The following is a 72,089-nucleotide window of genomic DNA, read 5'->3' on the forward strand; positions in this document are numbered from 1 at the left end:
TTAACTACAACAGCTACCACAAGGGTTTGTTTATTCATTTAACATGGGCGTTAGTCGTCGGGATGGAGATGTACCACCAATCATCAAAGTGGGTCCATGCACGTTAAACGGCGCCATTAGCTGTCAGACATAATATACATCGTGCAAACTCTCTTATATCAACGTACCGTAAGCATTCAGTTACTTCTGCAAGGGCACGCTTTACTTTCGTGTTATTCCGATTCCTATGACGGAGGGATGAACCGTGTTTTTTTCTTCCTGCTGTAGATCGAATCCCGGCAGCGACAGTCGCATTTTCGATGGAGGCGAAAATACTTGAGGCCCGTGTACTTCGATTTAGGTGCACGTTAAAGTACTCCAGCTGGTCGAAATTTCCGGAGCCCTCCACTGCGGCGTCCCTCATAATCGTACTGTGGTTTCGGGACGTTAAACCCTAACGATTATTATTATTATTCTGCTATCTTTACTGAAAGAGCTTTTGAAATCATAATTTGATTGTTGGCAGAAGTGCTTTCTTAGTTGCCCTTCTTTTGCGTCCCGTACATTACCTATGGCTGTGAACTGCTTTTTTAAAAAAAATGCGAATGCATTTCTTAGTCGGGCTATGTAAGGCATCCGGCGTTGTCCGCGCGCCTCTCCGCTCTCACTCCCTCTCCCATAGCAACAGCTGCGGGCGCGCGCGCTTATCCTCGCCCCTAGTAACCGAAGCAGGTTGTGCGGGCGGAGTAGCGGAGAGTGAGTGGAGAGGAGCAGCGCGCTCTGGCGTGTGAGGGCGCTCGCATCACGGAAGCTCGGCCAGCGCAAATTTTTTTCTAGGTGGCATTGGCTCGGCGGAGCTCCCGCGTGTGTGGAGAGAGTGTAGGAGAGGGTAGGTGCAGTGCTTCGCCGCTCCTTCTCTCGCAGTTCGCTCTCTCTCCTCCCTGCGCCACCGCCTCAATGCAGTGCGTTTGAAACGCGTTTGTAGCGTTTGTGCTGCCTTTGCACAGCCTGAAAACAGCGCGTTCTAAACGCGTTTGTGCTGCATTGAAGGCGGTGGCAACATCCCTGAGGTGACTACGAGCGCACGTAGGAAGCGTTCGTTGAAAGAGGCGCCCAAAAGGGAGACACTTGAGCGCGTCGATGTGTCCAGCTTTACACCATTAAAATTACTACGCCGTGTACTCTCGGCGCAAGAAATGCATTCGCATTTTCTCACGATTCCCTTCGGGGAGGTGGGGGCATTTTTTGACGGTCTGGTCACAGCAATACGTCTCTTGTAACGTGCTGTCAAAATAAGCTCTCTGCTTTATTCTTACATTAAACTGTCTGCTTTATTTCTGCTACTGTTGACGCATTTATATTTCCCTTGAGTTTACTGTACTGCCAAGGCGATTTTGCAAGCAAATATGTAAATATGTGGGCGCGCACTGAGTATACAGTACCAAACATCCTGCTTATTGCTTAGTAAAACAACGAAATTGAGCTTGCATATATATTTATGTAAGTAATTAGGAGCCATTTTAATGTTGTAAAGAAGGGGATTCAAGAAACATTGCTATACCAAATGATCCTTTTTTCTCATGAGCGTCCCAACGAGCCGTTCCGTCAATTTTTCATAGGCACTAAATACTTTTATTTTCTTACACTAAAAGGTAAGTTCACGATACTTCATGCTTAATTGTCATAGCTATTAGGGGTGCCGCCTGTATTGTGTTTCAATACTTATTCACGGTGAATGTTTGATACAGAACGGTTTTTTTTTATTTTATTTACGTATATTTGTTTTCATTTTTTAGGCCTCCCTAATTTTCTTTTATTATTACTAATCGCCAGGTAATCGGAGCTGTAGGTTGCAATAGCGTGAATAACAGCGGTATGCTGCGACGATTTGTGCACTATACTGCCACGCGCTCTTATTTATTTTGGTGTGATCGGGTTTAAACCACCAAGAAAACCACGACGCGATGTTTAGGAATCTTCGCAGTTGTTTGAAATTGGCCTGTTAAGATAACGCGCGAATCCCAGCCGCGGCGGCCAAATTTCGATGGAAGCGAAATGCTCAAGGCCCGTGTACTTAGATTTAGGTGCACGTTAAAGAACCCCAGGTAGTCGAAATTTCCGGAGCCCTCCACTACGGCGTCCATCATAATCATACCTTGGTTTTGGGATGCAAAACTGCAGCAAGTATTATTAAAATTATGTGCAGGACGCGAGCGCTGTAGTTCATTTGGGAGCTTACGCGAGCACCGTCGGTAACACTAGAAGGTTCGATTGTTGATGTGACCACGCGTTCTGCCGATTATCAGAATGCCGAATGCCAACGACATTTATTTCCACTATCAGTGTACAGCGTGCTTTGCTTGTACTATGAGTTATTTAGTTTTCTAGGCACAAGTTTGCCCAGTGAGCAGTTTCGTCTCTACCAGAGTGGCCACCGCCTTCTTCATCGTCAGCACAACGTGACAATACAATATGTATTAGGCATTTCTGGGGTGCACATGTTCTCTCGTTGAAGAAAAATTGTTAATAGATTGCACGTTAGTGAGCATATTGAAAAGAAACGCTTTACGCCAGTAGATAAGTAGAACATGAAAAGTCATTCCAGTTTTATGAGCTGTACGTACACGCAATGCGTCACTAAAAATGTCTCTAGCAACGTTGCTGCTGCTGTACACCGGTCATTCGGTATTGCCTAAACGGTCTTTTACAGACAAGGTAAAACTCCACGCTGGTATTAGCGCCACCTTGCGAAGGCTTCTTATTGAAGTTCTTGTGATTAGATGGCGACCCGCTAGCTGGTCGGCAAGCTGAGCAGCGACTCCCATAAATTACAAAAATGTCAAGCAAGAGCCGCTGTCAGTGAAGAGCTGTCCTGTTAAGCAGCCAAAACAAAGCCCAATAAGTTCTGTCGGAAGTAAACTAATGCACTTTGAGCAAGAAGGACAAAACATTTGAGATATAACAGATACTTCATTAAAATGAAACAAAATTGGTCACATTAAAGAAATTTTCAAGCAAACCTTTTCGTGCATAGGCATTCACTGCTACAAAATGGGGGTCTATAATAACAAATTTGCGAATGTATCGAAGTATCTTAAGATACAATTGGCAAGTATCGTATCGGATACAATTATTGCGGTAGTATCTTGTATCTGTATCTCCAATACTTCTTCCCTGAGTATCTTGTATCGTATCGCGATACAATTTCAAAGTATCTTTGCCCAGCCCTGCGCTTGTCTGTGTCGCCCCGCTCGTTTATTTCTTCCTGCATCTAATGTCTTGAGTATCGAAACAGCAAGACTCTATAGCACTCAATCGACACCTAGTGGCGGCAAATGTCAAAGAGAAACATCAGTAGAAGTGATAACAGAACGCAAAAAGTAAAAGATAGGAAAACAATTCACACGCTGTTATGGAGAATAATCTGCGAGCTTCTAGTTTGCAAAATGTACTTTTGGGCTAGTTGGTTCATAATTGTAGTAGAACAGCGCCGGCGAAAACAACAGACCAGACGAGGAGGACACGTAACACAGGGCGCACTAACAACTGATACCGAATAAACTTTCAGTTGTTAGTGCGCCTTGTGTTACGTGTCCTTCTCCTCGTCTGGTCTGTTGTTTTCGCCGGCGCTGTTCTACTACGATCTAGTTTGCAGTCGGCACAAAAAAAATGTTTGAACACGGATGCCTGCCGACAACCTACCCACACAAAAATGCTGTCGCCGCGTCTGTGAATCGAAAGGACGTACTCACGCTCAGATGCCGGAGGCCGAAGCTGCTAAATCAAAGCGGCTGGTGCGCAAGCTAGCACAAGTCGAGAAACAAGTAATAAAAAAGATACTCCAGGAATGGCTTTTAGCGGTGATTTTAGAGCCACGAAATACTTTGATAACAATATATCATTTGATAAGATTTAGAGGAATGCGCACGACAGAAATATTCAGAAAACGGCACGAAACCAAGTCTAAAAGAGAGAAAGATAAATTTAGGACAGCGCGTAATGGGATGGAACACCATTCCTTGCGTCAAGAATTAATCCTATTTTCTCAAAGCCAGATTGTGGGGTGTATTCTTTATCTGCCTACGCAGGAAATGGAATGTCTCGTGTTCCAGCCTAGTAAATAAAGGTAAAGGCAAAGCAAAAACGCATACTGCCAACACTGTACCATCCAGTAGATGATGAAAGGAAATGTACGCTTACAATGGACTCGCGCACTGTATCACCGTTGTTCTAAGCTGCACCGGCATATTGATTAGACAGAGTGGTATATTGATTAGAAACCCAGAAACGCAAGAAAGATAGAGAAAGCAAGCAAGTGGGAGAAAATTTTCTTGAGGATTGAGCATAGCTCGAGGCTATATACGAGTGTATTTTCAGGGGAGTATACTGGCAATCCTACCCTGAGGCAGCGGCACAAAACAATCTCCAAGTCATCATCGCGTTCTTCAACGTATGTAAATTAGACTCCCTGGAATTAAGAAGGCAGAAACAGCGATTGAAACTGCTTTTCTAGATAGTACATGCACAGGTGAATATAAACAAGGACGATTATCTGACAAACTTTCAAAAAAGAGGTTTCCAAGAACAACGCGCAGTATATTCATACAACCAGTACTGGCTCGAACATACTTATTTCGCTTTTCCTTCTTTCCTGATGCTTTCAAAATGTGGATTTATTACCGAATGATGTGGTTGCAAAAAGCACCTGGAGTGATTTTGAGGTTGGTCGTGATACACATTTTGCTCCAACTGTATAGCTTATTAGTATTCATGTCTGTAACTGCGTTTCCTTACAAATGTTCTGCCAGTCGAGCTGTGTTTCTTCTAGAAGTGTGCCATATGTTACAAAGGCTATTTTACAAATGCGCTTGACATGTTTATTCTTGTGCAACTCTATTCCTGATCCTCCCTGTAATGACCCTGACGAGAGGCTTAGCAGTATGCATATCTATCTATCTATCTATCTATCTATCTATCTATCTATCTATCTATCTATCTATCTATCTATCTATCTATCTATCTATCTATCTATCTATCTATCTATCTATCTATCTATCTATCTATCTATCTATCTATCTATCTATCTATCTATCTATCTATCTATCTATCTATCTATCTGTCTGTCTGTCTGTCTGTCTGTCTGTCTGTCTCTCTGTGTGTGTGTGTGTGTGTGTGTGTGTGTTTGTGTGTGTGTGTGTGTGTGTGAGTGTGTGTGTTTGTGTGTGTGTGTGTGTGTGTGTGTGTGTGTGTGTGTGTGTGTGTGTGTGTGTGTGTGTGTGTGTGTGTTATGGTGTGTGTGTGTGTGTGTTATGCTATGGATGAGGGACGTGCTGCGGCTCATACGCGATGCTTTTATTCTACCGCACCCGCACTTCTTTATCGGCTTCTCCTGCCATGGCTTCATGTGTCACACGATTCGCCCTCCCTCCGAAAGGAAGCAAACATGATAAATACCATAAGAATAAAGTGATTAGAAAGATATACGCGAAAAAAGCAAAATGATCATAAAGATCCATGTCCACTGAGTTATATAACCTCGCCAGACTTTTAACGCATGATTTCGCAGTCCGTTCCTCTCTAGCACAGCCCCTGTGAGCGAGGCTGTCTGTCCTACATCAGATGGCATAGGCCTCCCCGGCGCCCGGATGCTGAGGAAAATAGAGCTTGAGCTCTCGTCAAAAACGAGGAAGACTGGGATAGCTTGTAGCATCGGCAGGTTGGATGCCGTAGGCATCCTGCATCGTGGCTGATACAGACGCTGTGCTTCCAGTTTTCGTGTGCGATGACCGATACTGATGGAGCGATGTCTGCGTTCTTGACGAGCACTGGGGGTGTTTATATGCATCTCTTGCCGCTTTCTGTGGTATCTCTGCCGTAGAAAACTTCCTTGACGACGTCCCTTCCTGTGAAAGTGCCTTAGATGTGGAACTTGTCGGTTTAGTTGGTGTCTTTTCTGACAACCTTGCGTAAGTCGCAACCTTGTTTTCGATGTAGTTTTAGATCGTCGTTGTCCTCGTTGGTGTAGCCGTTGGAGTCTCTGGGGTTCTTGGAATTGATTGTGCTGGTATTAACGCGATAGCGTTAAAGAGCTCGTATCGCAGAAATTCCGCCGTCGGCGTCGGCACCATTGGTTGTGAGCGAAAAATCATCATCTTGTCCGTGACCGAAAAATCGAAAAAGCTGCAAATAACCTAACAAAAATGTTGGCTCCGAGTGAGAATCGAACCCAGGCCGTCAGCGTGGCAAGCAGGTGTTCTACCACACAACCACGCCTCTGCTTGGAGCTGCACTGAAAGTAACTTTCATGCTTCCCAAAAATACGCGTCCTGCATACAGGTATCACAGTACGAGATGTAATATCGCAGTAATATTGCGTGGTACAAGCGTACATTGCCATCGGGCGTCACACCATGTCAATATCCTAACGACTTGGTGGTTTAAAGACAGCCACCCATCACAAAAGGCACATACATTACTGCGCGTATTCTCTTAAGGCCACGTAGAGGGTGCATCACAACTTCGAAAAAGTATCTGGTTTAAAGCATGCTACCCATTACATAAATCACACACCTTAGCGCGCGCATTCTGTTAAAACTCGTAGTGGTCGAAGTGCACACTAGGGGCAGTGTATCGCTATTGCGTTCAACTCTTAAAGACGAAGCTTAAGCGGCCCCTAATTTTTGTTAATGGGGCTGCGGAAATTGCGGAGGTGGCAGCCCTTTTAGATCACGGCACTGATTTTCTTGGCGATTTGATGTGGTGTCTAGTAGGTAGCTGGTGGCATTTGGGCTCTTATGATGCATTTCTGGCAGTGAAGGTAGTGTACCAAAACTGACAGACAGTTCTCTAGAGGTTTCTGCGACGTCGTTCATTACGAGCGCTTCTGACACCCAGCTGCGTGTGATGTTTGGTACATCCGAACCTGCTGTATCGCTTCGACTATCGCGCGCGTGAGCACTAGGCAGTGCTACCGCAGCGGACGTGGCTTCATCAGGTTCCAGTTGCGAATTTCGGCAAGACTGTGGAACTATCGAAATAGAACCTTGCGGTGAAAGACACCTTTTGGACTCATCCTGACGTCGTTGGGTATTCTCACAATGCTTCAACTCACTTATCGGGAACGTAGATACCTTATGAGGCTGGCGGTGAGCGTTAGGAGCAACTGAACAGCCGCGTGATGGAAAGCCAAGCGGTGGCTCACGTATGCGAGGCGAAGAATCAAGGGTATCGGGTGCTCTAGTAACGCCTCGTGTCATATGGTGGAGTGAAGGCGTTAAGAATGATGAGTTTCGTGCAGAAAGGAAATCTCATGGACGGCTAGGTCTTTTAGGAAAAGGGCGTGGACTGTGATGGCTGAGTTGAAATTTCCTAGATGGTGGGTTAACTTTAGTCTCTAAGTTTGGTGATCATCTCTTCTGGGATTTTTTTCCACGATTCATTGTTTTGGAAGATGTGTGTGAGGTAAAATCAGACTGCCTCACCGGTGACGTGGTCGTTGACGTTGGTGACCATCTCCCGTTCCGACCATGATGCAGCGAAACTTCTTTTGGGCCTAGTTCGTTCTTAATCCGAGAAGTACATTTACAGCGCAAACGCACAGACGCACCGCAAAGAAACGACACACACAGCGCTTGTGTGTGTCGCTTCTTTCTTTGTGGTGCGTCTTTGCGTTTGCGCTGTAAATGCACTTCTAGCATCATGCAATGGTAGCGTGGAGCTCGAATAGGTCGAACCAGTCCTCCACGGGTCCATCGTCCGCTGAACCGGTGTACTTCAGGATGTCAGGGTCAGCCGATGGTTCTGTCATGATTCTGTCTGCTGTGTGCAGCATGATCTGTTTCGGTGGTCTGATGCGGTCAAGGTATCTTGCTGAGGGCTTTGCTGGTGATGTGCGGCTGATGCGTTGGCTGCCAGGTCTTTATCCTGTCGACTTGTGTGACGCTACACACACACACACATATATATATATATATATATATATATATATATATATATAAGTATAAAAGTATATGCGCCTTCATAAAAACAACTGTTTATTTTGTCTACGTTTCGACGAGAGCCCCGTCTTCTTCAGGACATAACAATATTTACAGAGTGTGTGTGTCCTCTTATAGCATGTTGAGAGTGGAGGGGTAAGGACAGAAAGGAAGGGAAATAGGAACGCAGCAAGTGACGGAGAAAAAGGGCGAGGGGACCACGACAACAACAACAACAACAACAATAACAGCAATACAAAAAAGAAAGAAAAGTCAGGAGGGTCAGTAAGAAGGGTTTTGCATGACACGGACATTGTGTTCGTTTAGGTAGCGACAACAATAGAGCCTCTGCGCACCCACCTTCCCCCAAACGGGCAATGTAATGACCCCACGCATCTAGTATGGCACCTTCCGGTGTGAAGCCACGGGTGGCGTTTTTGACGTCCTTCTTCGTCGTTTACCGCGTTAAAGTAATTGGTGGGGTGGAGAGTGAGGGCTTTCAGCGTATGCTTTTCCGTGTCAGCCTGGGTGTAAGACCCGAAGTGGCCAGTAGTGTTGCCGCGTCGTCAATATTTATTAAGCGCATCGGCTCTTTTTGGAAGAGGAAGAGATGTAGAAAAAGGTAAGGGTTGTAAAGGAAAAAGACTGACTATAAGCTTGTTCGTGTAATGACAGTTTAAGTGCAGTGCTATACGACGTACACTACACTGTACGACGTCCGGGACCACTTATCTGTGCATGCCGGCTGTGATTGAAGTGGCAGATGAATCCTGGTTAGTGAGATGCATAAGCTCAAGGGTGCACCGAGGAGCGCTATCATTAAAAACGTTATTATGCTCGCACTGGGCGGCAAGGGGCCGGGGACTGATTAGAGAATGGCCTTTGCGCTTTTTAATGATCGTAATGCGGAGAGGGTTCCCGGGTGTTCATTTATTCCACTTTTTATCGTGTTGAATTTGTATATAAAGTATGATTCACGTTGCTCCCATTCTCTGGTTGTTGGAAAATTGTTTTCCAAGAGTGTAACCTTGATACCCTCGAAACTGTGATCTTTCAATGCGATATGTTTAGAAAGTGGAAGGCCAGGCAGGGAACGTACATGTGACCGATGGTTGTTGAACCTAATTCTAAAAGGCGTGTCTGTCTGGCCTACGTATTGCATGTTACATACCCCACATTCCAAAAGGATATGACGTTGTTTGAAGCGCAGTCGAGTGCACCACTCATTTGGTGCTTAAAATTTGAGTGTATGCTTTCCGCCAGGGTTGCTGTCTGCATGTGTTTGCATACTTTGCATCTTCCTTTTCCGCAAGGGCGGCACCCAATTTGGGGCTTTGTACCTATCTTTGAATTTATTAAATGATCACTGATACTTCTTGACCGTCTGTATACTACACCCGGAGGGGAAGTGAAAATTTTGGATAGTCGCTTGCTCTGTTCCAATATGTTAAAGTGATGAAAAAATCCGTAAACAGGGGGTGGCTGCTCGAGCCAACGCTTCGACAAGTGCACTTGTCTTCTTCAAGGCTGGAACTGATTGGATTTCCTTTGACGGAAGATGACGAAACATGGTGAGTGTCCTCTACATTCCTTACAAATCAGTTCCAGCCTTGAAGAAGACAAGTCCACTTGTCGAAACGTTGGCTCGAACACCCACCCCCTGTTTACGGATTTTTTCATCGCAGCTTCCATCTTCCACTTCCTGCCGTTTTTTGAATATGTTAAAGTGTTTTTTTAAGATCTCATTAATGTTGGGTGGGTTGTTTGTGAAAGTTAATACAAGATATTTCTTGCGCTGCTGATCGGTATCTTTTTGTTGGTGTCGTAAAGTCTGGCGGTCCAGATTTGCCGCTTTTTTGATCGCGTCATCAATGATAGCTGGTGGGTATTCTTGATGGAGGAGTACCTCGCGCATACATGCGGTGTTTTTTTTTGGAAATCCTCAGAGCGAGAGCAGATTCTTTTCAAACTGGTGTGCTTGGGAATAGGGAATACTGGTCTTGCAGTGGCGCGGCTGTCAGCTTTTGAAGAGCAGGTACCGTTGCCTGTCCGTAGGTTTTCTGTATACACTAGTGACCAACGCGCCATCCTCTATTCGAATGTGTACATCCAGGAAGCTTATTTCAGTGTTAGAGTAGGAGTACGTAAAAGAGATGCTGGGGTGTGCTTAGTTAAATGCATGTATGAATTTGAGGGGTTCGTTTTCTGAATCAATCCAAATCATGAATATGTCGTCTAGGTACCGTTTATAGAATGAAGGGCTGATATCACAGCCTGAAAGGAAATTGGACTCTATGTGGTGCATGAATATGTTAGCGTAGTTTGGGGCTATTCTTGTACCCTTTGCCGTGCCGCTGATTTGAAGGTAGTACTTGTTGTTAAATTCGAAGCTGTTCAGTTCGAGGACAAGTCGGGTTAAAATTTCAAGTACTTTTAGGGGCGAAGCTCCCTATAGCGGCACCCGTTCGTCCCTCGTAGCGTAGTATGTAACCAGTCTTACGCTTTGACCTGCAAGGTGGTGCCGGTGGGAGATTTTCCTGTGCGTTGTTGAACAATAAAAAATTCGCAGCGTTAGCTAAAAGCCGACTTCTTCTGTCTCTCATTCCCATTAGCAGCCATTCTTTACCTCCAAGGTAGTGCCTGGTGAGATTTCTCCTGTGCGTGATTAAACAATAAAAATTTTGTTCAAAACGCCGTTGATTGATGAAATAAACCAACAAAAGACGCCAGATGTTTTGTAAAAGCAAAACGAAAGAACGCCAGATGTTTCTAAAGCAAAAACGGAAAGACGCCAGCTGCTTAACGAAAGACGCCAGATGTTTTCTAAGCAATGGTTTTCTAAACAATGAAAATTCACAGCGTACATGTAAAATTAAAGTGCGCTGCAAGTCGTCATAACTCATCGAACCTTTAGTATAAACGCGCCCGATCTCACGTCGGTGATGATGTACTGGGCAGAATTCACGGAAGATTCACGGTTTACCGATGAACCTCCGCAGCTTCGCCCACTCATCATCATTCACTCCGTTGATTTTTTGCTTGGATATGCGTCAGGGTTGTGGTTGCCATATGGTTCTACAAGTGCCCTGATACCATCGTCATGTGGTATATTCGTGTAGAGTGAACTAACGTCCAACGTTACCAGGAATGCGCCGTCTGGAAATTTTACGTCCGATATTTCCCGAAGAAAATGGTTTGTGTCGCGCAAGAAAGACTCATGTGTGGGTGGTATGTTTTTGATTAAAGAGTTAATATAGCTAGATATGGGTTCAGTTAATGTTCCCGTTCCTGATGTAATTGGTCGACCAGGGTTTCCCTCTTTGTGAATTTTGGGGAGCACGTAAAAACGACCTGATGCCGAATGTGCCGTAACAAGTGCTTTTTGAAGCTGTGGATTGATCTCGTCCTCACGTCTAAGCTCCTGAAGAGCTGTCAGAATTATTTCTTTATGCTCGGTTGTAGGGTCCGAATCGAGATGTTTATAGAATTTTTTGTCATTTAGTTGTCGCTTGCCTTCCTCAATGTAATCCGATGTATTAAGAATAACAATCGCGCCACCTTTGTCTGCTGGTTTAATGACGAGATCTTCGCGGTTGCTCAACGCGAGAAGCGCGTCTTTTTCTTTCTTTGATTTTATTCATACTTGGTTTGTACGCCTTGTACGCATGTATGACATCTTTCTGAACCGCATCTATATAGAGATCCAAATGTCGATCCCTGTTGGCGTCTGGGGTCCATTGTCGGCCAATGTTACCGCGGAAAAGTGGATTGTCTTTTTGGGGTTTATCAAAGAAATATTCCTCCAATCGTAAATTTCGTGCGAAGTCGTCTAAATCTTTTAGAAGCGTGAATTCATCGCACTTTCCATTGCTGTGGCAGAACGTAAGTCCACGTGATAGTACAGTCAATTCGTCTTTGCTAAGTTCTTTTTCTGAAAGGTTGATGACGTTTGCTTCTTTGGGGTGTGCCGGTAGGTCTTTCTGAATGTGGGGCGGTCTGGTATTTTTGTTGTAGGCTACAGCGGGTATTGCTTGTTCTGGAACGTTATCTCGCGCAAATTTCTTTGTTTTAAGTTTTTCTATTTCTCCCGTTTTCTTCTGCTCGAATAAGTCGAGTTCTTTGGCCTCCAGTTCCGAAAGAGGAAGGTTAGTTCTTGCATACCGCTCCTCGTCCATAAGTGTCATTAGAGTATTTTCACAGTGTTTCATGGTGACCTTAGTTAGCTCCAGTGTGGCGTGATCAATAATTTTGTTCCACTTTCCCATTTCTGCTTTAGAAAAATTATGCATCGAAGGTGATGCTGATAAGCGCAGCCCCTTCGGTGCCGTACCTGCCAGTACATATGCCTTGAGCGTACGCAAATGAAGTTCGTGCCGAATCCGTTTGTCGACGAGCTTTCTAAGTAAGCTTTCTAAGTAAACCGGGAATCGCGGCGCGCTGCTCAGCGAGACTGCTGGACTCGGTTCGTTTAAAGTTGTACACGGCGTAGTGCGGCCGAAACGGCCAGAGGCGACTGTGCTGACCTCGACTAGAACTTGGCGTCACTTGGCACTACTTTGTATAACTTAGGATCCCTTGGCATCACTTCGTATGGCAAGGACCAGCTAGGAAGCAATTAGCTCCGCTGTGCATTTAGCCTTGCGCCCCTAGTGCAACCTACACTCGGCGTTTTTCACATTGTTTTATTACAAGCACAGATAAGAAACACTTAGAATTAGAGCTGTGCACGGGCCGTATTTCCGAGCCCGAGCCCGGCCCGGGCCCGCTGACTCTGCCGCCGAGCCAGACGGCAAAGTGCTGCGAGCCCGCCTGGCCCAGCCCGACGTACGAAAACACAATTCCGGGCCCGGCCCGGCCCGGCTTTTTAAAGGTTCGCTGCGAAAACAACACAGCGTTTTCCGGTAATTTGGCATTTTATTGAGCATATCGAATATGATCAAACGACACACGACGAATAGTCTCTATTACACAGATTACAAACTGTCGTGCAAAACAGCAAGCAGTCCCACGATTCCGGCTTCAACGAAGTGCGGTGCTTTTGCTTTACGTAGCCCGCCGAACTGAAGTTGCGTTCGCTGCTTGCACTCGTCGCCGAAATTGCTAATATCTTTTTTGCCAGCCTGGCAAGCTTGGGATATCTCTGCTGCCTGTTTTTCCAGAAGACTAAAACTTCAGATGGACAGGCGGACGATTCTATAGAGAGATAATCGGAGAGCTCCTCTTTTGTTTAAAGTAGCGTATGGAAAGGAAAAGTGGTAAAGGGCGGTCGCGGAAAAGGCGCTGTATGCGTGCTGGAAAACAATTGCCGATCATTTTCTATATTTCGGGCTTGAGTCGGGCTTTGCGCCGGGCCCGAGCACGGCCCGATAAAACTCCAAGTAGCCCGAGCCCGGCGCGGGCCCGAGGTAGAAATGCATCGGCCCGCCCGAGCCCGGCCCACGGGTCGGGCTCGGGCTTTCGGGCTACCCGGAGTCCGTGCACACCTCTACTTAGAATCGCCACGCACCCATGATGTAAGCAGGCGAGCTTCGCCTCCCACGCTTGCCACTTGCCCTGCCTAGCTATCGCGAGCCAAACTCCGTCCCTACATTCTCGCGAACTGTAGCCGAAGGATCACGTGACATGCATGCATGAACACGTCACACACGCGTCACGATGCGTGTGCGAGAGGCGCCCTCTTTTTTATGTAAGGTTAATATAATAATAAAAAATTACACCATCTCCCGCTAAATGGGACCGTGAGGCGATGCGAAGCCGGAGCATTTGCACTGTCGCGTTCCGTTGGCGTTCGTTGAGCATGCTACCGACCTCGCATCGTGCAACGCGAAGAGGAACGCTACGCGCGTCGTGTCTTCCCTCTAGCCTTGCCGTTAATTCTGACAGGGCGAGCGGGGAATGCGGTCGTCAGGCACGCGAGGGGGGGGGGGAGCGTAGAAGAAAAGAGAGAGGGGGAGGGGACGCGCATGCGCTGGCGCTCATCGTGGCGTTGGGCGGGAGAGGGGCACACCGTCTCCCACTAAAGGGGACCATGAGGCGATGCGAAGCAGCGTTTCGGCATGTCGAGCCCGCGTTTCGGAGGGGGAGGGAAGAGGACGTGTGTGGAGAGGAGGTATGTGGAGAGGATTTGCGCATGCGCAGTAAGCGTGGTCACGCCGCCCACCACCACCACCACCACCGGTTTGAGCTCCGCTATGAGATACTTCGCATCTAATATCTGGGGTTGAACGTCCCAAAACCACGATGCGATTAAGGGATGGCGTAGGGGAGGGTTCGGAAAATTCGACCACCTGGGGTTACTTAACGAACGCACACCTAACTCTAAGTACACCAGCCTGAGGCATTTTCGCCTTCATCGAAAATGCAGCCGCCGTGACTTGGATTCGATCCCGCGACCTTTGGGTCAGCAGTTCAGTGCCATAACCACTAGACCACCGTGGCGGCGCTTTTATCTGGAGTTGATGCTGTGCTAGAGTGCCTCGATGTTCTGCTCGCCTGCCGCGAGGAGAGGCAGAGGTGGAAGGCATTGATGCACTCTCTGGTATGCGGCGCGGCACCTATATCGGTGTAACACACTCCGTGTCACACGTCATCGCCGCATCTGGGAGCGCGGCGCCCGCGACGAGAAGAGCAGACGGTGTTCAGTGTTAAATTTGACCTTTACCGCGGCGCGTAGATTTGTAACTCTTGGCAGACAACGATCGTGAGTGCGTAATGTATGCATTCCGCTAGTTAGTTCGAAATGCCCAGACTTGGTGAGGGGCTATTTAAGAGAAAAATGAATTGTAAAAATTCCTGCGACGTAGTTACGTGGAAAAAGAAGCGTGATAAAGCGCCGAATAAAATGCGGTATTAAATTATGCAGCGAGTGTCACCACTCATTGATTTACGCTACAAAGCTGACACTGTATTAAAGGAGAAGTAAATCCTGTCTGGCCATACTTTGTAAACGTCCGGTCAAATATGCAATTCAAGTAAATATTTACAATTACGAACAGGAGCAGATGAAATTTGTAAAAACGTTTTCTTTTACATGAAGGTTTTAAGTTAAGGAATGAAATAATCGTTAGAATAGGGTAATAACAAATAAAAAGCTTCTTCTTATTTTGTTTCATTAAGGTTGCAACACATTCTGCAGTATTTATTTGCCATAAAGATCCAGGACGCGGGTTCAAACTCGGTCATGGCCGCCTCATTTACGTTGCAATGAAGAGCTATAACACCCACGGACGTACACATTTCGGAGGGGGCTAAAAAACCCCATGAGGTCAAAATGAACCCAAAGCCTCCCACTAAGGTGTGCCTGATAATCATATCGTTGTTCTGGCACGTAAGACCGCGGTACTAAAAATAAACATCAGTATTAACGCGGTAGCGTTAGAGAGCTCGTGTCGCAGAAATTCCGCTGTCGGCGTCGGCACCGTTGGTTGTGAGCGGAAAATCATCCGTGAGCGAAAAATCGAGAAAGTAGCAAATAAAATAAACGATAAAATCTTCGGCCCCAATGAGGATCGAACCCGGGCCGTTCGCGTGGCAAGCAGGTGTCTTACCACAAAGCCACGATGTTGCTTGCAGCTGCTTCGGACAAAAACACTACATAAATGTCATGTAGTGAAAGGAGTCTCGACGCATTTTGTTCGGCAGGTGTCACGACGAAAACGAGCCCATACGGTAGGCGCATTCGCGAGGCAATCAAACTACGTCGAAAAACGCCGGGATAGTGCAGCCATCGCCGCTAAATACACACACGAACTTTCAAACAGCTCTAAAAATGGACAACTATGTCCATCTAGAGGAAAACATATCAAGCCAACGCAGCAAACGCTAGATAACGTGCTGCCATCTGTGAGGCATTGTGAGAAATATGTCTCGACTTTTCATTGCATCCGAGAGGGCCGGCGCGCGGCGTATATCTTGGAGGCCATGCGACTCTTGCTTTAGATCGAAAGCAAGGAGGTTAAAAAAATTGCTGGAGTGGCGATTATTGCGCAATAGTGAAGCCGTGCCCACCAAAAGATGGCGGCTGCACCCGCCATCTTTCTAGGGGCACGATAAACCATCAGCGTTTGGCGAAGGAAAGCGAACGTTTTCCACGCACGCCAGAGAAGTTTAATTATGGTAACTTTTATGGGTCAGATACTGCTGTAAGTGTGTCTTTGTGTTACTAGTTTTCGTAGGTAAGCTTCAAAGTCATGGCAAATTTTATTGGACATCAATCGTCAATACTGCACTCGACGGGTTACTTTTGTCGGCAACAAGGATCTTTTATTTTATAATTGACGTAGCATTTACAATAACAGATCAAAGCCATTTGATCTCTAAGTAGGCACCACCAGAAAAGAGCATGTTTGCGAACTCTTTGGTGGGCAAAAGCTGGCTTCACTTTCAATGGCAAGGCGTTTCGAGAGCTTCCACTCCAGAATTTTGTTTTAAACCTTCTTGATCGAAAGCCTGTAAAATTCGCGCGCGCGCGTGTGTGTGTGTGTGTAACAATACACATTAATAAGTATGCACTTAGTGGTTGAAGTGCGCACTAGGGGCCGGATTTCGCTATCGCGTTCAACTCTTAAAGGCGAAGCTTAAGGGTCCCCCAATTTTTTTTGCCGTATAGTAGGACACACGTATACAAAGAATGTGCTTGGGTACTTGTAAGCGTGGTTTTGTTATTGTACCGGCGACGTCAGAGCAAGACAGCTGAAACAAGAAACGCGAAGCGTCCTATTATTGCGAAGATCAATACTGGCGGAAAGGCTTACAACACGATCAGTCCCTGGTCGCGACGATGTGGATCGATGTATGGCGGTTTCTCTCTGTCTCACCTCGAATACCGCAAATGACGGCAGTTCCTGAAGCCAAACAATTTGGCAATAAGCGTTGGCGTGTGTTGGGATCAAAAAGAAATGATCACCGGGAATCGATATCTGGGACGTGGCTTTGCCTCGTTGCACTTTCACAACGTTCTTTGCGTTATTTTTGGTGAGTTTTTTTTTTTTTTTTGGTCGCACACTATGCACATTATTGTGCTTTTTCTACGTGATCTTATTTTCTATGCATGTCAGCATATGTGTAATTCATGAGCATATTATTGTCTAAAAACGACTCATCAGTAAGTGGCTGATGTAGAAGCATCTTTAAATACAATATAAAGATAAACGCTATTGCATGTGGGATGCGCAATGTTGACATCATCAATTCTGAGCGCAATAATTTGCAGCCGACCTTAATCCTTAGCTTGGGTATCTGATAATGGCGCTCGCATATCGGCGTTACCCTTACAAAAATTTGTTTAGGTAGTCTATATAGACCAGAACACAGCGAATTCCATGCGCAGCGCCATATTTGTATCGCGCGTCGCGCCATCTATATCGCACCGCGACGAAACAACATGCGCGGGCTGCCATGGCAGCAGACGCTACACAGAGGAAACGTGAAATTCGCGAAACTTAGCCCGTCAAAGAGCGTGTTTCGCGTCTTTTCTAGCGCGGAGACTTTCGCTGTTTTTTTTTGTGGAACATCAAGAACACCTTGCTCATGCAAGTCCACAATGTATACAGTACGTCCTGAGCAGGCTACGGAAACAACCTAGTGATGAACGTACGCCGTTACATTTGTAAAAAAAAACGTCCGAAAGAGTGAAACGATGTTTTGTTGCACCATATTACAAGCTGTGCACAAAATTTTGTGAAAGCTCATCATTTCAACATGCATCGCGTCATAATTAGAGTACGCTTTACGGGTAGTTTCGCGGAACTATCTTTTGCTTCAAGAGCGCTCTTACAATAATGCGTCTTGCTCACAAAAGCGTGCTATCAGAGATTATCACCTGCAGATTCGTTCATCGATCCTTTTTGGAGGCTATCTGCGCGATTTTGATCTTGTAACGATGATGCTTTACAAACGAAACGGTGCTGCTCTTAGTTAAAGGCCAACTCCGGCGATTTTCTGGCCATGTCAAAGTAATGGTGCTTTTGTGTTCCTGAGACGCTCCTGTTACGGGCCCGATAGCAGAAATACTCGGCAAATTGGAGAATAATTTTAAATAAGCAAAAAAGCGCAACACCGAAACCCAACCGAGTGTAATGTCTACGTATGACGTAGACGTTGTTACAAACGACCCGGAAGTCGTGCAAGGCATGCGGGTCACGCCGGCGCGGAGTATGAAAACTGTGACAGCCGAGACGACCAGCGAAGCGCCGGCCAAACCAAGGCTGTCTGTCGCCTTGTGCACAGCAGACGCTCGCTGTAGCGGCCGAAGCGCCGAAGTTAGCGGTGCCCTCGGCTGCGTCACTTCCGCCGCCTTCCCAATACTGCACTAAGGTGCGTATTTGGGCCGGTTGGTACATGTTCAACGATACGAGAAACAGCGCGACACAATGTTCGATCAATGTAAGATACTTCGGCGATACAGTGATCAACGAGCACGTGAGATTTATGAGGCATTTTGCATTGACAAAAAAGGTGATATGTGCGTGAGTGTGCCTTCGTTAGCGCTCCTCACCAGGGAAATTGCCTATCTGTCTAGTGGATGATGGTTTTATTATTTTTTCAGAAGCGTTCATAGAATTCGTGAAAAACGTTCCACGTCACTGTTCTCCTCTCCTTCCTTTCATGTTGCGCGTGCTATATATACCCCATTGTACGAAATAAAACCTTGGTTGTAAGTGAGCGCTTGGTCCGTCTCTTTCACTGTCCTGTGTGTCGCGCTGTTTCTCGTATCGTTCCCAATACTGACGTCACAGACGCAATGTTGCCAATAATTGTGGGAAGCCAGGAGGGCGTTTGCAGACAATCTTTAAAATTCATTTGCAAACAATCCGAGCATGTCTCAAGCCTGTAATTTGGCATAAATGACGGAAACGTGCAAAGGAACGTACCCAGCGAATTTCATTGAGATCCATCGACCTCGAAAAATCGCCGGAGTTGGCCTTTAAGCCGCTACTGAAATGGGCAGAATCCAGCTGCCTTTTAATTAATGTGTGCTGTGTATATATGCTAAAAAAATTAGCTGCTTGAGTAGCGCTACGCCTGCGACGTAAAGGACACTGGCGCGAGTACTATGCCTTGTGTACAAATAAATTTGCGGACATCAAACACTGAAATGAAAGCACAAAATTCTGGCCAGCTGTCGAGGAACACCGTACCATTTATTACCTTTTGAAGATGAAATCTTGAAGGCGTGGATGCGATCAAAAGACCTAAAGCTTAATACTACATTGAAAGTGGCAAAGCATGCTGATTGCCTGTGCTTGAAAGCACTACATTGGACCAGGGTGTGTCCAGATAAGATCGAACACGAGGTCCCGGTCACCATTCCCGATTTTCATGAAATGTACTGTAGGTCTAGGCATCACACCCAGAAGAATGGTTTCGCAGTTAGTTTTGCGAAAAAAAAATTTGTTCGCCTGAAAAAAAATATACAAATTTTGGCCGCAAAAAAAAACACTTTTGTGCCAATTTCGCGATTCCTGAATTTTGAGCGCACCTTGGGAGAAAATGGTGCACTTCTTCGTCAACATATTTATTCCCCTTAAAGAAAAAGTGAAATGCAATCTTATGAGTTTATTATTTCCCTTGCTTGTCGAAGCACTTTTGAAGAAAAAAATTACAAACTTGGCAAATCGCACAAAGTAGCTGTATTTCAGGAATTTATTGTTGCAAGCAAGTTAAAGTGAGGATAATAAAAATCAGTACATATTAACTTTGATACTTTCGCTATCTTTTAAAACAATTTGTGTGGTTTTATCCTGCTCCGTTTTACTCGATATTTGGGCTGAAACGTAAGTAATTTACCAAAAACGCCGAACTTTTAAAATAATTTTCTCAAAAAGGCCATTTTTAATTTTTTTTAAATCCCTCTGATTGAAGTCAAGGACGTCATCTACCATTCTGCAGAAAGAAACGTTGCATTATTTTGGTTGCTAACAAGTTATAGTGCGTCAAATGTGACCATGTCATCCTAGCGGCCGCGTTGTTCGTTATGGGCTGAAACTCGGATATAAGTCGTTAAAAATACTTGTACGTGACATAATCGCAAAGCAGCAGCTCCACACCAACAAATGCGCAGCCAGGTGTCATGGTTCAGCAAGATTTGCCTTGAGATCAGCCGCTTGACAAACCCGCAGCAGCGGCCGCTCGATGCTGCGGGCACTCACATCAGTGCCGCTTCGAGTGCGGATGAGCTCCGCTTGCGCGTCAAACTACGCTCAGAGGACAAACGAGAGAAGGAATGCATCACTGTAAAAGTTAAAGGCTGTTAAGTGCCAAAAAATGTCATACTATACAACGAAAGCTCTGCCGGCAATTTCCCAGTGAGCGCCTTCAATAGAGCAGGCATGTATTTTTTTCCCTGATGTTATGCCTGAAGTAACGGAACGTAGCCGGCAGAAGGGGCAGAACGAAAGACCGTTTATTGCTCGGTGTTACTGGCTTTATAAACAGAAAAGGTCACATGGCTAGTCCTGATAAGCAAGAGTACGACACGTGCAAATAGTACTGCTCTTGTTATACATCAGTACGCGTGCTTGATAACACTACATCCCTCCCCCCTAAGCTAGAGTAAGCGAGACGATCCGGTCGTTTCCGCTGGCGAGTCGAACGCCGTAGTGGTTGTTGGTCTTCGGCTTGAGAGTTGACTTCTCGTACGCCCGTATCTTCACGAGCGTCTGCCTCCTTGGAAGTACACTGAGCTTCGTCGTTGACTTGGATGGGCTTGCTAGGTGATGACCCTGAGTCGAGCCGTGGCCGAAGTTGATCTACGTGGCGCCGCTGCGGTCCCTCCGGTGTTTCTAGTGTAACCATGCGTGCTCCGGTCGTGGACACTACTGTCGCCGGCATCCATCTCTGACGAGACTGGTACTGGCGCGACCATACACGCCTTCCTGGTGGGAACCGCGTTTGGGCTTTTGCTTGTGCTTGCACAGGTTCGCCGGAACCATCATTTTCGGCCACCTTTTTGTCTGTGAGCGAAGCCGTCAGCCTGGTTCGGGGACGAAAGCCCAACAGCAGTTCTGTTGGCGATTTTCCTCCTTCCGTTCTGTAACGTAATAAGAACTTCATCAGTCGTTCTTGCAACGTACCTGTCGGATTCTTTCGAAGCCCTTCCTTTATGGTCCGCACGGCCCGTTCCGCCAACCCATTTGACTGCGGATAGTATGGGGCTGTTCTCACGTGTTGCACGTGGTTTTCCTGCAAGAAACTCGACATGGTGGCACTTGAAAACTGTGGTCCGTTATCCGATACTAAGCAGTACGGGAGGCCAAAACGTGCGAAAATACCTTGAAGTACGTGAATGGTGGCCTCCGCCGTGGCGGTCTTCAAAGGTATGGCCTCAATCCATTTAGTCTCGGCGTCCACCAGCACAAAAACTTGGTAGCCATTGATGGGGCCCGCAAAATCCATGTGCAACCTGTACCATGGTTTGTTGCTCGTCGGCCAAGGAGACGGAACTTCTGCGGCAGGCATGGGCCAACATTGTATACACTGAGGGCAACTTTGAACCAACCGTTCGATGTCCCTGTCTAATCCGGGGCATAGGGCGGCAAACTCACTCATGAGTCGACTCACTCACACTCACTCAGACTCAGATCGAGCTGTGAGTCTGAGTCTGAGTGAGTCCGGGTGAGTAATATTTCGGTGAGCTTGAGTCCGAGTGAGTCCGGTTGAGAAAATTTTTAGTGAGTCTGAGTCCGAGTGAGTCCGGTTGAAGAGAACTTTGGTGAGTCTGAGTCCGAGTAAGCTCTAAGCACAAATTATGTGTCTTGAGTGAGTCTGAGTGAGCTCCACACCCTTTTGCCGACATATCGTTCTATCTACGCCACTTCAGCTTTACTATCAGCCTTATGTCGGCTCACGTTTATGGTCCCGTCGACTCACACATACTTCAAAGCCCTAGAGTTCATACACTATATTTATTGATCAGAGGTGGGGGGAGGGTGTCATGAACTGCCCCCGAAAACTCTTTCACAGGATGTTTTGATAAAAATATTTCGTCTGAGTCATCCCTTTCAATAAAAATGTCCTTACTGGATTGCAAACACTGATAACTCATATTTTGAAGGTACAAGATGAAAAGGTGCCAAGTAGAGCACAAATTATGCGAGATATTGGTGTGAAAGAGCATTCACACCATAGTCAATAAAACCAACTATACGCTAACAGACTCATGAGTCGACTCACTCAGACTCACTCAGACTCAGACAGAGCCGTGAGTCTGAGTGAGTCCGAGTAATAATTTCGAGAGTTTGAGTCCGAGTGAGTCCGGCTGAGAAAAGTTTCAGTGAGTCTGAGTCCGAGTGAGTCCGGTTGAGGAAAATTTTCGTGAGTCTGAGTCCGAGTGAGCTCTAAGGGCAAAATATGTTTCATGAGTGAGTCTGAGTGAGCTCCACATTTTTTGCTGACCTATGATCCGGGGTACCAAAAAAATGCACGCGCTGTGCGCTTCATCGCGCTGATACCGGGGTGACTGTCATGCAGTTCGCTTAACATGCATCGTCGCGCCCCATCAGGCAACACTACTCGATGGCCCCAATAAATCAGATCATGACTGGCCGCGAGCTCGTCACGGCGCGAAAAGTACGGCATAAAGTGTTGCTGTTCCGCAGAAAAGCGCCGTGGCCAGCCGCGCGTCATCCATACCCTGATCTGATGAAGCGTATTGTCCGTGCGGCTCAGGTCTGCTAATTGCTGAGCGGAAAGGGCCATGGAATTTAGGCCCCGTGTGTAGAGCACGTATTCCATGGGTTCTTGCCCTCCTCGATCCTCCAAGCACGGCAATGGTAGACGACTGAGAGCGTCTGCGTTAGCATTTAGCTGTCCTTGGCGGTACTCGAGGTCATATTGGTAAGCCGAGAGTAGCAATGCCCACCGTTGAATTCTTGCTGCTGCCATATGCGGAATCGGCCTCTCCGGATGAAACAGTCCCGTCAATGGCTTGTGATCTGTCACCAGAGTAAAATGCTTCGCCAACAGGTAATCTCGGAACTTGATAACGCCGAACACCAAGGCCAACGCTTCTTTCTCCAATTGCGAATAATTTCGCTCAGCAGCTGTCAGGGTTCTCGAGCGGAAAGATATGGGGTAATCTCGGTTCCCAATTCGGTGTGATAGCACCGCGCTGACCCCAACCGGTGACGCATCGCATTCAAGCCGCAACGGCTTTCCGGGGTCGTAGTGTACGAGAAGTCCCGCTTTCACCATAGCGCACTTGGCTGCCTTGAAGGCTTCCTCGTGCTCGGCTCTCCATTGCCATCGCGCTGCTTTAGCCAGCAGCCGATAGAGTGGATCCAGCGTGGTGGCAAGGTTAGGCAAAAACTTGGCGTAATAAGTGATCAGTCCCAAAAATGATTTGAGCTGGCTCACCGTCTCTGGTCTTGGTGCAGCGGTGATGGCTTCCATATTGTCGGGGGGGGGGGGGGTGGAGACCCGTTGCGTCGATCTTGTGGCCCAAGAACGATACTTGCTTCTCGCGGAACCTGCATTTGTCAAGGTTCAACTTGAGGCCATTGTCCCGTAGCCGCTCAAAGACTCGCCGCAGAGTGGAGTCGTCGTTCTGCTTTTCGGCTATGATGATGTCATCCAAGTATACCTTGACGCGAGGCAGGCCTTGCAGAATGGACTCGAGGCGGCGCTGGAACAAAGCCGGAGCAGATGCGATGCCGAAAGCGAGGCTGTTGTATGCAAACAACCCCTTGTGTGTGTTCAACACAGCCATTTTTCGTGCCTCGTCGTCCAGTGGAAGTTGATTATATGCGTGCCGCAAATCCAAAGTGGTGAACACCTCTCCCCCATACAGAGATGCGAATATGTCCTCAATTTTCGGCAACGGGTATTGTTCCAAATGTGTTGCCGGATTCACGGTCAATTTGAAGTCCCCGCACAGCCTGATATCTCCGTTACGTTTCACTACGGGCACGACGGGCGTAGCCCACTCTGAAACTCGCACTGGTGAAAGCACTCCTTCCTGTACTTGGCGGTCGATTTCTGCCGACACCTTATCCCGAAGCGCAAATGGCACTGGTCGAGCCTTACAAAAGCGTGGTACAGCAGCCTCTTTTTTGTGTAGCTTCACAGGCGGCCCCTCGCAACAACCCAACCTCTCGAAAATTTCTGGAAATTCCGCCACCATTTGCGCCGTGGCTGCGTCACATCGAACCACATTTACCTTGTCCGGCGCACATTCTTCCAGTAGCGCCATGCCAGCATTCCGGAAGGCTTGGATGGTGTTCCGGCCGCACAGCAGAGGCCCATCGCAATCCACTACAACTAGCGAGCTCTCCACTTCCGTGTTACCGCATTTGACTTTCATGGCCACTCGGCCAAGGACCGGCAGCGGCCCCAGGAAGCACGTCAGGCGTAGTGAAGTCTTCTCCAGTGTCGGCCACAGTTCACGGTGTTTCTCGAATACCCTCTTTGGAATTACGCTGATAGTGGACCCCGTATCCACCAGCATGCGCAGTTTCCGGCCCTCCCAGATGAAATCCCTTTCGAATGGCCGAACGAATTCGTTGCTACTGTAGCTGTGAGCCACCAAAGCGTAGAGCATTTCTTCTTCACTGCCGTCTAGCGCCTTCACAGCGTAAGTTCCCGAGGGGTTACCGCGACCGCTGGAGCACCTTCTCGCCAGGTGTCCCTTCCTGCCGCACTTGTGGCAGGTCGCTTTCTTGTGCCTGCACATTTCCGAAGCATGGTTCGAGCCACATCTCCAGCATTGAGTAGACTCGGTCATGGATGCATACCCTTGTCCGGATTTCTGCGGATTCATCCTGTGCCTCTGTACAAAATTGGCGACACCGTTGTCGTTGAAGCTCCTCTCTTGCATAGCCCGCACATTCGTTTCCGCTGTTTCTGCCGCTAGAGCAAAAGCCTCTGCCTCAGCCAAATTCAACTTCCTTTGCGACATGTGTCGTCGAGCTTGTTCGTCACGGATTCCGCAGACAATCCGATCCCGCAACATGCGGTCCAAAAACTTCTCGAAATTGCAATCCTTTGCGAGACGTCTCAGGTCAGTGATATAGTCCCGTACCTTTTCGCCTTCTGCTTGATTCCGCATGAAAAAAGCGTAGCTCGCTGCAATCTCATTAGCTTGTGGATCGAAGTGGTTGTCCAGCAGCTGTACGACGGCGTCATAGCTAAGGCTGTTCACAGATTCTGACTGGCACTGCCCCTGAAGCACGCGAACAACACTGTCACTTAGTGCCGATACCAGAAGCGCACGCCGTTTTCCTGGATCCGTGATGCCATGGCCCTCAAAAAAGGCCTCCAAACGGACACGGTAAGTCCTCCAGCTACTGGTCGTGTCGTCGTACTCGGGTGGCCTGGCTGTCATCGTGCAACTATCCCATCTTCGTCGCCACTGAAGTAACGGAACGTAGCCGGCAGAAGGGGCAGAACGAAAGACCGTTTATTGCTCGGTGTTACTGGCTTTAAAAACAGAAAAGATCACATGGCTAGTCCTGATAAGCAAGAGTACGACACGTGCAAATAGTACTGCTCTTGTTATACATCAGTACGCGTGCTTGATAACACTACAATGCCCGAAGCCACAAAATATCTTGATAAACGCTGGAATTGCGTTGAATATTCTATCTGCGGACGCACAACAATACAGTGTTGTAAGAGCGGTTTTTTAACGAAGCAATGGACTTGGACACACTTCTTTTCATTTCCGGCTGACACAAGTATTCTGGCATGAGATGAGAGAGAGAGAATAAACGTTTATTAACTATTCCTATTAGCACCTAAAGTGGCTGGGGCCCTTCGTCCAGTGCCATTGCAGCTCGCCGGGCCTGGTCCAGGGTTGCCAGTTGGCTTCCCAAGGCCTGATCCGAGAGTCGCGCCTCCCACGACCAGTGTGGTAATGTGTGTGTTTTTATGAGCGTGGAGTTTGCCGCAACAGGATGCGAGGTACAGCTGTATGTGATGTGTGTCAGTGTCGGTATCCCTCCGCACCAGGGGCATTCATCTCGATATTCGGAGGGGTGTATCTTAGAAAGTGTGTGTAGGTTGGGGTACGCGTTCGTCTGCAGTCTGCGCCAGTCTCTCGATTGCTCTCTGTTCAGATTCGGGTGAGGTGGTGCCATAGTGCGTCGCTCGAGCCGTTGAGCTTCGAGGATGTCGGCTCGACCGCTCGGTCGCTCCTCGTTGTCAGGGGCTATGGTTTCGTCGACAGGGGCATCTGTCGCTCGGTATGTACTTGCGCGAGTTAGTGAGTGTGAGTGAACAACTTTATTGAACGATCCGGCAAAACAAGGAGAGGGAATGGGGTGGTGGAGACTCTTGCGTGCATGCGAGCCTCTCAGCCGCGAAGGGAGCCCCTCGCGCTGCGAGGGTGGCATGTCACGTGCTGGACCTTGTCTCTGTGGGTAGGCTTGCTCGTGTCTTTTGCTGCAAGTTGGTAGCCGAGGTCCTGGATTCCCCTAGCTGACCTCCTGCGAGCGGTCCGTCGTGCCGGATTTCTGCAGGTCCAGGAGTTCGAGGACGTGCCGAACTATGTCCCGTTGAGTTTCGTACTCCTCGCTGGTGATCTTCTTGTCGATCTCTTCGGGTATCTGCCCGTTTTGGGTGTTGGGTGGGGGAGGCAAGCACTCCCAGTGTATGTGGTTCTGGGTGGCTCGTGCCCTCCCGCACCTTCGGCACTTATCTGTGTGGTAGATTTCCGGACAGATGTGTTTGGCACGAGCGATTGCGCTAACGAAGAACCATCGGAGGATCCACACGCCTATTACGTGGACGTGGCCAAATACCCCCACATGAAGAATGCCTATGCAGCGGCTGTTCTTAGGGCAAGCACCGGAGAAATCACCTCTGCAGGAAGTATCAGATGCAAAACACCAGCGCAGGCGGAAGAATACGCCATAGCGCTTGCAATGCACACTACAGGCTGTCACACGATACTGAGCGATGCGAAGACGGCGGTCATCAACTACTCGCACGACAGCGTCCACCCCACCACGACGAGGGTGCTAACCGCGCTAACACAACACCGAAGAATGACAAATAATGTCACAATCAAATGGTTTCCGGCACATACTGAGGACCTAAACGAACCGGACGGGCCAAACCGCAACGAAGAGGCAGACAGGGAAGCGCACGCGCTAACAAGACGCGGGCTCCCATAACTGCCCCTCGAGAGCGAACCGGCAACGGACCCAGACAGCGAAGACGTCAATTACGCCATCACCCAGTACGACGAAGTCCTGCAGTGGTACAGGACAAGCCACATCAAATATCCACCACCCCATAGGGATCTGACACGCAACGAAGCGACAACCCTACGACAACTACAAGCAAGAGCGATTTGCGCGAGTGAGTCGGTCGGCCCGTTCATTCCCGGGAACACCCGTATGTGTCGGGCACCAAATGATGCCGTGGTCAGATGCGATGTGCGAGCCTAGGATTCTGAGAACAGTTCGTGGTAGTGTGCCATGCATGTAAAGTCGACATGCTCTTTGTGAATCCGTGAGGACGGTGGAGTTTGTACCTCGCTTGTCTGCATCTGTGATGGCCAGGGCGATTGCAGCGGCCTCCGCTGTTGCCACGGAAGATGTGCGTATCGTCGCTGCTGCCACCAGTTGTCCTCTATTACTTGCCACTGCCGTGTACTTGCGGGACCCACTTGGAGTGGGGCCGGAGGGGCAGGCGTCCATGTAGTACACGTCAGGATCAGTGCCGTAGTTGCGAAGCTTTCGTGCACGAGCTTGGCGTCGCGCGCTGTGGAAGTCCGGAGGGGCAGGCGTCCATGTAGTACACGTCAGAATCAGTGCCGTAGTTGCGAAGCTTTCGTGCACGAGCTTGGCGTCGCGCGCTGTGGAAGTCCGGGTGCATGTGACGCGGTATTGGTGCCACGTGTATCTGTGAACGTATAGTCGGGGGGATTAATTCTGTGCTGTCTCCACTGTACTGCGGGGCAAGAGGAAAGCCAAGCTTGGTCAGTATAGCCAGTCCTTGTGGCGTGGTGTTTAGCCGTTCCCGCTGCGCAAGGAGCATAGCAGTTGCATATTCTCCATATGTGTTGAGCATCCCGAGCTGAGAAAGAGCTGCGGTGCTGGCGTTTTGCGGCAGCCCTAGGGCTGCCTTGCAGGCGCTTCGAAGGAGTCGGTCCGCGTGCTCGATGCCTGTCCTACGAGTTGCTTGAAAAGGCAGTGCATAGGTAATACGGCTGACTACGAAGGCGTGCACTAGCCGTAAGGTGTCAGCTTCGCGCATTCCTTTTCTACTGCGAGCGATGCGACCCAAGAGGCTGGTTATACCCCTGACCGTGCGCTTGAGATTCGCAAGGGTGTGCGCGGTGCTCCCCGTTTCCTGGACGTGCATACCCAGAATTCGCAGCTGCGCTACTCTCCTGATCGTCTTGCCTGCAAGTATTAATTGGAGCTCTGGGGATCTGTCAGCCCGGGTGTACTTCGGTCTCACATGAATGAACAACTGCAGTTTGTGTTGTTCCACCATCGGAATCACGTATGACAGCTTTCTTTAGATGTCAATGGCTTTCTTTTGTGTGATATGTTGCTCATAGAATGAACCTTATTATCTTTAGGCCATCAGAGGAGAGAAAGCAACACATGAGCGCACTACTGGAGGCGCTCACTGGGAAATTGCCGGCAGAGTTTTCGTTGCATAGTATGACATTTGTTGGCACATAACAGCCTTTCAGGTTCACAGTGATGCATTCCTTCTCTCGTTTGTCCTCTGAGCGTAGTTTGGCGCGCAAGCGGAGCTCATCCGCAGTCGAAGCGGCGCTCATGTAATGTGTGTGCCCGCAGCATCGAGCGGTTGCTGTTGCGGGTTTGTCAAGCGGCTGATCGCAAGACAAAGCTTGCTGAACTATGACACCTGGCTGCGCATTTGTTGGTGTGGAGCTGCTTATTTGTGATTATGTCACGTACAAGTCATTTTAACAACTTATATCCGAGTTTCAGCACATAACGAACAACGCGGCCGCTAGGATGGCATGGTCACATTTGACACACTATAACTTGTTAGCAACCAAAATAATGCAAAGTGTTTTCTGCAGAATGGTAGACGACGTCCTTGACTTCAATCAGAGGGATTTTTAAAAAAATTAAAAATGGCCTTTTTGAGAAAATCATTTTCAAAGTACGGCGTTTTTGGTAAATCACTTACGTTTCAGACCAATTATCGAGTGAAACAGAGCGCGATAAAACCACACAAATTATTTTAAATGAGAGCGAAGGTATCAAAGTTAATATGTACCGATTTTTATTGTCCTCACTTTAGTGTGCTCGCAGCAAGAAATTCCTGAAATACAGGTATTTTGTGCAATTTGCGAAGGTCGTGATTTTTTTCTTCAAACGTGCTTCGACAAGCAAGGGAAATAACAGACTCATAAGATTGTATTTCACTTCTTCTTTAAGGGGAATAAATATTGTGACCGAGAAGTGCACCGTTTTTCCCTAGGTGCGCTCAAAATTCAAAACTCGCGAAATTGGCGGTAAAGTGTCTTTTGCGGCCGAAATTTTTATATTTTTTTTTAATCGAACAAAATTTTTTTTCGCAAGACTAACTGCGAAACCATTGTTCTGGGTGTAATGCCTAGACTTACAGTACATTTCATCAAAATCGGGAATGGTGACCGGGACCTCGTGTTCCGGTCACCAAGGCTCGACAAATTTACATTTTGTCGAGCCTTTCCATTTATAAAGTATCAATTACCATCGCTGGTTTTACGCGAGCATTTATTCCTTGCTTTTCTATACATGTGAAATTACGCGTGCACCACGGAGGAAGGAAAGAGCAGAGGAGGGGCCCTGGCGTCACTCTCGGTGAAGCCGGAAGTCGGCCATATTGACCGGGCAGATCCTCCTCTCTTGTTTACGTGCGAACATCGTAGTGGAAGGCGCGTCGCTCTCTCCTGCTCGAAAAGCACGTGGGCCGCGCGGCGCACGTGCCGTGGCGATCCGAAACCAACTGAACGGAATCCAACACGCTGGGCCAGCGCGATACCGCTGGAGAAATCATTTCGTGCGTTGCAGTTGCGCACGAGCCTACAGCGTTCGTCGGCTCGTCTGTCTACCCTTGAATGCCCTTCTTCAGCGTCCGAGGTGAAAAAGCAAGGAGCGCGCGAGCTTCTCTTGGTGGTTTAGGCAGTTTAGGAGTCTGACGTTTCTCGCGTCGACTGCAGTGATGGCTTCTGTAACTGACGAAACGTCTGCAGTGAGGGCACGCAGTACGGAACGTTCGACTAGCCGTATCGTTCGGTTGGCAAACTGAGATTCGGCTACGAGGGTAAACAATTGCATAACCAAATAAACAAGCTTTCCGTCATGATGGCTAAGCCCGTTTATTTTAAGCACTTCAAATAAGTACTTCATCTCCTTTATCCACTGCACGGTACGTGGATACGCGCTCGTTCCACGCACTGTTGAGGCCCCGTGGCTACCAGCAGGTTTTGTAAACGTTGCTAGATACAATAACCACTAGTTGGACACCTCGTAGCGAACAACGCGGCACAAAAAATGGATATCCGCCATGGTTCGGTACGAGACCTACAGAAGCGCTCAAGCCGCCGCCGCTACGCCAGCTACACTGCACAACACGGCGCGCCACGTAACCAAAGCAACGCCGCCATTGTGCCCTGTCGATATGGCCGCCATGACGTCATTTTCTCCACACATTTCTGCCAGCGCGCCGGCTGGGCATGCCCTCTCCTCCGCTCTTTCCTTCCTCCGTGGTGTGCACCTTTTCATGTGAAGAATTAACCACATTTTATTGCGATAGCAATTATATGGACAGTCTCGGCTGGATTTTGCCGTCGCCGTCGCCGCCGTCATGCACCGTATATGTATAAGTATGTATATATATATATAAAGGCACCAAAGAAAAAAAACTCAGAAAAAATGCTTCCGAAGCGCGGAATCGAACCAGGGACCTGTTGCTCCGCAGCGAGCGGCGCTATCCACTACGCCACGAAACGCAGATCCTCCGCGTAGTTAACGGCGAGCGTTATATACACACAATTTAGCGCAGGACGGACTCGGAGACAGCAGGCGATAATAAGCGTTTCTTCATTACCAGCGAGGTGGCGCTAGGAGCCCGACGGGCGCATTTAAAAGTCGTCGGCGAGCTCGCTCGCTTCTTCTTATATTTGCGCATGGGAGAAGCTTGCCGTTCCGCTGTCTGCTCGCGCGGTTTTCTCGTGGCGAGGGGTAGAGGAATGTTTCACGCTTTCACCGTGATGTCCGCGCTCATGTTACGGCGCGTACGAATGTCACTCGAGCTCAGGGACGCCGCCAAACGAACAAACAGAAGATGAGCGCGAACTATCAAGTATCACAGCTCGACACTTGAAGCACGCTAGTTTCCTTCGCTGCTTCGGCCGCCTTTGCAACAGAAGCGCTGTTCAAACTGAGAGTATCCATTGGCGAGCCTCACTTCGTATAGCATTAGTTCCTTGCTATCGCATTCATTGCTTCGCCCATGCGGCGAAACTGTGACTTTTTTTATATGGCGCTAAATGAATTGTCCCGCAGTCTCACTATACCTCTTCTCACGCTAGGTTAAAACGTACTGATCGTGAATAGCAACCAACAAGTCTCTTGTCCATTTTTCTGGAGCTATCATGTGTCTCTTTATGGCCCCTAAGGGTGAGTAAATTTAAATATATCACGGCAAAAAGGTAAATAAATATTCTGTGGCCGCTTCTTGTCATAAATTTCTTCCTTCACATGGTTCAAAATAAACCTGCGTAATTAAAAAAACTAATATTTTGCCATCGAAAATGACGTCTTTCTGACAAAAACTACGCGTTTGATCATGTCGGCCCACAGGCGTACCACACTGATCGTTATTATTTGTTGCACCACGAACTACGTACAATTCTTCTTGGACTATTTGTTCTTCGTGCTCCTAATGCACCTGCAGCCTGTGGCAATAAACCAAAACCCAGTTTTTATTTTAACGTAAAACCCAGCCACCAACCGTTGGTGCCTAACGAACCGCGCCGCCCTGCCGACAAAGCCGCACTGAAGTCACCGCAACAAGAAAAAGTTGAACACAGCACTGCTTTCGTCAGCAGGCTAGTCCCCACTCTCCGGGGGTTCGGTGAACGTCTTTGTTTCCATCTCTTTGCAACTTACTGAAGTTACTGTCATGTCCTTTTAGGCCGAATTTTGTCGCCGCCGCTTGAACTGCCATATGAAAGTCAGAGATCCTTGATGGCGCGCCGGGTTTTGCATGCCTTCGTTACGCCGTCCTTCAGTTTTCCCGCCATCTTCCAGTTTCTCTAGAGGTCTTTTTATCTCATTTCTGTGAAGTCACTTCGCTTTGATTCTGAAATGGTCTTACTCTTTTGCTTTGGTCTGCTACGACTGCACTTTAAGGACGACAATCTGCTGAGTGTCGCCACACTTGCTCAGTATGGTAATATTGTGTTATCTCCATGTGAGGTCGAGAACGGTTACCGTTATAATGCCCGTTGGAAATTTGTGGCTGCAAGTTCTACTGCACCGCCTCATTACCACAATGTTTCCTTAGATACAATTCTAATATATTTATTGTTATTCATTTCCAGCCCGTACGTAGTTGAGTTAATTGTACTGGTCAGCATATCATCTTATTCCCTTATCGAAACGATGTTTATATAAAGCACCTGAGCCTTACAGCCATATGAATACACGTACGTGAGGTGACATGGATAGTATTTGTGCAAAAGCTGAGCGTGCAGGGACGCCGTCTGTGCATTGTCCTCTCGCATGAGGGGACATGACAGCAGTCAAATGTTTCACGATGAGAGACTCGCATTACCTAGTAAGCTAGCAGAAAATCAAGTCTCCGAAGAACGTACTGCATACTCACTGGCCTTTTTCCTCATTAGAGCTCGTGCTGTTTGCGTATTAAACGGCTGCGATCAATGATGCTCCTGCCTCTCCCAACGGGGAAAACGATTAGTGGCGTCGTTCCTTCTCGTAACCAAGAACACATTAAATCTCGAAGTTTTCCGCACTGCTATACCCTACGGGAAAGGAACTGACCGACCACACTTAATTAATTACGGGGAATGGTTGTGCACATTTTGCATTTATTCCCATATTATGAATTCTGTCATAATTACTCTATCCGCGTTCACATGCTGCAAAAGAAGGCTCACGGACAGATGCTCCTGTCACTTGTCCAGGCCTCCCTTATTTTTATTAGGGTCGCATATCAGTGAACATCGTCAGAGATATCGAGAAAAGCAATTATGTGCTAGCAATTTTGATCGGAAGGACTCACGAGCGTGAATAAAAAACTGAGAGTGGTCAAATTGATGAGATTCGCTGGGGTAAGGTGGATGCATGACAGAATGACCCACTTTATACACTAACATTTGCCAACGTACTAGCCCGTTTGCATGTGCCTCTTGTAAACTGATACCTAAAAAGTCACAGTTTCGCCGCAACGGCGAAGCAACGATAGCGATAGCAACAAATTGGAATGTAACGCGAAGAACGGAAAGCAGCTCGAAATTGCCAGCGCGTCACTCGAGCCCAAAAGACGCACGAAAAGAACGCACACAGGATGAGCGCGAACTATCACGTGACGCATGATACAATAAGCGCACTGCTGAAACATAAAGCAGGACGCACGAAACGAACGAACACACAGGACGAGCGCGAACTGAATGTCGCAGTTGTTACTTATTTCTGTTTGAACAGCGCGCTCCTTTCGCAAACGCGGCCGCCACAGCGAGCGAAGTGACCTTCGTACGCTCTGTGACTTCAGCGCGGACATCGAGGGGAAAGCACAAGACATACAAGCCCCCGCCCGCCTCCTTCTTTCCTTGAGATAAGCGCACGAAGGCGACCACGCCCTGTAGGGCGCAAAGCATCGGCATTCGCAGGAGCGCGGCGACGACCTTGAAAGCGCGCCCAGCGCCCAACGGCCAACGCCCACATTACCAGCGCCATATCGCTGGTAATGAAGCATTTTATGAATTGTTTTTGGGGGGGCTTTTATATATATATATACATACGTATACATATACGATGCATGACGGCGGCGGCGACTGGGACGGACAAAAACCAGCCGAGACTGTCCATATAATTGCTATCGCAATAAAATATTAGCGAGGAAAATCGCGTTCCTTTCGCTATTGGCCGCGAGATCGAGCGGAGTCGCCGCCTGGCGGCTACTGGCTGAAGCGCGCCTAGTGTGGATTGCTCCCTGCGTAGTCTGCTAGCCACGTCGTGTTTGCATATGCGCGTACGTCCTGCACATTCTCAAAGGGCGGTTTGTTCTGTTATGTTAGCGCGATTTTAACTGCTCGTACGTATACCTAACATTGTGTACAGAAGCAAATCGGCTTCCTCGGCTGCATGCGCATTGTAGTAAGATCAGTGAGTGCGACTTTCGAGAGGGCTGTGTATTGGTGACGTACCCTTCGTTCGCCAGAATCATTTCAGTGCTGATGCCGCTTTCTGGTTCAAGCTCATCGTAAAGTGCGCTTGGCATAGTCCCTAACATGAGCATTAAATTGTGAGTGAATGCAGCGTTTTAGCGACTCCGTGGTAAACAAAAACTAGGCTCATGCACTTTCGCCTTGTTGTTAGGTGTGAAACTACGGCACTGTAGTTCATGATGAGCTTTAGTTGCGCTAAAGATGTCCTTTTATTTTACGGTCGTGGTCGCGCTACAGCAAAATATTTCTATCGAGTGAAGTCTGAGATTTCGGTACTCAAACTGTCCCTAAAAAAACACACACAATGGAATGACACGGCAGTGGTAAAACGGTGTTGCCGCGCGCTATTTGAACTTGCGGCGAAATTTATGCAGTACCACCCGTGTTCTTAGGCCGACGGCGTGCCTTACATTCATGTCGTATAATTTCACGCAAGAGCTCATCCTTATTTTTCACATTATCTTGGGCGTTTTTCGTGGAGTTGTTATTAATTGATGGAAGGCAGCGGACATTATTATATTGAAAAATAAAAACGACACTTATTCCACAAAATAACCGGACCTTTGTTGCATCGCTGTCGTGCACGTAATAAAACGATGAAAGCTCTGTGCTAAAACTCTTACCTGCGTATGCGTATTCGTGTGAACAGTGCTATTGAACTCATTGCACAGGAATGCGGACTGGTATACAAATGAACAAAAAGTAAATACTTAAGTAGTTCAGCCGTGCTACAGCAGTGCGTAGTACACAGAACACAAGCTAAACACGCACAGAGAAAACAACAATATATATTGTCACGTGGTCGTGACGTCGACGAAGACAGCCGTCAGCACGTCCGAGATGAAACTGTTTATTTGGCCGAACTTGTGGCCGGGAAACTGAAGGTCAAACTACAGCAATACACTGATAGCGTCGAACAGAGCGTCGACCGTCGATCAACTGACAAGCGGTCAAGCGTGTCGGCTTTTATACAGGCGCTATCGAACTTTCCAGCGATATCGCTGGTGGCGGCGTTATCTCTCGACAAAGCTGGAACATTCGCGTGCGGCGCGCTATCTTAACAAAACGATCTACAATGATCGGGAAGCTTCGCGAACAATGTGACGCGGTTTGCGCTGAGCGTTGCTGACAGTCTTGGGGGGTGTAGCTTCAACTCATGAAACATAAGACACGCGGCAATGCCCCCCTCTGAAAAAGCATCGTCCCGATGCTTAAAAACAGAACAAGAATACATGCAATACTAAAGAAAACTAATAAAGAAAGCCAACATTAGAGTCCTCTGGTGCGCTAACGTGCATAGTACGGTTTAAGGCGCACCACATGCACGACCTCGGGTCGAGCTCGGCGCCTCTGAGAGTTCGTGATGCCGTCGGGGACAACCTCGTAGTCGAGTGCGCCGAGACGTCGAAGTACCCTGTACGGTCCGAAGAATCGACGCAGAAGCTTCTCGCTTAGTCCGCGTCGTCGTATTGGTGTCCAGACCCAGACACGGTCGCCGGGCTGGTACTCCACGAAGCGTCGTCGAAGATTGTAGCGACGGCTGTCGGTGTTCTGCTGGGTCTTGATGCGCACGCGGGCGAGCTGTCGAGCTTCTTCGGCACGTTGTAAGTAAGCGGCGGCGTCGAGATTTTCTTCGTCGGTGACGTTCGGTTGCATGGCGTCGAGCGTCGTCGCCGGGCTCCTTCCGTAGACCAACTTGTACGGCGTCATCTGCGTCGTTTCTTGGACGGCCGTGTTGTAAGCGAAGGTCACGTACGGAAGGACGGCGCCCCACGTCTTGTGCTCAACGTCGACGTACATGGCCAGCATGTCGGCGATGGTCTCATTTAGACGCGTGAGGCCATTGGTCTGCGGGTGGTAGGCGGTGGTGCGACGGTGGCTCGTCTCGCTGTATTTGAAGATCGCCTGAGTGAGGTCCGCAGTAAAGGCGGTACCTCTGTCTGTGATGAGGACCTCTGGGGCGCCATGACGCAATACGATGTTCTCCACGAAGAACTTGGCTACCTCGGCCGCACTGCCTTTGGGCAAGGCCTTTGTCTCGGCGTAGCGGGTGAGGTAGTCAGTTGCTACGATGATCCACTTGTTGCCGGAAGTCGACGTCGGGAACGGCCCCAGTAGGTCCATCCCGATTAGCTGGAACGGCCAGTGAGGTGGTTCGATTGGCTGCAGAAGTCCCGCTGGCCTAGTCCGCGGTGTCTTCCGTAGCTGGCAATCTCGGCAAGTCTTAACGTAGTGGGTGACGTCCTCAGCAAGGCGTGGCCAGTAGTATTTTTCCTGTATTCTGGCGAGCGTGCGGGAAACACCGAGGTGTCCAGCCGTCGGGTCGTCGTGTAGGGCCTGGAGGACTTCTGGTCGCAATGATCAGGGCACGACAAGAAGGTAGTCGGCTCGAAGTGGCGAGAAGTTTTTCTTCAGGAGAACCCCGTTCCGCAAGAAAAACGACGGCAGTCCTCGCTTGAATACCTTCGGAACATCGGCGGTCTTGCACTCGAGGTACTCCATAAGGCCCCCAAGTTCCGCTAAAGGGGACCATGAGGCGATGCGAAGCAGTGTTTCGGCATGTAGAGCCCGCGTTCTAGAGGTGGAGTGGTGAGGGGGAAAGGGGAGAGGGGAAGTGGAGAGGGGTAAAGGAGAGGGGGAGTGGTAAGGGAAGGGGAAAGGGAAGGGGAGATGTGATGTGGAGAGGGGGAGGGATAGGTAATGTGGAGAGGGGAAGGGGAGAGGGGGAAGGCAGAGGGTTTGCGCATGCGCAGTAAGGGTGGTGACGCCGCACACCACCACCACCACCGGATTGAACTCCGCCATAAGATGCTTCACATCTAAAACTCTTTGTTAAGCTTTGAGGTTGTAGTATAGTGTTATTGCATCTTGACCACACCACTCTTATACACAGGTTTACAAAGAAGCCTTCGATCAAGATGCTCCGATACGTTATATCACTGCTCTTTATTAAACACATTTGGTTAAGCTATGAGACGGTAGTATTGCCACCACCTTTTATAACCACAAGTTATCACGTGACAGTGGTGTGACTGTGGTAACGCCATAGTTCCGAACAGCCAACGTTGCGCGGTAACATGGATAACGGTCTCAAACTGCGCTTTAGAGCGAAATGTGAGGCTAAATAGGGTTCACATAAGCGCCAATTTTGCGAACAAGCATTTATAGGCATTTGTAAGCATTTAGGCACAAACGCCAGAAATAGGAATTTATAGGCACTATAAAAACACTATAAGGGTCTTTCTTAACCTCTAACTTATGCTCATATATGAAAAGGGCGCGATAGGAGCGCAAGGAACGAAGTAGACATTTGCCTAAAATCCAGTCTCTAGTCATCACATGAATATTCAGACATGCATGTCATGAACGGCATGATTCACATGCCACGGCCTTGGTGCTCTTGTGGCCGTTTCGTTAAATTGATATATACCAAAATTGTTATCGCGTGACAAGATTGGGTAAGAAACATAACTGACAGGTCCTATCTTTCATATCATGACACGCATATCATGTACAGTATGATTTATATTTATTTATTTATTTATTTATTCATTCAAGTACCCTAAGGGCCCGCTAGGTGCATTACATAGGGGGGGGGGGGACATAAAGAGAAAACAATTTTTACAGATAATGAATAACTGCAAGTTAACACAATGCTATAGTACAGAAATTCGTAGAACGTAGTAACAAGGCAAGCAATACAGCATGAGTAAACATCAGATAAAGCATAATTATTCATGAAAGTCACCGGGTTCCAAATAGGTTAGCAATGGTGAATTAAACAAAGAACGCTCAGCTATTGTAGCAATCCTGGAAGGTAAGAATAACAGAGAGCTGAGCTAGTTGGTAAGTATTCATTGTACAAAGACAGGGCGTCCAAACACGGACACAAGAAAGAGATCAGGACACCACAAACGCCAACGGCGTTTGTGGTGTCCTGATCTCTTTCTTGTGTCCGCTGAACTGCAAAAGCTTTCCGCGGGCCAGTCAACCCTCTTAAGTGAAGTGCAGGGACGAAATAGCCAACTACTAACAACAGAACACGCCTTCTCCTACCTGGCTAAGCGAATCGCTTATATGGAAAAACATTATCAAGCTCTGTTCCCCCTAAAGGCCGAACTTGAGTTAAAAACAGCACCGTTCCTGCCGCGCGCAAGACCTACGACCTTGAGGCACGTTTGGGTGACTCAGAGAACAGGTCATGGCGTAACAACTTAATTTTTATGGGCTGATGCTAGTCCCACAGAATCGTACGCTGGATTTGAGCAACTAATCATTCCTCATTGCCATAACTACTTAGGCATAGATATTAACTCTAACGAAATTGATCGTGTGCAACGCTTGGGCCGTCATTCAGTCAGTAGATGTAGGCCAATAGTTGCGAAATTCACTTTCCAGAATACAAAACATGAAATCCTTTCAAACGGATGTAAGCTCAAAGGTATGACAACATTGGAGAGGATTTCTCACGTCATCTTCAAAATGCCAGAAGGCAGTTGTCGAGTTTGCAGGGCAGAAGTTTTCTGCATTTTCTTTACGCCATGAAACACTACACATCAGCTCGAAAGGCTACTCGTTCAATGAAACCTCAAAAACAGTGCAGGAAATTCAATAGCAATCATATCGACGTCAAACTGTAACAGCTAATTTTTACTCTGAATTAAAAGCTAACCGTTCTTTTTCTCTAATTTTCACGAACGCTCGAAAGTTTCATGGCTAAACGCGATCACCTGTCTGACCTTGTCAAGTCGACAGCAGTATTCTCATACTAACAGAAATGTGGCTAACAAATGACGTCAACCGACGCGAAAGTGCTCGTTTATCTGGCGGATTTAAATTCTTATCGGAAGACCGCAGAAGTTCTCGCGGGGGTGGTGTCCTCATTGCAGTCAGTAACCAGTTACCAAGTTCTGTTATCAACACTGACACAGATTTAGAAATCTTATGGGTAGTGATTCGAGCATTGCCGCAGTCTGTATTATTAGGTGTTGTGCTATAGGCCCCCGCGTAACAATCCAATCTTTTCTCGCGCACTTCATAATATTCTAAACCACCTCACATCGACGCACCCTAATGCTCAAATAGTTCCTTTTGGTCACTTCAATTTTCCTGGTATTAACTGGGCAGACAACACTTCTACCGCTAACCCAGCAGAAGCTAGACTTTCCTATCATTTGTCTTGATTACAACCTAAAACAGTTAGCAATTCAGACAACGCGAGTCACACGCGACTCCTCTAGTATTATGGATTTAATGCTAACAACTCATCCTCATAGGCTGCCTTCGATCCACTATCTTCATGAGATCAACGACCACTAAGTTATACATGCAGACTTTAGCTTCAGCCGTGTTGCCCGACACATACAGAAGGAAACAATAACCTTATACAATAAGGATAACTATGATGCTAAAAATAATGAACTTACGGCATTTTTCCCAACGTGTGAGTCTAATTTTTACCACTGCTCTGTTCAGGAGAACTGCCTAATTTTCCAGCAAAAGCTGGCCGAGCTAATAACCAAGTTCATTCCTAAAACCATTATACTTGTTAACAGTCGTAAGTCATCGTTTATTAAATCTTTGCATCGACTAGATAACAAGAAAAAACGTACATTCCTGGCTGCTAAACTAAATCGGGGCTCCCACAACAGGGATAAGTGCTGCGTAGCTGAAAAGCATATAGGACAGCTATGCGTCACGCAAAGTTCAATTAATTTAGCAACTATTTGCCCAATATGGTAACTAAACATCCCCGCAAGTTTTGACAGATAATTGACCCTAAAGCCGTTGTTGGCACAACTCTTACTAACTAATCTGGAGAGGTTCTTTCAGACACACAATGCGCTGATGTTTTCCATACCACTTTCTTATCTGTATTTACTAACGAATCACGCGCACCCTTACCTGTGTTTTCATGTCATGTCACACCTGCCATGCCTAAAATCAGTTTTTCTGCGGACGGTATCTCATCCCTCATCGAAAAGTTCAAGTTAACGCCAGCATCTGGACTGGACGATCTAAATGCGAAACTATTGAAAAATATACGTCGTATTGCGTCGGCTTATTTTCTATTCTTATTTTCGCAGCCTCCTTCAACAGGCATCATCCCAGACGACTGGAATGTGGGAAAGGTCGTTCCTGTCTTTAAATCCGGTAACAGAAGCTCGCCACTGAACTACCGACCGATCTTCCTAACCAGCGTACCCTGCAAACTCATGGAACACGTCATTTACTCTTACGTCATGAACTTTCTCGTCTCCCATAACTTCTCTCACCATTCTCAACATGGGTTTCGTAGGGGTCACTCTTGCGAAACCCAGCTGGCCATCTTTGTTCATGTCCTTCATGCTACACTTGGCATTAACAAGCAAACTGAGTCCATATTCCTCGATTTTGCGAAAGCCTTTGATTAGGTACGCCACAAACGCCTGCTAATAAAACTGTCTTCCTTTAACATGCACCCACATGTACTAAATTTAATAAACGGATTCTTGACTAACGAAACGCAATCAGTGTTTACAAATGATAAATTGTCTAACCCTGTTCCGGTGTCATCGGGTGTGCCACAGGGCTCTGTCCTTGGTCATCTTTTATTTCTAATTAACATTAACGACCTCTCTTTGCATGTATCTGCAAAATTCCGCATGTTTCCGACGACTGTGTTATTTATCGAACCGTTACTAACCCTCCTGACGAATATTTGTTTAATTTTTTTATTTATCAGATACTGCCGGCTGCCTTTTGGTAGTCATGGCAGGAGTGGGTACATCAATTACAATATTACACATTGACTCATTAAAGTCGACAAACGAAAAAAAAACCAAGAAAGCAGAAAAGGAAACAAGAAACATCAGAACAAAAGCACATATGACCAACGATGAGAACACATGCGGTCGAATGTGAACTCAGGACGCGAACATGAAAACAAGTCCAACAGCATTTGCATTAAAACACTGAGGTAGGACACCTGAGCAATACACATACAGGGTCGAGTGATTGGACACCCCAAAAGACGTATACGAAATATTGAACAAAACTTCAGAACATGACTGAAACGGTCAAAGGAACAAAATCGAACAATGTGAACCGAAGGACAGCATCCGCCCACAGAAGCATACTTCGGAAGAAATGGTTACCCGCATACATTTCTAGCTGTAAAAACAGAAAGAATGACATGAGCTGCGTAAAACATCACAGATAATCTTGCACGGCATTTGTGAATGCATGAACTGACGAGAGGCCGACTCTGTCGCATGGAAGCTCGTTCCATTCTGCTATCGTTCGAGGAAAAAAGGAAAATTGATATGCATTCGTTTTAACTGTGCTTCCATCTTGTGGGCCTTGCGCTATTATACTGCAAGTAATCAGGGAAGCCTCTTCTAATGTTAACGTTTAAAATATCGTAAAGCATTTGCAGTCGGTGCAGTTTTCTGCGCGATTCTAGAGTTGGAAGTTCGCATAAATGTCTGAGATTAGTAATAGACACGTGCCTGCCGTAAGCGTTGAAGATGAATCTTAGCGCCTTTTTTGAACGCGTTGAATGCAATCGATATCACATTTGGTGTGCGGGTCCCAAACTACGTCCGCATATTCTAATAATGGCTGAACTAATGCCGTGTAGGCCACAAGCTTAGTTTTAGGAGTGCAATGCATCATGCGATTTCTTAGCATGTAAAGTTTTCTCAAAGCCTTAGAAACTATGTATTGCACATGGCTACTCCAGCTTAGCGTAGAAGTGATATGCAATCCCAAGTATTTAAATTGGTCTACAGAAGCTGATGGAACATTATTGATGCTATAGGTGTGGACTAGCGGCTCCTTCTTGCGTGTAACGTTCATCTGAACACACTTGGAAACGTTTAGGCGCATCTGCCATGTTGAGCACCAGTTGCTAACAGCTGCTAAGAAGTTGTTTAATATTTGTTGACCTTTCTCTGACTGAATGTGCACGTATGCAACGCAGTCGTCTGCAAATAAGCGGCAATACAGTGGAGAGTTAATCTGTAAATCATTAATGTAGATTAAAAAGACTAACGGGCCGAGCACCGAGCGCTGGGGAACGCCTGAAATAACAGATGCAAATTCCGAGTCCGAGTTGCCTATGTGAACAAACTGCCTACGCCGCATAAGATACGAGTCGAGCTACTGTGCTATCTGGGGGTTGTCAAAAAGCCATCGGATCTTTAACATTAAATATCGGTGCGACACACGGTCGAAGGCTTTTTCGAAATCAAGAAAAATCATGCCAATTTGTCCGCCCTTTTCAAGCATTACCATTAGATCATTTACAGTGTGAATTAATTGCGTCGTGCTGGAAAAACCGCGCCGAAAACCATGCTGATTACTTGAAAAATAATTGTTGTCCTCTAAGAAAGAAGAGAGATGCTTAAATATGAAATGTTCCAAAACCTTGCCACAAGTGCACAGTAGCGAAACAGGTCTGTAGTTGATCACTTTAAGTTTGTCACCAGTCTTATAAATAGGCACCACCTTTCCTGTTTTCCATTCTAAAGGTATTTCCTCTGCGCGTATAATTTCTTTAAATATTATGTTAAGATACTTCGCGCATCATTCAACGTATCTGCGCAAGAATATATTTGGTATGCCATCCGGGCCGATAGATTTTTTTTAGTCAAATTCAAGTGCTGCCGAAAAAATGCCGCTTTCGTTTATTTCTAAATCCGGGATAGTATAACTAGTTTTCGGATATGACGAGGGCTGAACGATGGCGCGAGAAAACACAGATGAAAAGTAGTCATTAAATGCGTTGGCTATACAGTTACTGTCATCGGTGATAGTGTCATCAAGTTTCATTTTGCCAATAGGCTCATTCTTTTTCGTTAGGTGCAATCAGAGCTTTCCCTGTTCACTTGCAAGAAAATGATGTATTCTGACGTTAAAGAAATGGAACTTGGATAGCTTTATCTTTGTGCGCAATTCATCTCGCAGTAACTGTAGGGACACCGCCCCCTTGTTCACAGCCGAGCGATGTCATCGCTTGACGCGGCGTTTCAACTGTAATATTTCGCGAGTGACCCAGGATTCCACCGACTACGCTTTTTTTTGTCTAGTAGGGACATAATTGCTGATGCATTTATTCACAACAGCCTCGAAATGAATCTACAAGTCTTCGACAGTAGAATGTCCAGTATCATACATATGCTGAAAAATACTAAAATCTTCATCCAGAAGGTCTAGTATACTCTCCACTTGAGCACAGTTGAAATCAGGGAATTTTTTAGTGACGTTTTCGCCCTTCATCCTCGAGACTCGCATGCGAAAAGGAGGATGTCGTGATCTGATATTCCAGGCAAATACTACATGTCATGGCCTACAGCTCTAGAAGACCTCGACCACATCCTACAATGGTGTGACGACTGGATTATGTCCTTGAACCCTACTAAATGCGAACTAACCTCCTTCACTCGTCGTCTGAATCCTCTTCGCTTCTTTTATAACATAGATAACGTCCCTGTCGGATCAATAACCACTTATAAATACCTTGTAGTCACCCTATCCTACAATTTGTCGTGGAACACTCACAATGTTAAAATGACATCATCATCTAACGGAACTCTAGGCTTATTAAAACGCCATTCACGCAGGGCTCCGAGTAACGTAAAACTACCTGCTTATAAACGATTAGTCAGATCAAAGTTAGAATTCGAATCTGCAATCTGGAACCCGCCTGAAGTTGGTCTCATCAGTTCTCGAGCAACCATACGAAATTGTGCAGCTAGAGTCATCCATGCTTCGTACTCATACGACTTCAGTGTTTCATCCCTCAAATCCGAGTGTACCTTATCACCTTTGTCTTATCGCCGACGCATTGCAACCATCTCATTATTTGACAAGTTCTTTCACTCGCCACTTAATCGCTCTCCTCCCTGCACGTCACATATCTCGTCGCACCCGCCTTGCACTACAAGTTTTTCGCCCACGTGCCTGTACTAAAACATTTTCCGCTGCTTTTTTTCCCAAAGCAGCAAAAGACTGGAACGTCTTTTCCCTCGATGTCGCCACAATCACCTATCAAGCTTCGTGCATAGCATTTCAAATGTAACTTGACGTTGATCTTTGTGACAACGCTACCAATTGTATATTAACCCACCCCTTACAATACCCTCTCGGGGGTCTTTAAGGAAGTAATGGTGAAAAAAATAAATGAAAATTAACATGCATGTCATGCACGGCAAGATATACACGACACTGTCTTGGTGCGCATCCGGCCGCTTCGTTATCTGGATATGAACCAAAATTGGTTTGGCATGACCTGAGAGCGTGAGGAACATAAACGACAGGTCATGCATTGCATATACCAGAATATACGCTTCATTATATTAAAGATTGTACATGCATGAATGCCTGACCAACATGGCAAACAAGGCGATGTATGAAGCTCTTTGCTGGCTGCTTCGAATTACATCGATTCCCACAGTGCGTAGGATATGCTAGATTTTATCGTGAACGAATCAGCCTAGTGGCTCGCTCCATCGTTTTTGGTGACCCGATGGCAAATGTACTAGGGGTGTTCAAATGAAAAGGTACGAAATGTCATAACAACATGACCGTTTATATACATAGATGCGTGTGTCGCTATGGGAAAACGTAGCGAGACATCTAGGGATGCAATTAGAGTATTCGCCCTGGTTTGGGGCATGCGGGGGCGCCCGCATGCATAGTAAAGAGCAGATGTTCTTATTAAGGTGGCGGTTCCACTCCGGCGAACCCCCCTCCGCATTTTACGCATTGTTTGCGGATGCACTGTGCTCGCTGCGCTTGACAAATAAATATTAATTGTAATAATTCAGAAAGCTTATGATCTCCGCTTTCTAATGACACCTGGTGTTAATGCCTGTTCGGAAGCGTTACCTAATAGCAATGAAAATAGTGTGAGCAACGAAAGGCATTTTCGTTGTACAAGCCTCCGTTGTACTGCCAGTACGGCGAAACTGTTCAACATAACAAGACCAAATTTACCGTGCCTTCAGAAGAAGTGCTATTTAAGGTTTCTATGAAGAGATATTAGCCATAAAATAATTAGTAATTTATTTACGCTCCAATGAAAATGGGCAAAATATTAAAAGTTTTTGTGAGAATATCTTTCTTACTTTTCAAAGCAGAACGATAATATTTAGTGACTACGTAGACTACATTACACTTATTTTCCATGCGAAGTTGCTTTGTGTTCTGACGAAAACTTGATGAATTATTATTGTGTCAATGCGGCAGTTTATGGCTGTACTTGGTCACGCATTACCGATGAAGCGACAAAACTATACAAGCTGATACTGTGAACTTCTACATAATGAAGAAGCAAGGCCGTTTCTATGATTCTATGAAGAGAAAATTCCTTTATCTTTATTAGGGAACCTGCAAGACAGCAGTGAATTCACGTAATTTTCCTGCTGACCAGTCCCGTAGAAACTCGCTTTTTTTTTCTTTTAGACGCTAATTGCCAACGAGTATTGCACATTAGTAGATGCATATTGTGTCTTTTATCTACTTGTGCTCACTAACTTGACCACTCAGTGCTTCAAACAAAATATTTTCAATGAATCATAAGTCTCACAGGCGTTTTTTGGTGGTAGCTCCATCTATGAAATGAAACATCAAGTTGCTTTATGCGAGTTCAAGCGTTCGCCAAAAGTGGCGCAATTAAACATAATAAAACGGGTAGAACAGGCATGAATTATATCTCCAGGCCTCATAGTTTGCTTCACTAGCTAAGTCTAGTCGCCGCGCGTAACAAACGCCAACCGTAAAAGGAGGAGGGCTTAGTGATAAACCCTTTCCACTCGCCCCACGTCAGCAGGTGGGGCGGTCTCATCAAGCGGAAAATGGTTTCGGTATGCAGGAAGATTGCGCGTTCGTCACGCGTTCTTAGAACCAGTGTTCCCCGGCATAGAGTTTCCTAAAATGACCTAGAGGGAACTCTGGCGCTGCGATCGTTCAGCCACCATGGGAATGATGGGTAGTACAGGATTTGCCTAGTCTTCGTGCTTGTGGGCTTCGAACGCACTTGTGGCTTTGTTTATTGCTAAGTTTTGGTTTTTTTTTCGGATAAAAGAATGGATCGTCGTGAACTTCGTGACCAGATTTGAATCGGTGAGCCTAAAGACGTTAAAGTGGTGAAGTGAAACTGCTGATTTTTGCTGAACTTCGTTTTGTGACAAAGCGGATGCAGGCGACGCGGAGCCAAACGGAGCCGAAAGCACGAAGTTTAGACAAATCCGTGTACTACCCATGATTCCCATGCTGGCTGAAGCGCGGTGCATTGCAGCTCCCATAGACACTAGCGCCAGAGTTCCCTCTAGTAAGTACTGTAGGAAACTCTATGTTCCCCGGCACGTCTTTAGTAATGTGCATCTCTTTGTGGTTCAGCTGCTCGTGTTTTGCGCGTTCCTTTGAGTGTTTTCGTGCCTGTGAGGTTCGAAATTGTGAAAGGAAGGACGCTGACATGCCGTGTGAATGATACGTATGTAGCGCCGCTTCAAAGGGGACACGATGGTGAACGTATGAAAGCTTGTCATTGCCGGAATTTTCAAAGTATGCCTGTCGAGCACTGTGCCGACAACTTCCACTGACCAGTAGTGGTAAGTTGTACCCAATCAGGTAATTACACCTAGTTGCAACGATGCGGCAGAAGCGAGACTTTGTTGAAGATGCAGAACGTTCTAGTCAACGTGGCAGAATATTCAATGTACGGGACCCTGGAAAAGTTATATTGTGCTTTGTGAAAAGACGCACTCACTGCGCATAAGACGATCACTGTCTTTGCCACTAATGAGGGCTACGGTGTCAGGAAACAGTTCGACTGAGGAGGACTACTCTACCTAGTGGGGGGGGGGGGGGGATAACGCTGTTGCGCACTGCTACTTTGTCGTAAAGCGGCTTGCTGCGTAGCCAGAACTACTACTAATGATCGGATAACAACTAGTTCGTAGCAAAATACAAGGCGGACAGTGCAATGTCTGGTCAACCAAGAATAACCTGACTTAGACGCACGTGAGAGTGGCCACATGAACAAAACAGTGCCGATGCATATGCTACTGACGAACATTTTGTTGAAAAACTTTTGCGGCAACCTCCTAAATGGAAAACTTGTCGATGGTGCCTGTAAGTCAAAATAAAGGAAAACCACAGCTTTCCACAACAAGAGTGTATTCATGCTTTTATAGAACAAGCATAAATAAAAACTGGATTCTGTAAAAGCCTACATGACCGGTCATGTAAGCCCCCAAGGCGACCCTGTCCAGCTCTGACCCAGTGCAGCAACAAGCCCTGGTCGACCGTCGTGCCCGGGCGGCGGCAAGAGCCAATGGTCTTCCGGACTAGGAGGCCCACCCCCAATAGCGACTTATTTCTACCAATAAATGTTGTATTCTCTCCCTCCCAAGGGGGGGGGGGCGCCCAGCCCCCTCGTGTGCACGCCTACGCTGGCCGATGTACCTATACTCAGTTTCATACAATATATGCAACGCTGTGGAAGCTATACAAGAAGTTCAGTCAGCAGTATGTGTGACTACGCGCGTCTTGCGCCTGGCTTTCATCGTTGTAAACGCTCGTGCGAGACGACCACGAACGCGCCTGCACAGCGTGGCGAAAGGTTACAAATGAGAACAAAGAGACGAAAATAACGGGGTGTCTTGCCCTCCAACGCACAAACCATCTTGGTTTATTACTGTTCCCAAGAGAAAAAAAATCATGCCTCACATGGAAAAATCATTGTTTTCTTCCTCACGCAAACGCATTCATTGTCAGACGTCTCGCTGGCAGAAGCATGTGCTCTAGGAGGTTCTAACTCCGGTAATTAGTGGTAGTCATGTGTTCAACTGATCATCAAGATGTACTTTATTTTGGTAACCGTTTATTGCAGTTTGAGAGGATGAAATTTCGCAGATAACTCTCGAATTATAATTTGCTGAAATCTGTCTGTCCATTTTTTCCTCCTCCAATTGTAATAAGCAAAAGCACGCCCCCCCCCCCCCCCCCACACACACACAAAAGACATGCGCTCGCGCGATGCTATAAAAGTCACTGGCACGGTCGCTAAAATGAACCAAAATGATTGTTTTAGTCGCGGCCGTGCAATTCCACTGAAACGCTGCGAAGCGTTTGATTGATGTTTTGTTCAATACTATTTCACTGAGGCACATTATATTATGTGAGTGAGTGCGTTAGTGAGAGCGTAGCGCGTGCGTGTGGGTGAGAGCGTGTGTGTGTGCGTGTGTGAGTGCACGCTGTTGTACGCACCAGTGTGCGTGTTTTTTTTTCTTTTGTTCTCAAGCGATTGTATTTAGACGCTGCGCTGTCCTTTCTCAAGGGCTGCAATAGGAAGCGAGCGTTTGTCCTTACAAACTGGGGCACTTATCGTGATGTCGTTGAAACGACGCCAACAGTTGGCCCCGATTGTAGGTGAAAGACGCCGTCCGCGTTTGTGCTCCTTGCTTTTTGTCGGCCGATTTCCGTCACCTAGCGCGACATATAACATATAAAACACGCGCGAGGCGACGCTGACCATACTTGCGCGCGCAATTTTCTCGCTTTCTGCAAACGTGGATGAGTGGCGTCGTCTGTTGTCGTTTTTCGAACTATTGGCAAGATGGTGGTAGTGGAACCGCCACCTTAAGAGCGCCGTCCAATTGACGGGGCAGTGCGTGTGAGGACAGGATGGCGTTCACGTTGCAAAATATGACGATTGAGGAGTATCGGGGCGTTATCCGTTTTTTAACAACGGAAGGTGTTAAACCGGCCACCATTCATCGCCTGCGAATTCCTTGTGTTTGATCCCCTGAAAAAACGCCTGCAATGGAAGCGCATCAACTCGGGCGACGAATTCAAGGAAGCTGCGAAAGACTGGTTCTCATCACGGCCACAGGAATTCTTGGAACAAGGAATCCTTCGGCTCGTTCATTAATGGGATATGGCCCCGCCACGGTGGTCTAGTGGTTATGGGACTCGACTGCTGACCCGAAGGTCGTGGTATCGAATCCCGGCCTCGACGGCTGCACTTTCGACGGAGGCGACAATGTTTGAGGCCTGTGTACTTAGCTTTAGATGCACTTTAAAGAACCCCAGGTGGTCGAAATTTCCGGAGCCCTCCACTACGGCGTCTCTCATAATCATATCGTGGTTTTTCTGCAGTCCAGCTCAAGGTACGTTGACGAAGACAAAGCCATGCAGAGCCGTGAATGATGATGATTATAATCATATACAGATGAGCAAGATGTACAAGCAAGGCATGATGGTATGTAGATATAATGAATATGAAATTGAGGCATATGTAGCGCTCACAATACCTACACGTTTTACCTATATAGATCACTGGAATATGTGCACCCATGCATAAAGGAATGCGTTTTTTTCATACTACTGCTTCTTATGCAAGCATTGACTATACACCGTAATGTCTTTTGTTTAGGGCAACAAGTATTACAGACCCGAAAAATTGTACATCCACGATCGCATCAACTTTTCCGTAATAAAATGTTACTTCTGCATGCTTTTTTTTTGCTTTATAGCCAGACAAGATTCGTATAGAAGTCAGTGACATTGTTTCTAAGCTACAATAATATGAAGATTAAGCCAGTGCGAACACCTCAATACGTTTTTCTAGCGGTTGCAAGGTATATCATGAACACAGCATGACCTGAAGTAATACTCAGAAACTGCGTCGTGGGTCAGTGTCTTTTTTCAATCGGCTGACTTCACTTCGCTAACAATATTGTTACAGCAACGACGCTGGCTGGAATTTGTTCCCGCAAACAACTCAAGTGCGAGAGCGTTTTTTGAATAAGGTCGCCGGTTTTTGGTGCAGCTGTTACACAGATAAGGCGCACACGTACTTTAACACGACGCAGAAGCCGGTACATGCAATAGAAAACACAACTATCGGTGTGTCTTGTTAACAACAGGTTACGCTTAGCGAGGATTACTTTAATTAGTTGTTGAATCAACATGTGCTGCTGTCGACCTCTCCTTGCTGCATTAATGCCATGGCGAGAGCTTGCGACCGCACCTAGGGGTCTCCACCATTGCGTGATGCGCAGTCGTGCAGTGTAATTACCCCAGGGAATCCGTCCGCACTGAACAAATGAGGTTAGCACAGAGGCGGCCGAGTTGGCTTGTAGCGAGGGCACCGTGTCAACACCCATCCCCTACTAATTTCCCTTCGGATTAAATCAGCCTCTCGAGAGGCAGGAAATAAGTTGTTCGCGGAGGTTTTGTATTACGGGTTTTACGGTGGTAACACAACCGTGCTTGTTGAGTGGCGGCAAAATGACAAAAAGAGATTCGCTGCAATTTTCCAGATTGGCTGGATTGGCTGAAACGCCATTGGCGTTTCCAATCGCTGCATAAAAATCATCTTCTGGAAGTAGTTTAGACGCAAAACTGATGCGACATGCGGTGAAGCAATTTTGATGTTGTTGTTGGGCAGAAGCGTGTTTGTTGTGCATTGAAGAAAAGAGAACGAATACAAGAATCATATTTTTCTACTTTCGGTTATTACAATATCTCATGAAAATTCATATTGTTTTTGAGTACAATATATTCCTGAGGAGTGTTGATAAGCGAAGAGTTCTTTGTTATTACTGCGGAGCGCGTATTTCTCTCCCTTTATTTGTATCTCGCCCAATGCTCCAAGCCCAATGTAGGCTATGTTACCACTACCATGATGTTCACCTCCTTAGTTAAATGATTTTCATGCCGACTTTCTTGCTTCTCTGAAAGTGCCCTAATAACTTTCCCGGTACCGACTTCTCTCCTTACCATTTCACCGCTAACCTGTTCGCGTGTATATACCCGGTGAAAGTGTTAGCAAAGTCCCTCACTAAGTAGGTCACAGGTCTGGACCCCCGGCGATACTTTTGCAAACCTGTTTACGTTTCACTACGACTGGATCTTACAAATAAGATAAAGGAAATAACCTGCCAGACTGAAGCATTAAAGTGTCATTTTTTCTCAGAACGATAGGCCACTGCAGTAGGCTGCCGTGAAAGGTAGCATAAATAACCTCGTATGAGGTATTTGCAAGGTCGCTGCCGGCTATGCAGTAGTGTATTCGAGCGGTTGTGTGAGTATGGAGCTGTATTGTGAACTTATTTGATATTCTATGTCTGATGTGTCACTGCGTCAGTCCACAGTGAACTAACGATTTTATTGTATGCTCGATGTATTATCTGTTTTCTGTATTGAAACAATGTATTCTTTCCCCTCCCTCCCACTCCAGTGCCCAGGGGCGCTTTAGGTTCTATGATAAAGAACTAGTAGTACTGTGATAATGTTCGATCACTGGAAGATACTCATTTTTGATCGCTCAAAGACGTTGGCATAACCAGTGCACTAAACCAATGAAACAAGATTGTTTATTAGAACACGCCACTTTACTAAAGTTATATAATTGGTAAAAAGAAGCAATTGTCATCCGCAACATGGTAAATTTTCTTTAATTTTATTTCTATCCTAATAGCGAAGAGAAAAGTGGTAGGGAAAGAAAGGAAAAATAGACAACCACCCGTTTGGGTGGTTGTCTATTTTTCCTTTCTTAACCCTTCCGCCACCTTGCGGGTTTCCGCAGAACTGATTTGCAATATGTGTCCAGTTGCTTCGAGTTGTCGATGGATTCGCCCTCGCGCTGCCAATTGCTAGCTTCCTGGTTAGCTCAATTGGTAGAGCGACCGCCCCGGATAGGCGTTGGTCCCGGGTTCGATCCCCGGACCAGGACGAATTTTTCGGCAACTAAGAGGCTTTATTTCTGAGAAATCCGTATGGATTTCCTTGTGGCTTCGTGCTACAAACGGGTGGTTGTCTATTTTTCCTTTCTTAACCCTTCCGCCACCTTGCGGGTTTCCGCAGAACTGATTTGCAATATGTGTCCAGTTGCTTCGAGTTGTCGATGGATTCGCCCTCGCGCTGCCAATTGCTAGCTTCCTGGTTAGCTCAATTGGTAGAGCGACCGCCCCGGATAGGCGTTGGTCCCGGGTTCGATCCCCGGACCAGGACGAATTTTTCGGCAACTAAGAGGCTTTATTTCTGAGAAATCCGTATGGATTTCCTTGTGGCTTCGTGCTACAAACGGGTGGTTGTCTATTTTTCCTTTCTTAACCCTTCCGCCACCTTGCGGGTTTCCGCAGAACTGATTTGCGAAAAGTGGTAGTCATCACCAACAAATCGCGACCAACACTTCTTCATTTATTTTTATTTCAATAAAACAAAAAACAGAGGCAGTACTTGACAGTGGAAGGAATATGCCACAGGGGAGTTTTCGAGATAAAAGCAAAATTATATTGTGTTTTTCACAGCTGTTTCACAAGATAGGAATTTTCAGTTCTTTCCTTTTCTTAATTACTATGAAGTTTGCACGTCATAAAGACGCGGTGTCCTGCGTGCTGCGCTGTACATATGTCGACTTCGTCAATGAAAAGTGTTTCCTGGTATAAAATACCACGCTATACAGCTCACTTTGCATGCCGACATCAAATATTTTAGAAGCTCACTTTGGGAAAGTGACGCCACGCAGGTGGGATGTGGCCAGGGACAATAGCTATGAACTAATGAAATCTGTGTCACGGATTCGGGTGTTTACCGATGATGGACTGAGACAAGACTGGGGGTACCTCAAAACACATTATCAACACAGGCACGGCACTCTAGGATATAAAAATATGTGAAACAAATACCTGTAACTGCAAATGCCAATTAAACCTAGACACAAACCACACTACAAACTAAACGTCCTTAATAAAGTCAGGCAGCTCTACAGCGCTCTAGCTTTAGTGCTACTCCGCTGTCGGGTTTACCTTCATAAATGAAAAAGGCTGACCTTACTTGGCCCAGCTGATGCGCTTCTCGTCACAGTCCGAGATCGGTCGCGTTGTGTCCTAGTCGGTGATTTCGACGGTCTTGACCACCATCGCCGTCCTTTCCACTGCCGAATCGTCCTCCGTCGTCGTCATCGCATGACGTCGTCGGTGACGCGGCGGAGGACTCCGAGTTTAGGCCTAGTGGCGATGGCTGATACCCAGTGCTAAGAGCCGACGTGGCCCACCGGGGTCTGCGTTCGGCGGCTTCCTTCGAAGGGGCTTGCGCCAGGAACGTCGGTGATGGCTGTACGCGGTTGCTGCATCCCGAGTAGCCTCACCCGAACCGGGTCGAGGTCTCCAGAAACCTCACAGTACGCCCGCGTCACAGGCTGCCCATTCGAACTCTATCTATCTATCTATCTATCTATCTATCTATCTATCTATCTATCTATCTATCTATCTATCTATCTATCTATCTATCTATCTATCTATCTATCTATCTATCTATCTATCTATCTATCTATCTATCTATCTATCTATCTATCTATCTATCTATCTATCTATCTATCTATCTAACCGCCTACGTCTGAGCGCTCTCCTGGTCATCTCCATATTTGTAATATACAAAAATTTTCATAGCAGGGGACCAGTGTATGACGAACACGATTCATTGGTCATGACATGAATAAATCAAAACGCGTGTCGTGTACGTCAAGAAATCCTTTCCCTCAGTCACGTGTGCCACATACCCGAATACCAGAGTTCATGTCATTTGGGTATGTGCCACAGGTGATTCACAGTCTCAATCTACATATTCACGGAGATTAGGCGCATTGAAACGCAAGGCAATTGAAGGATCTAAAGACAGAACGCCTCTGGAAGACGGCCGACAGCCATCCATTCATCTTCCACGTGGTCCGCCTGAATGACGCAGTGTTCTCCTCATTTCATATGAGGCTGGGCGATGGTCTCATGCTGATGGAGGATGAAATCAGACTGACTGAGAGCCGATTTGTGACACGCGAAGAAGCCGCCGCTAAGCGACCGGGCGGCATACGGCTATGTTACAGCAATGCGGACGTCGACCGCTACAACGCACATTGCCTCGACGCTGCGGATAGCGTGTTATGTCATGCCGCATGCGACAGAATAGCTGTCTATAAGAACAAGTCGGTACGCAGGGATGCCCTGAGCAAGGTGGCCAACATTAACGCAAGCGACATGGGTCGCCTGCCAGCCTCAGTTTACCTCAGCATCAGCAAGCCGTACCTGATCACGGCCAGTATCGACGAAAGCGACGGCCTCGTTAATGGAAGCCTGGACACCTTGTGGTACATCGAGCGTGACGGACACGGCAACCTCTTGCGACTGTGGCTTGAATTTTCAACGTCCACGGTAGGCATGGTTGTCCCAGCCAGGACGAAGCACATCGCTAACGCATGCCCTCAATAGAATCGAAACGAGTGCAAGTGGGACTACAAACCACCACAATCACGACATACCCCAGAAAAATATCGTGTGTAAGAGGGAACAGTTTTCCCTTGCGCAAGCAAAATCCATAAGTATATATAAATCAAAAGGGCCACATACGCCCAGGTAGTCTTCGGATACACTAACCGCCATCCACTGAAGTTGGTCGACGTAGGACTTTCCAGGGCTACCTGCCTCGGCAGCCTATACCTCAACAACGCAAAAGGTGACTCAATGTTCCGACATGTCGCCGGCTCTATCGACACAATCTGTCGACGACATGACCCGGCTAGCAAACAGGCCTCTAGACATTCTCTTGGACCGGGCTACCACATTCATAGGGTGCCACAGCCACAACAATCGCCTCACGCTCGCCGCTTTCAACGTGCAGTCTGTGCACGCGCACGTGCACGACCTTCAATAAGACGCCCCGCTCGCATAAATTGGCGTATTAGCACTTTTTGTAATATGGGGCAATGCACCCACTGCAGTCACGGGATTCTAGGGTGTCGTTGACAGCAAGCGGCTTCATTGCAGGTGTGGCGTCGTAGGCACATATAAGAACACGGCGACGCACAACTTCAACGTAAGCCGCATCCCATTTCGCCGGCCGCCAGACACCGAACACACAAAGAGAAGTGGAATCGGCGAGATGTGAGTGCGCATAAATGGCATGAGTGCAAGGTAAAACGCAGGGACAGTCTTTCAGTGTGCAGTAAAGGAGTTGTGTATGAAGTGCCTTTCACCTGCGGCAAATATTATATTGGACAGACAGGCCGCTGTCTGAATGCTCGCATGCAGGACCACCGGTTATCTTTGAAAGGGCAGCCGTCGTCTAACCAGTCCCTGCGCTGCCGTGAGTGTGGTTGCACGCCGGTCTTGACTGATGCAAAAGTGCTTGCACGCCGTCGTGACCAGACGGCACGTGAGCTTATGGGAGCTTTCTTTATTGGGAAAGGCGGTGATAACTGTGTGGCTAAACCGTCCCTTGCTTACAATAAAGTTGAGATAGGGTATCTGGATGCGCACATCTGAGGTTTGGGTTTTGTGCGTGGTGAACGTGTGGTTTGCTTGGTATAAATACATACGTTTTTTATTAAAGGGTCAGTTGTTAGTATGCGCCTGTCCTGTTGCTTTTTTCTACTAGTCCCACGTTTTCTTCGCGCTATTTGTTTCCAGATTGCAAGGAGTGAATGCAAGATTTTGAAAGCGCCGACGCTATGCCAATTTTTACCAGCTAGGAGTGACTGGATCTGAAGTCCAGGATAGGTTTCATTGATCTTGGAAGATACTGCCAGCCGACATGGGCGCCAGAAAAATCAAGCCTAAGGTCTAGGTACTGCAACTTATTGTCTTTTGCAGCTTCTACCGTGAAATGCAGTCCCATGCCAAGCTCTTTAAAAGCTTTCAAGGTGTCTACACCTTCCTGTTGACGTTTTCATTCGTTACAAAGGCAAGGAAATCATCGGCGTACCGAAACATTTTTTCAACTACGCCGTGCAGATTCGTGTCAACTGCTCTGTCAAGTTTCGCCAAAAAAAATGTTGCTCAGGATGGGTGCCACCCTCGACCCTATGCACATGCCGGAACGTTGAACTAATACAGTATTGTTCCACGTGACGAATGTGAAAGACAAATATCTGGAAAAAAGCTCCATGAAGCTCACCACGGGAATTCCACTGCTGGCTGCAAATGACAATTCCTCGTTGTTGTCCCGAATACAATCATTACCATAGTTCAAGAACTTCTCTTGAGATTGAATAATAAAGCTCTTCTACATCAATGCTGGACGCTTTACACCCTCGAGGATTTTCTTCTTTAAAGAAATTTACGAGACCCGAGGAGCTCTTTAACAGCAGTGGGTCTTCTATATCCAAGGAGTTTAAATGCTTCTGCAAATATTCCGAAACCACACTGAGCCACGTGTCGCTTTCAGAAACGATGGTTCTAAAGGGTATATCCGGCTTATGCGTTTTTGCCGTGAAAAAAGGCTCCAACAAAAGGCCCTTCGACCTCTTGACCTCGCCGGCTAACTTGTCCAAGCTGAGGCTTTTCAAGAGGTCTACTGCCGGTTGCCTAACCTTCTCGGGAACTTTCGAAACTTGTTTGAAGTTTTTTTCAACGGCAAGACTGCCCTCACCCATAAACTGTTTCTCATTCATTACCCCGAAAAACCCTTCTTTATCAGAAGTGACGACACTAACCCCCGTATTCAGAAACGCTCCTTGAATTGAACTTGACTTGCCACCGCCTCAAGGGAGCGCGTTTGAAACGCGTTTGTGCTGCCTTGTCACCGCCTGAAGGCAGCGCGTTCCAAACGCGTTGAAGGCGGTGGCAAGTCAAGTTCAAGTCAAGGAGCGTTTCTGAATACGGGGTTTAGCCCATTAGATTTGAAATACTTCATTAGCGGCAAAAGAATCACGTTTGTTCACAGCCTATTCACACTTTTTAACAAAGCATCAATACAGTCTGCAACACTTATTGTCCCGACTTCTTTCTTGCGCTCGACTAGCCACTGACCTTGACATAAGCACTTTGTCCACTGGTTGAAGGCGGGGCTCGACGCAGTGCTTAGGTTCTAGGTGTAGCAAGGTCAGATGAACTTCAGGAAGTTGCTCCTTCCCAAACACCAGAACAGGTCTTTCCTTGAAGTTGGCCTTTTCTTTCTTTGGAAGAGTTCGTCTAACTTCATCTCACAAGAACTCTGTCGTCTGGGTAGACGTCTTGATCCATTCATGATAAGTAGTCCAGCTACCAGGCCTGCTGTCTTCCGTAGCACACGCCACCTTCAGGCAGTCCTTCAGGAACGTTACCTGGGAACGCCATGCGATGCCAAAAGCCGGCACAAGCGCCTCGAGTGCCCGGGAATCGGCTTCATGAAACCACATAACGTCTGCAGTTCCGGAGGGCAAGTCGAATGTCTGGCATGCCAAGAGGCCGTTCTTGCACGACACACATATACTGCTATCATCGACGTGATAGTCGCCGGGTTACCTAGAGAAAAGTTAACACACGGAAAAGTGCCCTTTGTACTGGAAATGATGCTTAACAGAACTGCAAAATGGGCTAGATGGTGAGGATTGATTGTGGGCGAAGCGCAAAAAACGTAGACGGAAAAGAAGAGAACGACACAGGACAAGCGCCTGTCCTGTGTTGTTCTCTTCTTTTCCGTTTACGTTTTTTGCACTTCGCCCAAAATGTATTACTTACTCTCATAAGCCTGCGTTTTTATTTTGTTTAGCAGTGTTCAACGTGTCAGGTATTTAATGAATTTTTGTGCAATATCTTAACAAAAATATAAGGAATTGTATGCTGTTTCTTATTAGTACAGCGGCTAATAAGCAGATATTTACATTATTCCATATTTATGTATTCTGCCTGTCTCTATAGTTCTTGCTAGGCACTGAAATATTTGTTTCCTTAATTTTCACTACTGTGTCTCATCAGAAGCTCCTCTGCAGTTTGGTCAGTATTGAACTAAGCAAAAATCGTGTTCTTCTTATGCGTGTATGTCAACGGACCCCCGCTTTTTAATCTGTTCAATTTTTTTTATATTCTGGACTTTAAATGAACTTCTGCGTTGTTTAGCCATGGACGCACTGTGAATTACTCCCTTCTGTTCTTCTACTAACTTGTATCGTGCAACGTTATGTGCGAATCCAATCTTGAGTTCGGAAACGGAGCAATAAAACGATGTCAAGCCGCACCACGGTGCTCTAGTGGTTACGGCGCTCTACTGACCCGGCCGTGGTAGCCGTGGCGGCTGCATTTTCGATGGACGCGAGAATGTTTGAAACCCGTGTACTTAGATTTAGCTGCACGTTAAAGAACCCCAGGTGGTCGAAATTTCCGGAGCCCTCCACCACGGCGTCTCCCATAAGCTTATCGTTGTTTTGGGGTGTTAAACCTGAGATATTATTAAAACGAAGTCAAAAATACGGTATGGGCGGAATTCATCGTTTATGCTCTGGGCACGTGCTGGCTGCGTGCATTCAAACCCACTGCGCACCACGAGCGGATTGGAAAACACGTATGCGCGACCAAGCACAGCAAGTTCTCGAACGCGAAAAAAGAAAGGTGGGCCACGCACGCGGAAAAAAGAAAACGGCGCACGGCATGAAAGGAGAAATAGCAGGCGCCAAGAAAAAGAAAGAAAGCCGGCAGATCCCATGCACTGTGGGAATCGATGTATAGCGAAGCAGCCAGCAAAGAGATCCATACATCGCTTTGTTTCTCTTTGAGGAAAATGAAATCATTCATGTCATCACGTCTAGTTCACTATATATCGCATATTTGTTAGCATGCATGCATGTACAATCTTTTATATAATGAAACGTATATTCTGGTATATACAATGCTTGACCAGTTATTTACGTTCGCACGCACTCTTGTCAGGCCATGCCAATTTTGGTGTATATCCAGTAAACAAAACAACCGGAAGTGCACCAGGACAGTGTCATATATATCATACTGTACATGCATGCATGTAATGATTTTCATGTTACCACCTTTCATTTATGTTCGGCGTACATTCAAGTCAGACAATACCAATTTTGGTGTATATCAAGCTAGCGAAACGACCGCGAGCGCACCGTGAGCATGGCACGTAAATCATGCCCTACATGACATGCGTGCCATGACTCTCATGTTACCACCAGTCATTTATGTTCACCATACAGTCACGTCACGAAATACTAATATTAGGGTACACCAATCTAGCGGAACGGCCGCGAGCGCACCATGAGCGTGGAATGTAAATGATGCTGTACATGGTATGCATGTCATGATGTTCATGTTAGCTCCGGCGATTTATGTTCTGCATACAGTCACGTAACGCAGTACCATATTTGATACATGTCCTGATAGCTAAACGGCCGCAAGCGCACCATGAGCGGGGCATGTATATCATGGCGTACATGACATGTATGTCATGACTTTAACATCTGTCATTTATATGACTTTCTTCACATTTATATCCTAATTACTACAAATAGCATCCCCTATACTCACCGCGGCACTATTGTATGCTAGTTGTCATTAATATTGTGTTTCAAGAAGTGGTGTTTCAAATAGATGACTTTACCGTAGAGATGCACGGTTGTGGCTCTGGATTTAGATAAGAAACATGAGCGCCTTCGTGAATTTCGTCGGAGACACTGATACCGCTGTTACGCCAAAGTTAATGTTTTTGTGAGTAACGACGAACCTTTAATTCATAATATGCACAGTATATACCGCTGGCAAGTAGTGGGATTTACCCAATTTTGTGGCGCCTACCCGTTATGACTGGCCGTGACGACGACATGACACGCCGACAATGCGACACCCTAAGGTGCTTCGGCCCTAATATCCTGTAAGTCGAGAGGGCCCACGCGTGGGCCGCCAGGTTTAACCTGACGTGTGGGCCTAGCCGGGTGACGTTGAGTTTACTCGCGTCTATTGTGCACCCAATAAAGCTGTTTCAGCTATTCTCCTATCACCACATTTTCAAACTATCCTTGTCGCGGAGCCTTGCATACAAAAAGGAGAATAAATGCACAAGGAAAGCACTGGGACAAAAAAAAGCCGGCAGATCCCACGCATTTTGGGAATCGATGTAATGCGAAGCAGCCAGCAAAGAGCTGCATACATCGTCTTGTATGTCATTGTGGAAAATGCGTGTCATGGTTTTCATGTTAACTCCTATTATTTATGTTCGTCACACAGTCACGTCGCGCAAGACCAATTCCGGGGTAGATCAAGCTAGCGAAACAGCCACCAGCGCGCCATGAGCGTGGCACGTAAGTCATGCCGTACATGACATGCGTGTCATGATTTTCATGATAACTCGTATTATTTATGTGCGTCACACGGTCACGTCGCAAGATACCAATTTTGGTGTATATCAATCTAGCGAAACGGCCGCCAGCGCCCCATGAGCGTGGCACGTAAGTCATGCTGTACATGACATGCGTGTCATGATTTTCATGATAACTCGTGTTATTTATGTTCGTCACACGGTCACGTCGTAAGAGACCAATATTGGTATATATCAAGCTAGCAAAACGGCCGCCAGCGCCCCGTGAGCGTGGCACGTAAGTCATGCTGTACATGACATGCGTGTCATGATTTTCATGATAACTCGTGTTATTTATGTTCGTCACACGGTCACGTCGCAAGATACCAATTTTGGTGTGTATCAATCTAGCGAAACGGCCGCCAGCGCCCCATGACCGTGGCACGTAAGTCATGCTGTGCATGACATGCGTGTCATGATTTTCATGATAACTCGCGTTATTTATGTTCGTCACACGGTCACGTCGTAAGACACCAATATTGGTGTATATCAAGTAGCGAAACGCCGCCAGCGCACTATGAGCGTGGCACGTAAGTCATGCTGTACATGACATGCGTGTCATGATTTTCATGATAACTCGTGTTATTTATGTTCGTCACACGGTCACGTCGCAAGATACCAATTTTGGTGTGTATCAATCTAGCGAAACGGCCGCCAGCGCCCCATGAGCGTGGCACGTAAGTCATGCTGTGCATGACATGCGTGTCATGATTTTCATGATAACTCGCGTTATTTATGTTCGTCACACGGTCACGTCGTAAGAGACCAATATTGGTGTATATCAAGTAACGAAACGCCGCCAGCGCACCATGAGCGTGGCACGTAAGTCATGCTGTACATGACATGCGTGTCATGATTTTCATGATAACTCGTGTTATTTATGTTCGTCACACGGTCACGTCGCAAGATACCAATTTTGGTGTGTATCAATCTAGCGAAACGGCCGCCAGCGCCCCACGAGCGTGGCACGTAAGTCATGCTGTGCATGACATGCGTGTCATGATTTTCATGATAACTCGTGTTATTTATGTTCGTCACACGGTCACGTCGTAAGAGACCAATATTGGTGTATATCAAGCTAGCGAAACGGCCGCCAGCGCACCATGAGCGTGGCACGTAAGTCATGCCGTACATGACATGCGTGTCATGATTTTCATGATAACTCGTGTTATTTATGTTCGTCACACGGTCACGCCGCAAGATACCAATTTTGGTGTGTATCAATCTAGCGAAACGGCCGCCAGCGCCCCATGAGCGTGGTACGTAAGTCATGCTGTGCATGACATGCGTGTCATGATTTTCATGATAACTCGTGTTATTTATGTTCGTCACATGGTCACGTCGTAAGTGACCAATATTGGTGTATATCAAGCTAGCGAAACGGCCGCCAGCGCACCATGAGCGTGGCACGTAAGTCATGCTGTACATGACATGCGTGTCATGATTTTCATGATAACTCGTGTTATTTATGTTCGTCACACGGTCACGTCGCAAGATACCAATTTCGGTGCATATCAACCTAGCGAAACGGCCGCCAGCGCCCCATGAGCGTGGCACGTAAGTCATGCTGTACATGACATGCGTGTCATGATTTTCATGATAACTCGTGTTATTTATGTTCGTCACACGGTCACGTCGCAAGATACCAATTTTGGTGTATATAAAGCTAGCGAAACGGCCGCCAGCGCACCATGAGCGTGGCACGTAAGTCATGCTGTACATGACATGCGTGTCAAGATTTTCATGTTAACTCGTGTTATTTATGTTCGTCACACAGTCACGTCACAAGATACCAATTTTGGTGTATATCAAGCGAGCGAAACGGCCGCCAGCGCACCATGAGCGTAGCACGTAAATCATGCTGTACATGACATTCGTGTCATGATTTTCATGTTATGACTTGTCATTTATGTTCGTCATACAGTCATGTTACGCCATACCAATTTTGGTGCACATTCGATTAACCAAGCGACCAGGAGAGCACAAAGTCGTAGGCGGCTAGATAGATAGATAGAGAGATAGATAGATAGATAGATAGATAGATAGATAGATAGATAGATAGATAGATAGATAGATAGATAGATAGATAGATAGATAGATAGATAGATAGATAGATAGATAGATAGATAGATACGGTCAAAGTCGCAGAAGTTCGCTAAGAAATGCTTCGCATTTAAAAAATATAACATGCCAAGAAAGGATGATCGACTCTTGGTCTAGTATGAACACGTCGCACTAGGTTTTATCTTCTTATGTTGTGTTGTTCTTTTTTGTTTTATCGAAAAGCTCCTCGTGGATCTATTTCCTTCATCGCACGACTGAAGGCTCGACTGCGCTGCGCTGCGGGGGGCGGGAATGTCTGATTAAAATATGGTTCGTTATCGGTGCGAATACAAGACACAACAAGGCTATGCGCACTGGTACATTTCTGAAAGACGTACTGTGCTGCCACAAACAACTAGCCCCACGACACACATACGGAAGAATTCAAGCAAGAAAGGTGCAGTTCACAGCTTATGTAGATTGCAAAAAAATAAAGAAGGAAAGAAGATTAGCCCTGTTTGTTGACGCATTTGGCCAAAACCGTAGTCAAGCGACGGCGGCGACAAACTTTCCTCGTGAGTCGGCTGCATCTCTAGTAGATGCGCAACTCCGGCACACCTTCGTGCATTTTTACATCACTAATATGTACTTGCCACCAGCTTCTCGACTGCACGCAGGTTTTTGAAGAATCTCAAAAACAGCCTTGCTTTAAGGGCCGGGATGTTTTGTCTGGCCGTCAAGCCCATGAAGTGTCAGCTGCTTCTGAAAGAGCGTCACCGTTGAAATAAAGATGGAGAGGAGACTCCAGCTAAGAGTGTGAGCGGTTTTGTAATGCCTTTAGTGGGCTTCACTGAAAAACGCCACAGGGTTTTTTTTCCTGGAGATCATGGTTGCTTGCGGTGCGGAAGGCAAAAAAATTTTGTCGTGATGCTACAAGCTTGTTAAGGGCGGTTTTTTGTGGCTTAACGAGCACGGCAACGTCACTTGAAGCCCGGGGTCAATGACGCGTAATCTCACTGCAAGTGCTACCAAGGATGATAGACGGAGGCATAGAAGATACATGCTTTTCTTCACGTTGACAAGACTCGAGAATGTTCTCACTTGCGTTTATATGTCTCTGTGTGGTTGCAGAATAAGAAAACGTATCATTGTACCATCACTGAGCTTTTGTCGCTGCTAGCTACTGTGTCGCAAACTATTCGCCTTTACCGTGCCTACGGCAGATAATACGTGGGTGAAAAAGCTTGCCAGCGTGCGCCTTCAGGCACATTCTTGAAGAACGTGCATGGCAGCGAGGAAGATAACAACTGCAGCCACGGCAACCAAGACACTTGTCATCACTATCATCAACAGCACTATCATCGCCATTCAAAACAACGACAACGCTGATGGCGTAAAAAATTATGTCTTAACGTTTTCCATATTGCGAAGAATCCCGGAGTGTGTAAAGGAGCTTGTCCGGGGCATATTCTGCGCACACTTCGGCGCTATACTTGACTAATGATAATATGTGTTCTTAAAGATGTGAACTACAATGGGACATGGCTACAGGGTTTCTTGGCCTTACAGGTTATCGTGTTTTGCTTTATGTGCAATACATTACGACACCATACAAAGATCAAGCCAGTTTAAGTGAGCTCATGGCAATTACTACATGTTTATTAGGCGGTGCAGTAGCTTGCTCGTTTGTGAAGAGTGCTGATTTAAGTGAAAACATTAGTCCAATCCTGCATGCGAAGCAATTTATTCATGATATCTGCGTCTCAACGTGTTGACTATACACATTTGCCATTCTCTTTCCTCTTCCAGAGTTCTGCTCGTGTATAGTAGGTGATACGTATAGTTTGGTGAAAGCGCTACCAGATAATTTTATTATTATTTTTATGCAACAATCGGCCCTTACTTATTAAGAATAAAACATATGACTGTTAAGCGTGCCAGGATGCATGGTATGCTGTCGGCACTTATGTCATCGAATCGCCTGAGCAGGCCAAAATAGTTGGCATTGGCAAAAGCCTAGGTATTGTAGTAGATGCAAAACATTTTAAGTGCAACTGCACTAAGCTAGTACGTTGTGCAGTTTATTCACGTATATTTTTTTCTTTTGCCCCACATGCTCTGGGCGTGCCCGGAGGCTCCCATGAGGGCCGAATTCCCAGACGGGCGTGGGTGGAAGGCCGCGCTCCTCAGCTCCGACTCACAATTACAAGCACGCTTAGTGCGGCAGGCCGAATACGCTGCCAGGGCCCACGGGATCATGGCCGACGTCTAGGTTGGGTCCCCCCTTCTGAAAGGGGGAGGGGGATCTTTCTGCTAATTAAATAAAGTTCGTTCATCATCATCTTGCCCTCATGTCTACCCCAAGCATTATTTCTATTGCGACCAAGACATAACTTTTTTCCATTTCTTTTTCTCGCTATTTTCTTTAGACATTTACAACTACCAACTAGTAACGCGACAACGAGAAACCTCCTGCCAGTGTGGCACAAAAATGTCGCTAATATAAATTTCTGTTTTGAGATCACCTACTAAAGTTGGCTTTTTCTCATTCAAATTTGCAAAAAAAAAAAAGCACCCTTTACAGAGTAATACAGGCAGCACCGTTGGATACATTGTAGAGGATTATTCGTAATTTTGAGTGAGCCCATTAGAGCCTGGTCTTGTGCACATTAAAAAAAATTATACCTTTCATTCATAGCTAAACTCTCTCCTTGTAGAAAATAGTTAAATGTATTTGTAGTAACTGGTACTGCCAGATTACTTTGCTATGTGATGTCTAGCAAATGTTGAGGGTTTAACGGCATATATCGCTTGCCATGTGTAATATAGGGCAATGTTAACTAATCCGCACGTGCTCATCAATATGTGTCAGCTACTAGGTTTCTGAAACACGTTTTCGAATACATTCTTACTCTGTTTGACGCAATTAAAAACAGCAATGTTGAAAAATCTGGGCGTACATTTTTTTTGTTTTTTTCCAAAACGCGTGACTTTTTCCTGCGCGTCCCGTCTTATCTCACCCACGTGTCTTCAGACTTGCGATAACTATGATGTATACGATAAACTTGAGAAGAAAGGATAAAAAGAAAAGACATACTTTTTTACGTCGCTGGTGTGGCACAGTACACTGCTGAGGAAGGAAGAGAATAGAAAGGGAGAAGGCAGACAGATAAACCAGAAAAGCTTTCGATTGGCTACCCTACACTGTGGGATTAGGGAAGGGGAATAGAAAAATTAGAAAGCGAGAGGAGGGAAGAGAAGAAGAAGCAAAAAATTCGCCAGGTCCCACGTACCGTGGGAATCGATGTTATGCGAAGCATGCGTGGGATGTTGACTGTGGCGTGATTTTTCACATTGAACGAAACGCTAGAGAAATATGGAAGTGGTATACGCACACTCATATGTTGAAGTGTCGCATACGGATTATATAACCAGTTGATTACAGTTGCGTAACGATGGCAACAGTAACATGGGTGTTACCAACAACAGACGCGGTAAGCTGCTATGTACTGCTTATATTCTTCAATACTGGATAGCGCGAATCCCAACAGGACAAAGAAGGAACACAGATGCACAGGACAGGCGTTACTCGCAACTAAGCTTCATTCAGAAAAGTTTCCCTAGATATATGGTACGCAGCCGAGTGGCACGCGCAGGCGCACTCCGTACGTTGCAGTCACAGCTTCAGTTGTTAGATTAGAAGAACTTGTTGGTGGGCGAGTTGGTGCATCTTAATTACAAAGGGGATAACTGCGCTACCTGACACACACGTAACAACCATAGACACACACAGGCGCAGACTTGCAACTGAATTTTATGACACACATTCCTCCTATATGTACACTCCGCAGAATTCAATACCGAGCATGCGCTTTTCAGAAAGGTGTCATCACAACAATCCTATCAACCATAAGACATCATCTTAACAGCGCTCATCGATGAATCTCATTTCCGTGCTATGTAAGAACACCGATGACTCACTGACGCATTCATTTCCCTTCTTCCTAATGTGGTATGCTTCTCAAATTTCCCTTGCTCTATTATCTCGGCAGCGGCTCAATATCTTAACATCTTTCAGCATCGGTTCGCACTTGCACTCAGAGCAGTGGGTGGGTAGGTGCCCGCTTGTATTGTTTTTGACTGACAATTCATGTTCACGCATGCGCACGTTCACACATCTTCCGGTCTGTCCTACATAACTTTTTCCACATGACAAGGGGATTTCATAGACAACACCAACATTGCACTCTGCATATGAATTTGCGTGCTTTTTCCCGCATCCTTGTAACCTGCTATGGCGGTCGCCTATGCGCGCGCACAACCCTTCAAGCTTCTTAGGAGCCGAAAACACGACTTCAACTCCATGTCGCTTCCCAACCTTCTTTAGGTGGTGCGACGTTTTGTGCACATAGGGCACAACTACGCATCTCCTATCGAGCTTCGTCCTTTGAGAAGGAACATTTGAGTTTTCGGCCTTGATTTTCTTCAGCACTGCCTCCGCTACTGCAGTTAGCACATATTGCGAGAAACCAGCCTCTTGCAACCTAACCATCTGTGCTGCAAAGCTTTGCTGTACGGAGTGCATGCATGACTTCTTCAAGGCCGACACGACACACTGGGACGCTATGGCCCGCTTCACTGTTTTGGAATGACTGGAATCATAGGGCAACAAACTCTTTTGTGACCTCGGAATATATTTCCAGCAAACATGGTCGTCAATGAAGGTGAGAGCGATGTCTAAAAATTGAATTTGGTCATCTTTTGTTAGTTCATGAGTGAATGATAACTCTTTGCCATGGCGCTGAAAAAGGTGAAGTACAGCCGCAATGGCATAGTCATAATTGGAAGTGTCACGCTTTTTTAGAAGCACAAGGAAATCGTCAACATAACGATACACACACACAACCTGGTCACGGTCGAGCCCTTCGCTGACCGCTTTGTCAAAACCTGATAAAAAATATTGCACAGCAAAGGGGCTACGCAGGACCCAATGCAGATGCCCTGCAGATGCGCCTGTGTGTGTCTATGGTTGTTACGTGTGTGTCAGGTAGCGCAGTTATCCCTTTTGTATGCAGTTGTTAGAGTTCCGTTACAGTTATGCTTATACTTATCCGCTATGATGGAAAACGCACGCACATTTCACGAACCAGTGTGTACGTGTAGAAGGGGTTCTTGACAGCTCTTGAACACGGTCATCATCCCCGTGATCAGTCAGCACCGGCAGCCGGACCGGACTTGTTAATCGGATCCGTTCGTGATCGCGGCTACGAGAGGTCTAAGTGTAGTGAAGTTCGAGGTATAGTGCAGCTGGTGGAAATCCTGATGCCTCTTACGATGAAATGATCTATGATGCCTCCTGTCGTGGATGTGGCAGCGAGGTCTTTTGATGCCTTCTTCACATCTAGTCCGTCTTTCACGCAGTATAAGGACCAAGCGTTGTTGGGCCTTCATAAATCAATGTGGAAGTCACCGGTAATGATGAGAGGCCTGGTTCACTCAGCAGATTTGTTCCAAAAAGCGCTGACGTCATTTTATGCGTAATCCACGTAGTCCATGTTGCAGACCACGTGGACGAGTGCATGGTATTTGAGCGCCTTCCAGGGGTGTTTTGTCTTCAGTTTCCTAACTTTCCTTGCGTCCGCCGCGGTGGTGTAGTGGTTAAGGTGCTCTGCTGCTCACCCGAAGGTCGCGGGTTCGATTCCGGCCGCGGGGGTTGCATTTCGATGGAGACAAAATGCTAGATGCCCGTGTACTGTGCGATCTCCGTGCACGTTAAAGAATACCAGATGGTCAAAATTTCCGGAGCCCTTGAATACGGCGTCTCTCATAATTATATCGTGGTTTTGGGACATGGGACATAAAGCCCCAATAATAATTATTATTATCACTTTCTGTGCGTGGCAATGTGTGTTCGCGGCTACTGTGCTGGTTGAGACTGTATAACCTGTGGCACATACCCGCATAACATTAACTCTGGTTTACGGGTATGTGCCACACCTGACTGAGAGAAAGGGTTTGATGACGTATGCGACAGGTATTTTGCGTTATTCATGTCATGACCACTGAATCGTGTTCGTCATACACTGATGCCCTGCTATGCCAAGTTTGGTATATTACAAGTGATGGAGACGACCAGGAGAGCGCCCAGGCGTAGGCGGCTAGATAGATAGATAGATAGATAGATAGAAACGGCCAAAGTGCCTGAGGTTCGCTAAGAAATGCTTCGCATTTAAAAAAGAAGAACATGCAGTGAATGTAGTGGAGCGTGCGGGACTGTACCGCAAGTCAGAGGCGTTCCCACAGGCCCGTCTTCCTCAAAATGCGCAAGATTGCCTTCACTGCCTTGTAGTCCGTCCAGAGATGGGGGCGATGCTGTAGTAACAGCTGCATAGAAAATGGCCGATCATCCAGTCGTCGCAGTGCGTTGGAAAGTTCTCTCTCCGAGACAGATCGAGGACAGTACCACAGCAAGTGGTCGATGTTTCCTTCGGTGCCGCAAAGTCGCATGCTGCACTGACGGAGTGGAACGCGCCAAACATGAGGCATACCAGACCGCATCAGTTGAACCTTTCACTGCAACTGCGACCTCCATCCAGCCTTCATCGACGCGATGTTTCCCCTGCTTCTTCATCGTCTTCGGTTGGAAGTTTTCACGAAGGCATATACAACGTTACAATCCTGAGCGCATCACAAACACTTATGTGGTTAAAATCGAGCTCGGTAGCACGAAATTGTGAAAGTCCTGCGCATTTTTGCACCCATGAAAAAGGTACGCACTCGAGAAATTGTGCCTATCTTTTGCTACTCCTTAGTTCCTTGTTGAAAAAACACGTCGGCTTTGGTTAGCACAAACGCTGTTTCCCGATTCCCCTGCTAGCATTTCCACTCAGTGCCTAAGCGCACTTCTTTCCACCTCGCCTGCCACCGCCCCAAGCCTCCCCCGCCAACCAACCTCCCTGCTCTTTGTAACTCACAAACCATGTAAAAGCAAAATTTCAGCACGGGAGGTTTAGCTCTCGAGGCTGCTGACATGGTAAACGCAACCTAATGAGCCGACCGTCTGCATGACAAGGTGTCGCTCATGGTGCCGGCGCTGTAAAAACACACCCCATGCGAATTGACCTCTCTGCTCGCCCTAACAATGATATCTGTCGTCATGTGTCTGCGTTTTGATTTTGATGGTCCCAGTACCATCGAGCATAGCCTAATCTCCCCAAGGACTATTTGCACTCCCAGCATGTTTTTTTTTTTCACAATTTTTAAAATGTTGCATTTCCAGGTCGTGTATTCAGTACAACGATGCTTTATGCTCTGTTTTACTGGTAGCTTAGTATTATTGCAAGTTTTTTTTCTTTTGTTACTTGCTAATATTTCGTATTTTTCTCTAATAGCGAGCAAAAAACTGTTGATATGTCGTGCACCTATGCTTTCGCGCATATCACATATGATCTTTGACATAAATTTGTAAACAAAAATTCACTTTTCTAAAGCAGTATTTGTAGTAACCACTTTTTCCCTTTGAACAGCGAACGCGTGTAGAGAGGTATTCCTGTAGGAATGTATCTCCCTAGCACACGCTTTTCGTAATAGGGTCTAAAGGGCAGCGTCAGTACACATGGCAAGCAAAATACCTAAACGAATATATTCCCGAAAAAATACCAGCCATGTATTTAGAATATAATGCGCTTGACAGTCAAATATTTTTTTTTTCGTTGAACTTCGGCAATATCTCAGTCCCGTATGTTTGAAAGGCAGCTAAGGAACAGAGAAAATATACACGAACTTTTCTCGCCTTACATGCAGCTTTTTTTGAGGAGTAAGTTTGTGAGCAAGAAATATGTGTTGCTGCGTTTAATATCATCCTTGAACAAATCATTCAAAACGTGCACGCTGTTCTCAGAAGCATAAAAATAAAGGTGTTAAGAATTAATTAATGATAAGAATATGCGCAGAACAGATGGAGAATATTAGAGTGGTCGTGCCGGTGGATGCACCTTGCAAGCCTGAAGATTCAGTACTGTAGGGATGAGAGATATTTTGCCGTGTTAATAAGGAAACACAAGGTATTGAGAACAGAAAGAGAAATTGACAGCCAGCCGTTTGTAGCACGAAGATACAAGGAAAATCTTCCGCCACAATGCGGGATTCCGCAGAAGTGATCTGCATATCGAGAACAGATTTTTTCAAAATATTGTGCGATATTTTGTGAGTTATTTCTCTACTTAGCATTGTCTGCGCATTTCGTACAGCTCTCTTACTCGCAGCATCACCCGTACATTTACCATCGCCATCGCAATCATCATCACTGATAGATGCTATGAAAGTCTGATGATATTGTGAGAGCCCAGCGGTCTGGTGTGCTAAAAACAGGCACACAGAAAGAAATGATTAGGTCTTGCGTTTTCAGTGACCCAAGGAGCTACACAACACACACAAATTTCCTCTTTGTAAGCTGAATGTTACCATAGCATGGACCGTTCGCGCAATAAGGTGATAAAAATTGTCACGTCTCCAACGAATAGACCGTGCTCCGAGGATCAAGCAAATACCGGACGAAACATGGAACCTATGATCAATTTGTCAAGAGCAAGCCCGTCGTATTGACAAAATGAAATCAACCTTTGGCTGACACAATAAAACTGTCTGCCAGCGAATTTTGAACGCGGCACAAGTGGCATAAGCCTCCGGAATTATTCGTACGTGTGGAGATACTCCGTAACACGTGATTTGTGTTTGATCGAGAACAATTATGACCGTGCCATTTTCGGCTTGCAACTTGACGCTTTCCCCTGGTAATATGCTTCGATTTTCGATATAGCCCAATCTCACTGTCGTTCTCCCACCCCTCGTACATTGCAGACCAATACTTTCCGAATCCCTCTGGCTTGTTTTGCTGTTCATGGGTCCTCTGAGAGCTTCCTAAAAGGCCATCAAGGAAATCTTGTATGGCCATGCGGAACATTGCACTAACGTACACAGTTATTTTGGTATTGGCGAAAACCAATCATCGCTGGTGAAAAGAACACCTACCGAAAGAAAAAAATCCACGTAGTTTCCAAATAGGCGCGTAGGAGCAAATTGAGAAGATGCCGTGGAAGCGAGCACGATAGGATGACCGCGTAGTGGACGCCGAGCTGTGGGGCGCATCCTCGATGGCGCTTCGCCTCTTGGTGCTTGCTTTCCATTATAGCCAAGCGACGAGATCCAGGTGCGGAGGGCATGTATGTCTCCAGCAATCGGGATGATGGGATGAGATGTGCAAACAGAAGTCATTGACCAAGGGATGCCTGCTGCAAGGACTATCTCACAAAGCAGAGGGAGGTGTGCGCTGGTACTTATTATTATGACCAATTACGGTTGGCAGTCAAGAACGCTTTCAAATTATCATTACAGCGCAAAAGAAGGCACGGGAGAAAAGACCAATGGAGACGAGTGATGATTTGTCCTGTGTCTTCTTTTGCACTATAATCACAATTTAAAATGGAATACCAACTAGCCCGTACTCAGACCTTGTTTCAAGAAGGCTTTGTCGGCCGGCGTTCAGGTTCGTTAGGCGTCCTGGTCTATGTTGGTGAATTCTAAAGCCAAAA

General features: G+C 46.7%; 1 protein-coding gene across 1 annotated transcript; it reads right to left on the minus strand.

Annotated features, from left to right (window-relative positions):
* Nucleotides 1–20,497: 20,497 nt before the first annotated feature.
* Nucleotides 20,498–25,275, minus strand: LOC119405869 (uncharacterized protein K02A2.6-like). Its single transcript, XM_049419527.1, has 3 exons — nt 23,310–25,275; nt 21,227–21,400; nt 20,498–20,664 (listed from the first exon to the last, which is right to left on the minus strand). The coding sequence occupies exons 1-3, from the start codon at nt 25,273–25,275 to the stop codon at nt 20,498–20,500; spliced, it is 2,307 nt and encodes a 768-aa protein (XP_049275484.1).
* Nucleotides 25,276–72,089: the final 46,814 nt, after the last annotated feature.

Source organism: Rhipicephalus sanguineus, chromosome 9 (genome assembly GCF_013339695.2).
Source record: "Rhipicephalus sanguineus isolate Rsan-2018 chromosome 9, BIME_Rsan_1.4, whole genome shotgun sequence".
NCBI lineage: Eukaryota > Metazoa > Arthropoda > Arachnida > Ixodida > Ixodidae > Rhipicephalus > Rhipicephalus sanguineus.

What these genes read in the sequence shown, in the direction of transcription:
- LOC119405869 (XM_049419527.1), bottom strand. Translation starts at nt 25,275, where the DNA reads ATGACAGCCAGGCCACCCGAGTACGACGACACGACCAGTAGCTGGAGG. An exon ending in CTGCACCAAGACCAGAGACG is followed by an intron (nt 21,401 to 23,309) that starts GTGAGCCAGCTC and finishes TGCCTGCCGCAG; the next exon opens with AAGTTCCGTCTCCTTGGCCG. An exon ending in CACCATTCACGTACTTCAAG is followed by an intron (nt 20,665 to 21,226) that starts GTATTTTCGCAC and finishes GTCATCACCTAG; the next exon opens with CAAGCCCATCCAAGTCAACG.